This window comes from Zingiber officinale, chromosome 8B, assembly GCF_018446385.1.
Source record: "Zingiber officinale cultivar Zhangliang chromosome 8B, Zo_v1.1, whole genome shotgun sequence".
Taxonomy (NCBI): domain Eukaryota; kingdom Viridiplantae; phylum Streptophyta; class Magnoliopsida; order Zingiberales; family Zingiberaceae; genus Zingiber; species Zingiber officinale.
Window position 1 is genome coordinate 107,247,384 of NC_056001.1, and position 64,846 is coordinate 107,312,229.

General features: G+C 37.0%; 6 protein-coding genes across 8 annotated transcripts; 4 read left to right on the forward strand and 2 right to left on the reverse strand.

Moving 5' to 3' along the window:
* The first annotated feature begins 4,147 nt into the window (after window positions 1-4,147).
* Window positions 4,148-4,982, forward strand: LOC122017489 (transcription factor IBH1-like). Its single transcript, XM_042575119.1, has one exon. It carries the CDS (start codon window positions 4,447-4,449, stop codon window positions 4,885-4,887), a length of 441 nt encoding a protein of 146 aa, XP_042431053.1. The 5' UTR covers window positions 4,148-4,446; the 3' UTR covers window positions 4,888-4,982.
* A 90-nt stretch (window positions 4,983-5,072) lies between these two features.
* Window positions 5,073-7,102, reverse strand: LOC122014147 (cytochrome P450 72A397-like). The gene is made up of 5 exons (XM_042570328.1): window positions 6,808-7,102; window positions 6,512-6,732; window positions 6,185-6,429; window positions 5,717-6,101; window positions 5,073-5,642 (listed from the first exon to the last, which is right to left on the reverse strand). The coding sequence occupies exons 1-5, from the start codon at window positions 7,100-7,102 to the stop codon at window positions 5,217-5,219; spliced, it is 1,572 nt and encodes a 523-aa protein (XP_042426262.1). The 3' UTR covers window positions 5,073-5,216.
* An 8,206-nt stretch (window positions 7,103-15,308) lies between these two features.
* LOC122016953 (60S acidic ribosomal protein P2B-like) lies at window positions 15,309-16,213 on the forward strand. The gene is made up of 3 exons (XM_042574395.1): window positions 15,309-15,499; window positions 15,568-15,800; window positions 16,011-16,213. The coding sequence occupies exons 1-3, from the start codon at window positions 15,412-15,414 to the stop codon at window positions 16,035-16,037; spliced, it is 348 nt and encodes a 115-aa protein (XP_042430329.1). The 5' UTR covers window positions 15,309-15,411; the 3' UTR covers window positions 16,038-16,213.
* A 2,956-nt stretch (window positions 16,214-19,169) lies between these two features.
* On the reverse strand, window positions 19,170-21,901 carry LOC122017669. Of its 3 annotated transcripts, XM_042575339.1 has the most exons (4): window positions 21,594-21,901; window positions 20,949-21,381; window positions 20,637-20,802; window positions 20,417-20,550 (listed from the first exon to the last, which is right to left on the reverse strand). In XM_042575339.1, the coding sequence occupies exons 1-3, from the start codon at window positions 21,858-21,860 to the stop codon at window positions 20,726-20,728; spliced, it is 777 nt and encodes a 258-aa protein (XP_042431273.1). In that variant the 5' UTR covers window positions 21,861-21,901; the 3' UTR covers window positions 20,417-20,550; window positions 20,637-20,725. The 3 variants fall into 3 exon arrangements, with proteins under 3 accessions (XP_042431271.1, XP_042431273.1, XP_042431272.1); XM_042575337.1 differs by adding an exon at window positions 19,170-19,380 and having other exon boundaries at window positions 20,197-21,381; XM_042575338.1 differs by having other exon boundaries at window positions 20,637-21,381.
* Window positions 21,902-40,886: 18,985 nt separating this feature from the next.
* On the forward strand, window positions 40,887-44,790 carry LOC122016800 (beta-glucosidase BoGH3B-like). Its single transcript, XM_042574199.1, has 10 exons — window positions 40,887-41,289; window positions 41,897-42,150; window positions 42,224-42,428; window positions 42,646-42,736; window positions 42,879-43,024; window positions 43,107-43,350; window positions 43,454-43,558; window positions 43,675-43,857; window positions 43,948-44,149; window positions 44,228-44,790. The coding sequence occupies exons 2-10, from the start codon at window positions 41,931-41,933 to the stop codon at window positions 44,713-44,715; spliced, it is 1,884 nt and encodes a 627-aa protein (XP_042430133.1). The 5' UTR covers window positions 40,887-41,289; window positions 41,897-41,930; the 3' UTR covers window positions 44,716-44,790.
* Window positions 44,791-45,201: 411 nt separating this feature from the next.
* Window positions 45,202-45,714, forward strand: LOC122014148. The gene has a single exon (XM_042570329.1). It carries the CDS (start codon window positions 45,202-45,204, stop codon window positions 45,712-45,714), a length of 513 nt encoding a protein of 170 aa, XP_042426263.1.
* The last annotated feature ends 19,132 nt before the right edge of the window (window positions 45,715-64,846 follow it).

The following is a 64,846-nucleotide window of genomic DNA, read 5'->3' on the forward strand; positions in this document are numbered from 1 at the left end:
TTTGAAAATGACCATGAATTTAGTATGAAGCCTTTTGGATAAAATACAAAGGTAAAGTCATGAGGACTCAGACTCAAAGTGGACAATATCATGTTATTATGGAAATATATAAACATCCTCTGGGCACAACAAATAATATTATGATCTGATGCTCGCGGGGAAAATCCAGAGTAAGTTAGGATAACGAAATGTTCACGGGGAGATACAGAGTGGATTAAGATGATCAGATGCTTACGGAAAAGACCATGAATAGATCAGGACGATCGGATGCTCACAAAGAAGACTAAGAACATATCAAGATCATCAAATGCTCACAGAAAAGACTTAGAACATGTTAAAATGATCAAATATTCATAAGAAAATTCAGAATCGAAAAAGTCCTCAAAATAAATAATATCATATAAAGATATATGAGCACTCAACTTTTAGTTTACGATATACTGTGTTTTCAACGGAGTGATCACTCCTACCATTCCTGAGCTGCGCTAAAAGTTGAATGTCGTATTTAACTAATATAATAAATCATATAATTTTAGCGCTTATTGAATATATCAAATCCTTAAGGTTTTCTTCACTCTACCATCGTATATTGAAACGGAGATTCCATCAAGCAGGCCTAATCTATATGCTAGCTGCTATATTGACAGTACGATATTAAGTAGAGTATTGATACAATTAAATTAAGCATGAAATTGGGTCGTCCGTGGCGTGATCCGAATCGCGCAAAAGACTGACGTCTTCGATATCGATTTGTCGAAAGAATCCTGCTAATTTTGCACGCGGGACTCATGTTTCAACAGCAATTAAACTCGCGACGGTGTCCAGGAATCGGAAGCATGCGCAGTGGATGCAGAGACAAGCTGTGAGTGCGCGCCATTCCGATGATCCCCTCGCCATGGCGGAATGGGCCTGCAGATCCTGCGAGCCACGAAGCCAACCGTGACAGCGACCTGCAGCATCAGCCATTAATGCGCTTCGCCCACCGATGCAGCACGAGCGCGCGGCCGCGACGAAATTGCTCGAGCGGCGCTCGCGCGCGAGTGGCCCGCGGACCGGGCCCCTGTGTCTGCTGCATGGGTCCGGGGCGGCGACTCCGAGGCGCGCACATGGGCGGTAGGTTCGCATGTGAAACCATCTGGCCGCCACCATCTCGTTCGGCCGGCGCGGAGGGATGGACCAGAGGTACGAGCCGTGCACTGTTGGCTGCTCTGCCGTTGGCCAGGCAAAATAAGCGAGGCGGGGCGAGGGGAGTTGGACAGGTGTTAAACGATCGGATTGCTTTCGGGGTCACATGGGCATGTCACGATCATGGTGTTGCAGGCACATGGAAAGGGAGAGTAGAGTGGGTGATTGAAATCGCGAGTGCGTGCGCTGGGAATTATTAAAGCAGGCAAGCGATTGGCGCGTCGCAGAGAAGAGCAGAGCGGTTAGCACAAGTGGTGCGTCCATGGTTTGCTGCGTAGACATGAACGGGACCTTGTGGTGATTGCCTCCTCCGCTGCTGTAATTGTTGCCCCGATCCGCTTGCTCTGTCAGCGACCTGTTGTCCCTCGCCTGCTATCAGTCAGAGGCATCGTGCTCTGTCGACTGTCTCTATGCGAGAACAGCCGGGAAATGGTTTAGTTCCCTTGGATGTTTTCCAGTTTGATTAAAATTAGGACTCGTAAATGAGCCCAGCCAAGTTTTGAAATTAAACTGTTGAAATAATTATTTAAACTTGATTTATTTTATTTTTATAAGCTTAAGTTTGTTTGAAGTGTACCTTTAAGTTTGATTCGTTTAGATGTTATTAAGTTTTCAATTTAAGTTTGGTTTAAACTTAGTTCGAACTTGATTCGAGTTTGGTTCGTTTAGATGTCATCGAACTTTCAATTTATATTTATTTGATTGTTTGAAAGTTTTAATTATTTGATTGGTTATTAAGGTTGATAATTCAAACTTATTTATTTTTTATTTTATTTTATTATTTATTTAATATATTTATAAGAGTTTTATTAATAAATATGGTTGATGAATATTATTCATGAACGTTTTTCACGAATATTGTTCATAAACGTTAACGAGTTAAACACATGTGTTCAAACTTGTTTGTTTAATTTAACGAGCTGTTTAAATTTATTTGTTTAATTAATCTTGTATATACTGAACGAACATATACTAAACTTGTGTTATGAACGTTTGATTTATTTATAGTCCTAATTAAAATACAAGAATTGGAAATGTTTACGGGAATAAAAAATAAAGTAAAAAAAAAAAGGGCGCGTCAAATTTTTACAAATCAAATAAAAGAGGATTTTTTTTCATAAATAAAAAAGATGCCCCATTAGTACATTTTGAAAATACTTTTCTTTCAGTGACATTGTAGTAGTTATACTATCGTGTATTTAAGATAAATTTAAAGATTTAGTTTGATTAATTATAAAATAGATAATTTTACACGTTGTAGCATAACTGCTATGTATTGTAGCTACAATTTAGATTCTAAAATTTTGAACTATCAATTTTAAACTCTAAACACTATTATATAAAAATACTCTTTATTAACTTATTAAAAATATTTAACTTAATCAAAAATCACTTAAAATTAATCAAAATTAACTTTAAAATAATTGAAGAACAATCTTGCAACAGATTAGTGCAGTTCAAAATAAAGAACAATGTTGTAACAGCTACTTAATAGTTTTATAAGAATATTTACATCAATTTTTCTATCACTATATCTAAAAATTTAGGGTAAATAATTTACTTTATTAAATTTAGACAATCATTTTTCACTACATACTACATCAACTATCCTAAAATTTCCATCATCTTTAATTTTTGATTATTTTCTTCTCTTTTTTCTATGTTTTTATTATTATGTTTATGAAATGAGTGGAAGAAGATAGATTAAAAAGAATGAGTGAAAGGGGAGAGGTTAAAAAAATATTATTTTATTTTTAGGGTAGAGATTTTATTTCCTAAATTTAGAGAATCATTATTCATATAATTTAGTGTATAATCTTTAAATATGATAACTGATATGGATACTCTAAATTATGACAACTACTCAATAGCTTTTTAATATGGTAGCACCTACTTAATAACCTTAAAATAAGGGATATTTTGGAGATAAAATCTTTCATAGAATATCTTTTTTGTTTTTTATTAAAAAGGAGCCTCTATTCCATGTTTAAAATGTCCTTTTGATTATTTATTTTTTTGTATATTTTTATAATTGGCATATAAATTAACTTTGAAATTTATACATGAAATAGAAGAATAATTGTGAAAGAGATCTTACTTGTTTTTACTTTAAACTTGCCTTGTAAATACAAACGTAACCTTCCAACTTTCTTGCCAACATGATGTGTGTTTTTATTTTTAGCATTTTTATAATATTTTCCCCCTAAACACTAGTTCATAACATTGGACTGATGTCTTGTATTGTAGCACTTGGCCTTTTCTGATGACTTTTGTGGTCATTCACATGCCTTGTTTCGTTATGTTGATATTTCATATATAGAGAAACATTGCTCACTCATTATTATCCTACTAGTCATTTATTTCCTATCATATAATTTGGAGGAAATTTTTCAAATGTGAATTACCTTTTGCCACAGTAATATTTGATCATGTGGCTGATTTGTCACAAAACATAATTAGTTCGGCCCTTTGAATTTGAAAGATTCAACTCCTGTAAATCTGCATGATCTCACACTACTTTAGATCTCAGCCACGATTTTAAACTTAACACAAAAACTTAGCTAATACATACTGTTACATTCAATGAAACACTAGACTATTTTCATGGCGTGAGGAGTCCAGTTTGGTTTCTCTGATGGAAGTCCAGTTGATGAACATTCGGTTAATTCGATTAATTTGATATTAATTTTGTATAAATTTTTATTATTATTATTTTAAATAAATTTAGTTAATTGTTAACTGAAATAATTAATTCGGTTAATTCAATTTTAATAAAACTTTAATTTGATTCGATTTTTGATTAATTTAATTAATTTATGAACTGAATTAATTAGATGCACATCCCTAATAATAAATACTGTTACATTCAATGAAACACCAGAATATTTTCATGGAGTGAGGACTCCAGTTTGGTTTCTCTGAAAACGATTAAACTAAAGAGAGATGGAAGCCCAGCTGGTGAGCCAGGCCGACAGCGGAGAGCGTCGCCAGTGGCCTCCCCCCGGCAAAAGCAGAGACCAGGCATTTTAATCGGCGCAAAATGTCCCCCGCACAAACTGTTCGCTCACGGCCTCAGAACAATGGCGATCTGTTCGGTCCCCTCCCACTCGCCGTAGCTGCTATAGCGGTCCCGCTCCTCTCCCTCTGCATGCCGTCGCCACTATAACTTTGCCGCTGAGTCCCAGATTCCCAGCTATATATAGAATTGGCCTCTCCTCGCCCTCGTCTCCCTTCTATTTACTCTATTACCGACGTGTATCCATGGACGGCGATGGGAAAGCCGACGCCGGCCTCCTCGAGCGGAGCCGGCGGATCAAGAAGGCGGCCGAGGTCGGACTCGCCCGCTCCTCTCCCGGCCGCCACTGGAGCCGCGAGCTCCTCCGCCGTCGCCTTCTGGACAACAAAGAGGAGACGACGTCGACGACGACGTGCGAGGCGGCAGCGTCGTCGTTGGGGGTGGAAGAGCCAGAGGAGGAGCTGGTGGAGGCTCGAGTGAGGACTCTGCAGCGGCTGGTCCCCGGCGGCGAGGAGCTCGGCGTGGATAGCTTGTTCGAGGAGACGGCCGACTACATCGAGGCGCTGCGGGAGCAGGTGAGCGCAATGCGGGCGTTGGCGTGCTTGCTCCATGGATTCCAAAGGACAAGAGGCGGAGCCGCAGAGGGCGATGATGCAACCAAAACAGAGTTTAGAGAGACTAAATGACAGAGTAATAATTCTTAGCTCGACCTAAATTATCACCTCGATTCCCCCTCTCTGACGCTCATCAAATAGCAAAACACATTTTGTGTTTCCAATTTCCAGAAATGAAATTTTTTCAGAATTATGGTGCAGTGCGATCCATCGTTTAATATGATAGTTTTTTTCACAAAATGCACACTTGTTGTTATTGTTAATGAAAACTAGCTACTACAATACTGAGAAGGAAATTGGAGATTATGAATTATGATCATAACCTATCACTCTAATCACACAACCTCACACAAATCTCTATGAGCAAGCTTAATTTGTGCATAAGAGTAGGGCTAGGTTGTTCAGAGTCTGTGAAGCTTCAACGGAACGCCATGTTGGGGTTGAAGGGTGAAACGTCTGGTGGGAGCATGGGCATAGGACGCTGAAAATTCGAAAGAAAACCTCTGTAGAATCACACTGAGCGCCATCTTAGCTTCGAGCATTGCGAAGTTCTGACCGATACAGATGCGAGGACCCCCGCCAAAGGGGAAGAAAGCATACTGCTCTTTCAATGCCATGGAAACCCCTTGTGAGAATCGCATCGGATTGAACTCCTCCGCGTCATCCCCCCAGTTACTTGGATCTCGGTGGATCAACACCGTCGGCAGGACGAGCACTGCCCCTGACGGAATCAACAGGCTTCCTATCTGTACTGGCTTAAAAGTTCTTCTTTCGAGCACAGGAACCGGTGGGTATAGCCTAAGAACCTCATACAGTGTCATTGTCATCTGTCACAGGAATTTAGTGTTAACTGCTACATCTGTTCGATATGTATCCTTAAGAAGTGTAGTTAGATACTCACAATCTTCAAACTGCTCAGTTCATTATATTCGGGTTTGTCTTTGCCAAAGAGTTGCAGAACTTCTTCTCTGGCTTTTACTTGCCAGTCGGGATGCATGCTCAAGACAATCATCGTGGTGGTTAGTAAGATGGACGTCGTTTCTTGTCCGGCGAAGTAAAAGAGCTTGCATTCCTCGATCACGTCTTCGTAAGTCATCCCTGCATTCTTTTCACCCGTTTCTTGGGCGTGTTTCGAGCTGGACTCCAGCATCAAGCCCAAGAGATCCTGTTTTGTTGGTTCACCCTTCTTCATGGCCTCCTCCCTCTTCCTTATTATACCTATTAGAATTGATCGGGCTTCCCTATGAATTGCTTTTCTTCTGTTATTCTTCGGTGTGGGCAAGAATCTACATGACAGAATTGCATCGATGAGTAGATGAAATGGTCTTTCTTCAACGCAAGATATGGATGGGCAAGGAATAGAATTCACCTGAAACCTGGGATATAGACAGACTGCAAAGCTAGAAGTATCAGCTCAGTTTGCTCAGTTTGTAGTTGGAAAATCTTCCTTCCTTCTTTGTAGTTGCTACCGAATGCAGTTCGAGAAATAACATCTGCAGTGAAGTCTTGCAACTCTGGCCAAACATCTACTTGGAAAGACCCTTCTGGGCCAACCATCCCCTCCCATTTCTCAACCATGTCCGTGCAACAGCTACAGAATACCGGCAACATTTGCTGCGAGACAACAAAAACAATGTTCGAGACTGTGGAGCTAGCATTGGGTCGAAGATATGGTCTATGGAGAAGGATTAGTTACCTTCAACTTCTCCAAGTGGAAAGCGGGATTTAACATCTTCCTGTGCTTGGACCATTTCTCACCTTCATAGCTGAAAATGCCTGTGACGAAGTATCGTTGGTAGGCGCTCAAGCCTGGTCGCGCTACTTGATCAAACTTCTTGACGAAAACTTCCTTCACTAGCTCTGGCTCCAACAGAGCCACTCGGGGAACGGGCCCTGACCAGGTAAAGGATGTTCCACCTACACAAAAGAATTAAAATTACCTCTAGCTATTTGACGTAAGAGCAGGCGGCAATGGAGATGAAGGGCGCTCACCGAATTCCCTAATTTTATGGGCGATGAAAGGAGCGACGCGAAGAGCAATGTCGTGGGAGAGAGGCATGGGCTTCGACACCGCTTCCATTAGGAAGCGTCTCATCTCCTTGAGGTCGCCGTACAGGAAGCGGTAGGCGGTGCCGGTGAGCCCCTGCTCCCGGAGCGCCCGCTCCATTCGCCACGGCCGCCACCACAGGACGTTGAGCGCCTCCGCCAACGCCCATACCGGAAACAACAGCAGCAGCAGCCACGACGACAATGCGGCCCAATTCTCGATCGTCACAAGTAACGTCATGAGAAACGGTAGGAATGGAAATTTGAACATAGGGAGACATGTTCTTGGAATTGATAAAGAAAAGCCCGAACTAATTATGTCCGTTGCAATTCCTTCACAATTCTTTCTTGGTAAGAATTCTTTCTCGATTCTATAATTGGCTTAGGTGTTTCTAAACTACAGGAATTTATACCGACCAAGCAAAGGTCCGCATTGATCCAACATTGAAGTATCTATCTAATTAAGAAGGGAAACACAGTGTCGTAGCAACATAACTGACTCGGCGATTGGCAAGTGGGACTTATGGCAGAGGGAGAGTGATGACACCAAACGATTCTTTCTGCGCACACCATAAATAGAACAAATAGAAATGTTAAAGCAAGAATTAAGGGGAATTTCTTGGCGCAGTCATGACACTCAAGTCAAAATAGTAGTCGAATAAAAAAATAGAAAAAAAGATGAATAATAGAACAGTAAATATGGATGCATGTGGGCACGCATAATGTAACATAAGGGAGTGTACGTGAGTCTAAATGAGCATAAGTGAGCGTATCTGACCAACGGAGATAACTCTTCTTTTTATACTGATCCTCATAACCTCTGCAATAATGAACAGTAGAATACAGGAGGTGGCAGCACTGATGCCCCTTTGCGAAGACGGAACTACAACGAAAAAGAAAACACCAAATGCGGAAAACGGCAAAGCAAGCATGCTTATAAGCCCTGTAGCCGATCGACCTTAGTCGTCCGATCTAGCTTCACGAAAACCTAGATGAAGATCCGATCATTAATTTTGAAACGACGACGCATGTCTCGGGACAGACGAATATCCGCCTGTCATATCAAGCGTGTGGCAGCAGTAGTCGACACGTGGCATTCGATTATCGGACGCATTTAATAAGCTTAATTACAAAAGGTATGGTCTCGTGCTCGACCATAATCATCAAGGATTTGTGCGGTCTTCAAGATATTTGGTGACATCAGCTTACTCCACGCTCACTCGAGGAAAAGAATTTTTTCAAGTGTTCGTACTTATCTTCGCGATCGGCACAAGGAACGAGCCACAGGATTGAACCTTGCATTGGCATAGTGATGTCAAGCGACATTGGCTATCGGTCTGATCCATGATTGCAGATCGAGCATAATCCGATCGGACAATGGAGCGTTCAAGCCGAGCGGACCTCAAATTCACTAAAAACATATTTTGTTCAGTCAGTTGGACTTGCAGCCTCCTTCGACTAGACTTAAAAGGGAGACTTATGATGCAGCGATAAGAAGAGTCTATCTGGCCCAAGTCAATTGCCACGTTGAAGGAAAGTCAAAGAGGTCAACGCGTAAGGGTAAACAAGGTACAATCAGTGTGGGTGTCTCGCCCGATCGGAGGGATCACTGTTCGGTCGCCCAGATGGTCAGCCAGATGAGACTAATTATTTGACTCACCAAATGAGCCAGGAGCTCGTGCCTAACAAGCTGGTAATATGGGCCGATCGGGTCGCTCGATCGGCTCTGAGTACGACATTGGCATTATACTCATAATGGACCGCTCGTCTGGCGCAAGGAGTAACGCTGTACAAGAGGGAAAGACCATTAATAAGGGGAAGAGAAAGTAAAGGAGAACACGACAACTATTAAATATGTAGAAGACAGGACGAAGATGTCTTCTGTTTGTCATTAAACCACATCATTAAATAGGAGAAGACGAAAGGTCACCCAGAAAGGTATAAAAGGGTCTACAGGTATGAGGAACAGGCAAGAAAAATATTTCTGAGTTCTACGATTCTCTACTTTCTTACTCTTTTCCCTTGTTCTAACTTGAGCGTCGGAGGATCAACGTCAAGGATCCCTTCCCTGGTCTTAATTTTGTTTTGCAGGATTATCGAAGTTTTCTTCCTGTTAGTGGCCACCCCATTTCTGGCTTTCTAACTTCCTTCATTCGGATAAGATCAGATATAATTTTAATAAACGGTGGATGTAAGAATATTAGACTAATAGATTATCTCTGTCAATAATTTTTGGTATATCCTATTAGTAAATGAAAAGTTTTCATGGGATAAGACTGATCACTTTCGAAATTAGTGAACGTAGGTTAGATATTTGATGTCAAACTTAAAAAATAAAATGATGTTAATAATCTAGATGTCTAAATTTAATAATCCAACTAATTTTGGAAATAGACAATATTTAACTTACTGGGTAAATAAATATTATAACAACTCCAATTCATAATTATAACACTGTATTAATTATATGTATATAAGTTATATTTCAAATTTATTAAAATTAATTAAGTGAAATTAAATCATCTAAATTATAAAAGACATTAATATGGTGGTCGACTGACCGTCCGTACTTAATTTACACGATTAAGGACATCCACAATGCTATAATATTATAATACCCATCACCTTATCAAAAAGTATGAGACTCACAGTAACATACTCATTAGAGCATCCACAGTGGCAATACGGAAGAAACTCCCTCCCATAGTGGGAGGGAGCTTTTTCCCCATTTGCCAAGAAGCGGTTCCATACAGATGGAGCCGCTTCTTCACCATTTTTTTTAAATTTTTTTAATTAAAATAAGTTTTTTTAATTTAAATATAATATTAGAGATGTTTTTTTTAATTAGAAAAACATATATATGATTTGGAGGTTTAAAAAATATGGTATTATGAAGTTTCATGTTAGCAATTTATAAATTTAAATTTTATAAAAATTTAATGGTGTATAATGTAAAATATGGAAGAGAAATAGAAATTATATATAGTGAAAAGTGTGGGACCCATGAAGGAGTTGTTGAGAGGTTTTTTGATAGTGGAAAGAGGTATGAAGTTTTTAACTTTTGATGTGGCGCAGACGTGGTAACGAAGAAGCTCTCAATGGGCTCTAACCGCTGTGGATGCCCTTATAACAATATCCTTCTTTCACTCACATCCCTTTTAACATTAACACTAATTATTTATGGGTCCCACAATCCACTCAACCATCTTAAAATTATATCATATTAAATAAATATATTTTAAAATATTTAAATTATTATTATTATTTTTAATAATAATATTACTTTTAAAAATATAATTTTATTATTTTTCAAAAATAATATTAATTTTTTAAATATATTTATTAAATAAAATAGATGGTTGTGAGGAAACGAAATTACAATGTTAGGAAAATAAAATTATAGAGTTGGGAAAATGAAATTACAACCGAGCGCCTAAAATTATAAAGTTGGGAAAACGAAATTACAACTGAGGGCTAAAATTACAAAGTTGGGAAACAAAATTTATTTTAAATTATCATGTAATTATGGAATTGAAATGTAACAATAACTTAAATAAACCATACAATTATGAAATTAAAAATAATATATGAAATACTAATTCACGGATTGTTGTTGTATTACCTCCAGATATGTTCAACTAAGTCGGCGCGAAGTTGGTGATGAACTTGAGTGTCACGTAGCTCAGAATTTGTTCGAAGATAATCTTGAAATCCTCGGTTTGAGCCATGAATAGGTTATGCGGGTTCGTCACCTTCATCGTTGTACTAATTTGTCACGTGACCTCTCTCATCCTCAACAATCATATTATGAAAAATAATGCATGCTAGCATGATTTGTTTTAACTTTTTCCTATACCAATAACGAGTTGGACCTCTAACAAATTGCCCACGCCCCAAATGTCCGTTCAACATCGTTTCTTGCAGACTCCTGTCTTTCCTTAAACAACTTCCTCTAGGGATCCTCCGGGCAAAGTTAACAAAAGTAGCTCACTCGGGATATATTCCATTTGGTAGATAATAGCCCTTCGTATATGCAGTGTCGTTCACCGTGAAATTAATCTCTGACATATTTCCTTGCAAGACGTTGTTGAATATGGGATATTCATATAACACGTTAATATCGTTACGTGAACCGGCGACCCCAAAAAATGCATGCCATATCCACAAGTCATCGCGACCGCTTCAAGTACGATTGTTGGTGACCCATGTCCCCTTGTAAATTGACATTTCCAAGCAACTGGACAATTTTTTCATTTCCAGTGCATACAATCAAGGCTACCTAGCATGCCAGGGAAACCATGTCTCTCATCATGCATTTGAAGAAGACGTTGAATATCATCAACATTTGGCCTTCTCAAGTACCTATCACCAAATATTTCAACTACGTATTCGCAGAACTTAAAAAGACACCTGATGACAGTTGATTTACCCATACGTAGGTACTCGTCAAGATGATCGGTAGGGACTCCATAAGCCAGTTGACAAATCGCGACGGTGCATTTTTGTATTGGTGACAATCCTTTTTTTCGTACAACATCGTTCCTATGTTGAAAAATGCTGAATGATTTTCTAATGCATTCACTATGCGGAGGAATAACTCTATTCGCATTCGAAATCGTCTTCGAAATATTTCATCATGATACACCGAGGTTATAGAGAAATAATCATTGACGAGCCTCTCATGCCCGGCTTCACGATTTCTTTGGACAAACCTTCTTCTGCGTGTGCCCCTCCTCTGATATGCTCCCCAAGTTGGTGTTGTTGAAGAACCAATAACATCAGTTCTTCACCCGGATCATAAGCTTGCTCATTGATTTCAACATAGGCTTCGTCTTCGCTTGTCGAGTTGGAACTTGAGCTAGAGCGCCTGTAGAATAAGACATTTTTGGAGGAAACACGTTTTAGTATATGTGTTTGAGAAATGGTATGATAGTCGAATGAAAATCTTGTAGCACAATGTGTCTATATATATTGTTTTTCTCATGCAACGACTAGTTTGCAACGTCATCTTGCAACGGCTAATTTGCAACGGTTAGTTTGCAACGGTAAGTTTGTAGTGCTTAGTTTACAACGGCTAGTTGTAACAACTAGTTTCCAAGACTTGTTTATAACGACTATTTTATAAAATTATAATAATTAAAAATCACATTAATCGAAATGAGAAATACAATAATTAAAAATTACAATCACTCGAAAATATAATAATACTAGAAAATGAACGTTAAGTAAACAATTTAGATATTCTATCTTGACCTAATATCCTAGCATAGACATTCATGTATGATAAGCTACTTCTTTGTCATTTTGGAAGAGGTGTTGCTTGCTCACGACTCTGAGGTCCTCGTCTTCTTTGTGGCCACAAAGTGATCAGCGAATTGTGGAGTAAACATTGGACGGTCTTTGACAATTCTCCACACATGTTCGAGATTGAATGCAACGTCATTGTTTTCGAATCGATATTTTTCGTACACAAACCTCAATATATCTTCATCACTGTGACCACTTCGATATGAACTATAAATACTATTGTAATTTACATTGAATCGATATACCTTCTTTTGGATTGTATTGTGCCAATGTGACCGTATAACATTTGCACTTCTGGTGTTTGAAAGTAGGGGAAGATTCTCATTGTAGTAGCTTGCAACCCGTCCCCAAAAAGCATCCGCCTTTGATCATTGTCGATTATTGGATCATCACTGATAGTTACAAAACTTCTCGCTAAGATCTCGTCTTCAACCTTTGTCCAACTTGAACGCTTTCTTGTACCCTCAGCATTTGAAACCGCCTTTTCTAAATTGACCACCTCAATTGGGGATTCACGGTCGGAAAGTTGAGTCTCCGGGACAAAAGTCGGAGTTGCAAGTTCATTCGACATCGAATGAGTGAAAGACATACCAGTTGTGTGTGGGGTACTATATCCATTAACAACTGATGGCGTGAAATACGGATGACTCATGTTTTGCCAATATTCGGTTGGAAGCAGTTGATATGGACCTTGAGGAGCATAATTCAGATGATTCATAGAATTTCCAAAACCTTGGAAATTTTGAAGATTTTGTGGAGGAAACGACATATTGGGAAGTGGATGTGAGTATTGATAATTTGGTGGAATTTATGGATTTTGGGAAGATGAATATTCTTGCGAGTTATTTGTAGAATTCAAGAAATTTATAAAAAATGCCCTATTATTTTTATCCATTTTAGATAGAAAATAAGATGGTAGAAACTTGAAAAAATAGATGGGAAGAAAATTTAAAGAGTAGAATTGAAAAAGTAGTGAGTTGAAATGAAAATATGTGTACATATTGATGGATATTTATAGATGAAATTTCGAACTAACCGTTAAAAAATAGTCGTTGAAAAACTAATCATTTTATTACCTTTTTAATTTTAAAATTTATAAATTTTTTAATAAATAAAAAATAAAAAATTATATATATACACATGGGGTGGGCCAACCCTGACCCACCCCCTAGAGGCTTGAATGCATTCAAGCGATGAACAAATAAGGGGCATCTACAACACCGCGTTAAATATACAACGTCATTATAACACGACTTTGTGGATGCTCTAAGAAACATTTAGAATATTCAAGGCCACTAGAGTGAGTGATTCTAACTTTCAGGCGCCCTAATTTATCACATTCCCCATCGATAAATGTTATATGATCCCGTCCGGAAACTGAGTCAGACGGACCATCGGGTGAGGTGGAGAGAATGTTGACGAAATCGCGACGTCCCGGAGGGGGTGTGTGCTGAGATAGCTTCCGTGTTGACCAAGTCTCCAAAAGTCCTCTGGTCAACGCTACCTACAACCAGCAACCGGGTTGATCAAGCCCCCGGTACCCCGATGCTCGAGGCAGATCCAACGAATATATGAGTACAAGACTAAACCATGAAATAATGAAAATGCATATGAAATATGAACGAAGAACGTACCCTGGCCTAGGAGGGGTCCTCGGATGGGACGTGACTCGAGTTATCGCGACCTGGAAGAGTAGATGGCTCTGGTTAAGCTAGATCTGACGATGAAGAGTCGAACACAGCCCGACATCGGAAGACGACATGCAAACTGGGATAAGACACCGACACGTAGGCCAGGAGGTACTGGCAGCACACGAGCCGAGACACAAACTCAGCACACAGACCGAAAAACTAGATCAGCACGCAGGCCGGCACACGAGATCGACACGCAGGCCGGGAAATAATGACAACCCTAAGGATAAACGCAATGCATATAGTCCAGAAGACAATCGCGGCTCACAGATTGGGATACTAAGACGGTCACACACAGATCAAGATCCAACCACATATCGAAGGCCGAAACATGAGAGCAATGTGCGCTACGATTGTAGCTCGAGATATGACGCACGACTGGATCGGCACAAGGGTCGTCATACAGTAGCGATACAGAATCGGAATCGAGACGGAGTCGTCGCATGATGGCTGTCGGCAAAGGGAGGAAGAGAGGCGGAGTCCGCGGGGAAGAGGTGGCTGCGGCGGCGGCATCACACGAGGAAACGGCGGAGGCATTTGAGACCGGCTCATGTGGGTGAGGAGGGCAGTGGCCGGTCTGCCCGGCGGCGGCATGGCGAGGAGGACGAAGGAAGCAGCGCTGTCGTCGCCGGCATCGAGAGGAGAAGGAAGAAGGGGGGAGATCGCCGTCGGCGGCCGTAGCTAGAGGGTGGCAGCGCGAAAGGGAGCAGCGGCGGTGAAGGCAGCTCCGGCGTCCTCCCATCTGTCTGCGGCGGCTGCGGAAGAAGTTCAGTGGTTGAGGCGCGAGGAGGGGGAGAGGACTTGAGAGCGAGAGAGAAGGTGAGGGAGCAGTGGCCGGCAGCGGCGTCGCGAGGGGGATGGCAGTGCTGTGCGACTGTTCGGTAGCGGCATCGCGAGGAGAAGAAGGAGAGGAAAGGCTGTCGACGGCGAAAGACGCTCAGAGGCGGCGAGCTCAGTCCGGTGGGGCGGCCGGCGGCGGAGCTAGCGAGGAAGAAGAAGAAAACCAGCCGCGGTGCTAGCCGCGGGAAGAGAGGAGGAGGGGAGAGGCGGTCGTCGCTGGTGGCGCAAGGAGGAGAGGAAGAAGAGGAGGAGGAGTTGACCGGAGGCGAGGAAAAGGAAAGGAGCAGCCGGTCGGCCGACGCCGTCGTCGTCGGCGAGGCTGTCCCCAGGAAGCAGAAGATGGCGGCGGCCCAAAAAACGAACCAGGAGCCTCCTCTTTTGCCCGCTACAGTGTCACACATAAAACCCCACCTATGTGAAAATACCATAATGCCCTCATTCTTTTCCCTAATTTTTTCTCCCCCCTCGACCTATATCCACATCATTATAGAAAAACATATTTTAGATAATAAAAATTGTTTTTAAAATAATTCAATCATTAGATTGGAATACGTTTAGCTACATCTCCCTGCAGTCACAATGGACCCATCCCTAGGGTTTTGATAAGATACAAATTGGAAGTAAGCTGACCCACGTCCTTCTACGGACTCATCACCGAGAGGTCCGAGACCTTGCAACAGCGGCATCGTCGTCTGCAAATCTCGAAGCGAAGATGAAAATTGTGGCGGCTTATCTCCTCGCCGTCCTCGGCGGCAACCCCAACCCCTCCGCCGATGATATCAGATCCATCCTTGAATCAGGTCGAATTCTCTTCCCTTCTCATATTTATCTTGGTTTCATTTCGGTGATCCTTGTTTCTTGCTTGTAGTGGGAGCGGAGGCAGAGGATAAGAGGATCAACCACTTCCTCGCAGAAGTCAAGGGCAAGGACATAACAGAAGTCATCGCTGCCGGCCGGGAGAAGTTCGCTTCCGTGCCCTCCGGTGGCTCTGTGGCTGCCATCGGGGTCGCCGCCCCAGGTAGCGGCGGCGCGGGCGGCGCTCCAGCTGCAGAGGAGCCTAAGAAGGAGGAGAAGGTGGAGGAGAAAGAGGAATCCGACGAGGTGAAACTCCCTGTCTCTCCCTCCCGCAAATTTTCGTTTCCGACATAAATTCGTGGTTTTTTTCTTTCTTTCTCGTGTCTCGTCGCCAAACAAACCCTCTGGATAATATAGATCGGCCAAAACACGTTTTTTTATGTAAATTTTATCTGATTTTTGCGTTGCTTTTTTTAAATTGTTCGTTTCTCATTTTTTATGTTTTTCTTATTGCAGGATATGGGCTTTAGTTTGTTCGATTAATGGAGATGGCTGCAGCGCTAGATCCATGTTAGTTAATTTAAGGTTCTGCTATCGTTATGATTTCAAGGTCAGACAAAGTAGAATTTACAAGTCTTTCTGCTTTCCATTTTGTTTTGTTATTCTTGAATCGGCTGCTTATGGGCTTTCCACTATACCAATTGGTTGTTTGAGCTCAAGTCTGTTTCATTCTTCTTTTTATTCGCTTCCTGAAGATGATTGCTGTTTTTTATCTGTTGGGCGTGTGGTTGCATTCACTATTAGGACACACATTTGTTTGTAAAAGAGAGGATTTGGACAGCATCTAGGGTTTGTTTAGGGTACAGAATGGGCAGAGGAGATGATCCGGCCTCATGAGAACTGATTTTCTTTTATGGTTCAATTATGATACTAGATGGATCAAATGATCATCAAAAGATGAACAAACATAAACTTGTTCACAAGCTTCAAACAGTGTTAGAGATATAAGATTATTCAACTAGACTAGCTACTGAAATTGGTTGATCAAGGTTAGTGAATTTAATTTCAAAGAATTTTTAGCATTTGCCTTCCAACGAGGAGTTGGGTGTTTAGATAGAGTAGCATTCTGTCATTCGAGCTTTGAATTTGACTGGATTTTCATTTATTTCATTGTTTTTTTTTTCAAAAATGGTTAAGAATAAATTGCAAATTAATCTAAATCAACCAAATAAGTAGAGGTGTCGACTTATATAATTGTCTCATAATAACCAACCGTAACAAGTATAAACTTTAAAGTCTAGCAAATCTCCACAAGGCAGATATGGATTTTGATCTTTTTATTTCAATCATATAGTCCATCAGCCATTAAAGAAAGTGTTTGTTGCTATCCTCTTAATCTACAGCAAGTCTTAAGACAAAATGTATTAAAAGGATCTTTATGTGATTGTAGCCATAAGATACAATCATGGTAGTTTGAGCTTCAACTCTATCTCTCGAGCCAGGACAAGTGGAATCACCTACATGACTATGCCTAGTAGCAGGATGTTGGGAATAAAGGTAGGTTTATAAGCTCAAGCATAATAAGACAGGGAAAAAATCAAACAGAAATATCATATTGGTATTCCTTTTTTCTTAAAAATAAAAAATAAATCAAATGAGCACCCCACTAAAAAAAATAGCTGTCTTTATCTTGAAAATACTTATTGGATAGCTTCTACAATATGTAAAGGTTATAGGTACTTGTTACACGTTGTAAAAATTACATATTAATTTTTACGTATTTGATTATAATTAGATTATGTTAATTTGAAATGAAATTTAGTGTTATGGAGTTTCTATTATTTTAATCAAGTTATTATTAAAAAAATAAAATTAAAATTAAAATGATATAAAATTATTGTTATAGAAGTTAGTTAGATACTAGAAAGTTAGATGCTACCTTTTATAATTGTAGATGTTGGCTTTTATAATGATTAGATAATGTAAGGATTAAGGATACGGAAAATGCTAGCTTTTATAATTGTAGATGTTGGCTTTTATAATGATTAGATAATGTAAGGATTAAGGATACGGAAAATGCTAGCTTTTATAATTGTAGATGTTGGCTTTTATAATGATTAGATAATGTAAGGATTAAGGATACCGAAAGGGGTGTTCATTTGACTTTAATTAAAAATGGAGCGCTCTTCTATGAAAATACAAATGATGAGTGTACATTTGCTTTTTGCCCATGAGACATTATGATATATTAATTTCAATAAACTGATGAAATTAAGAAGAAAATAGCTCTTTGTGTCTTCATGTATCATCGGCATTATTGGATGAACTAGGTGACAATGAGGAGAAAATGGAGAAATTAAAGAAGAATTCGTTAAAGAAAGGACTCGGTTTGAGCTTTTAGGGGACTAAACAAACAGGAAATTTGGGAATTTTGATGGACAAATGCAGAGAAAAATAGACAGAAAGAGAGCATACAGTTGAAATTGTAGTTCCTGATCTGCGACCGTCCTGAGTCGCACTCGCACACTACAAATCCAAAGCAATTTTTCTATGATACTCGATAACTTTTCCTTCCGCAATCCACACTACGATTCCATGTCCCGCCTATTCACAATAGCAAACCATCCACAAAAGACAGTGTGTTCTACTTGTAAATGTTCGAGAAATTTAATAGAGAAAGAGGCCAATATATTGCTGAACTAAGGTAAACATTTTTCTTTAACTAAATATTGATTGTGGATATTATCGACGACAATGCTCGGCGTCCATATTTTTTCAAATATTCCTAAACTAATGGAGTTGAGGATATTAAAAATTACTAGGCAAAACTTTTTAACCGGTAATTTTTTAAAAAAAATAGAAAAAACGAAGAATGCAGCACGCGCGTCGGCTTGCAGCAGGTCCATCACAATGTGCTGCAATTTGTTAGACAAAATATATTAAATAAAATTTTAAAAATATAATTAATTTTATTTAAATGTAAAATTCAATATAAATTAATAAAATAATAATAAAATTCATAATTATTTAGTTGATGAGAGATTTAATTATGAAATTTTAAATATATTAAAATAAGATATTTGATAAATAAAATTTATAAATATGTAGTTGATGAAATATTTAATTATAAAAATTAAAATATTTGAAATATTTAATTGATAACAAAGACAGACATGAGGATTGAGGACCACAAATATTTTTAAAAAAATATTCAATCTTATTATGTATACTTTTGGATCAAATATTTTTTCTCAATATTTATGATCCTAGGCACACATCATCAATCAAATATCTCAAATATTTAAATTTCATAATTAAATATTCCACCAATCAAATATTTAAAATTTAATCAAATATCTCACTTTCAAATTTTACAATCAAATATCTCACCAATTAAATATTTATAAATTTCATTATCATTTTATTAATTCTATTTAATTTTACATTTAAATAAAATTAATTATATTTTTTATTTTTTCATTTAGTATATTTTGTCTAAAAAATAATAAAAATAAAAATAACGGCCGCACATTGGGGTGGGCCTGTAGCAGGGCCCACCCACGAGCGTGCCGGCGCATTCTTGTTTTTTTTTTAAAAAAAAAAATCATCGGATAAAACCCGATGATTTTTAATATCCTTAAGATCTCCACCTTTTAAGAATTAAGATGGTGAAGATTTGGGATTTAGAAATATTTAAAGAAATATCCTATTGAGTTTAAGAGCTCCCCAAGTCAGGCATCGAATATCGATGGAACTGAGCCATCAAAACTAGCACTAGATTACCCCAACCCAAGTCCTCTTCGCAGATCGTGCTGCAGAGGAGAGTAGCCTTTAACTTGGGACTTTAGAGGTGAGAGTACCCATGACAATACGATGCTGAGAGAACCTGCAGGATGCCAAAGCAATAATATTAAATATATTCAGTGCACTGAAATAAGAGAAATATAGAACATAGGGGAAAAACACTTCAAAAAGTCCAGCTGATCCAGGTTGATTCAGAATTTTAACTAGGTCAACTGGAAAACTAAGAGACTCTAAATTTGCCAGAACCAAATATTTTGTAAGTTGAAAAAGGACAAATGATAATAGGTTGACGTTGAAGTTTAAGCATGTGGTTACCCTGTTGATCAGACCAAACATATTGATATTATTTCAGTAAGGAAGGTACATTAAACGAAAGACACGTTCTGAGCATCCAGGAGTACTCTCCTCGATAGAAAACAATACTTCAGTAACTAGTGAAACCTACCTAACTATAACACTCAATGGCCAAGAAATTCATCCTTAAGTGTTTAGTTTCACAAGTTAGAATTAACTTTTCTCGCAGAGAAAAGAAAACGATTAATGTTATCTTCGTTTTGTTTATTTTGTTTGTTTGGCGAATCACAACTTTGTCGAAACGAAGAGAGTCAGATGAATACAAATAATCAATGACAATTTTGCACTCTATTAAAAGATTTATCAGTTTTACTCACTGGCCACTAAAGATTCTCGCATAAAGATTCATATTTTGCACAAACAACATACGTGGATGAATCATGCAATGATCTGGTGGCATAGCAGATAGGGGGCACTTAATGAATTCATATTGCTCTCAACAAGTCTATTGTTCCAGTAAAAACTTCATTTACTCGGAATCTAAAAATTCATATATGAGAATTAGTTGATAAAATACAAAGATGGTGGCAGTAATCCAGAGTACCTTGAAGATGATGGCTAAAGGACTTCACACTGATGTTAAGGAGAACAAAGGCTGCACAAAATGTTACTATCTTGTTGACTGAGTGCCGCTGCTGCTATAGTATTGCTTGGTAGTCTCACGGGAAAACTCTGCAAAGGTCATTTCTTTTTTATATCTAATAGATAGAGGTGGTATCTTCTCTAGTATCTCTTGCATTAATTCTGGTGCATCCTCAGAATCACTGATGGTAGGTCTTGTAGGAGCATTTTCTTCCTTGGGTACAGAGCTGACATTTCTTGCAAGTCTTTCTACCTGATTGCTTGTTTCGTCTAGGCAAGGAAATTCAGAAGAGGACAAAACTTTGTCCCAAGCTGGCTGCAGGAACACAACAAAAGTCTCCCTGCTCAAGTTCTGAATGTCAGTAGGCCTACTGACAGAGTGAAGTGTGGAACAAAGCTTCCCTCTAGTCAATATATCAGCTGCTTCCCCTACCTGAACGATGAAACTCTCAGGTGGGGATCTCACAAAATAGATTATATTCTTCTTTATATCAAACAACTGGAGATATGCATGTGCATCTGGTGAAGAAGACTGCTGACAGCATGAAATATGACTGCAATCTTCTGCCTGACAGGAAACCATAAACAATGGTGATGTTAGAACAGTGAAAATTCCATAATCATAGTGCCATTGCTGCCACAGATTGGATATAGACTTGCTAATCCTTTCTTTAGGATATCTTTGCATTGTACATCTGTTTGAAGGAAAAATACCATTCTCAGCTTGTTGAGTTTTTCTTTTGAACTCTTTTTTCCTTGTGTTTGTTTCTTTGAGAATAATGTTATCTATGGCAGAATGATAATGAATGAGACGCCCTTTTGCACTGCCATCAATGATGCTTTGTTTTAACTCTGTGTAACCAATGGCTCTATCACAAACTTCTGCTAGTTGAATACCAAGTTCCATCATGCAAAGACCAAGTTCTTTGAAAGTGGTTCCAAGGTTCTTAAACTCCACATAATCAAGATTATCAAAACAATCATTAACAGGATATCCTTCTCCACTGTAATGGTTTTCTACTGGACTTTTCAGAGTAGTTGATGATAATTGAGAATTTAGATTTTGTGAATACCTCAACTGCAAAGCGCAGGATGACACGTTTCTATTAGGATTCTTTAAGGGAACATCACTGCCCAAGCTATGATCCTGTAGATATTCAGTAACCACGGTCACAAAAGATTAGCAAGAAAGTAGTACAGTTGTTTTCCCCCATTAGGAACAGCTTAAAACCACCGAGATCAAACATGGCTAATAAATTCTTGGCCGCAACTTTGTTTAAAAATTTAAGGACTCTAAAACGACCAGCTATGGAGAACAAAACAATGTGTCGACACAAGGCTGCTGATAAAGCGATGTACCTTGAGGACGCGAGCGCGGTCCTTGCGGCTGAGGAGGGCGATCTTTCGAGCGAGGGGAAGAAGGTCTCTGCGGAGACCAGGAGCTCTGGGCACACCGGTGATAACGAGAAGGCCAGGCCCAGAGGGCCCTAGGGCTTGCATGACCGCAGCAGTGAGCGATTCGATCCGCGATAGCTCTGCTGGGGAGAGTTGAGGAGAATGCGAAGACATGAGTTGAAGATCGGAGAAGCAGATCTCCAGTGGTTCAAGGATACTCCTCGCCGCCATCTTCGCCGGCGAAATGTCTCCAACGGCTCGGTGCCGCGAGCAACCAGCCAAAAGCTTTATGCGGACGATAACCTACAGAACTCGAGTTGGGCTCGGTCATGACGTCAAGTTGGGCCATACTGAACCCGGCCCATCCGACGACTCCTAGCTGGCGGGCCTTGTTCCAATTAGGGTCCTAATCGAGCCAAGCCAAGCTCGAGTTAATCCCAACTCGATTGATCTTGCAAATTGAGCTCGAGCATCTTGTCACATAAAATCAAGCTTTCGAGCTCAAGTTCGACCCAGAACCAAAATAGAAGTAATATTAGAGTGATTTTTTTTTTATATTGTAAATCAAACAATAATAATGGTTTGATTCTTCAATGGTTAAATTTTAAGATTTTACCTAATACTTATCATTAATTATTTGATGTACTAAATTATCCAATATTTACATAAATAAATAAAAATAATATAGTATATATAGTCTACGTGTCATCAAGACAATATTAAGTGCGCTCGAGATCGGCTCGAATATTAAATAAAACGGCTCGAGTTCGGCTCAAGCTCAGTCAACTCCGAGGTTGAATTTAGCTTTAACCGAGTCACTCACGAACCGTTAGACTCATTTGCACCCCTAATTCCAACACCTTATGGTGATATCAATGGTCTTGTCGGAGAACTTGTTGAGACAATAATTAATTCATGGAAGAACAAATCGATTAATCAACAAAATGGTAGGATATTTTCATTAGGATCGATATACATAGGAGGGGAGGTGAATCACGTGTTTAAAAAAAATATATTTTTTTTCTTTTGTAAGTGAGAGCGCAGTGGAATAAGATTAAACAAGTAAGAAATAATTGAAACGGAAACCAAAAATAAAGATAAGGTCAGTTTTATTTGGTTCGTAGCCTTCGACGACCCCTGCTCCATGACTCAGGTCCTTTGTGTTAATACCTCAAGGTAATTTTGATGTGATCAACTAAGTCAGGTTTGGTTCTATTGATTTTTAACCTCTGTGTCTAAGTGTGCATGAACTTAGAAGCACATGAAATTGAGTGAAAGACGCGGCTAGAAAGAAGGACGACACGGGAAAGAGTTGACAGATTCGGTGCATCCAAGGGACGAGGTACTGCAGAAGAGTACGCGAGCGGACGAGAAGGAAGCGCGTGACATTCCGAGGGACAAGAAGTCGGAGCGGAAGATTGCTCGAGAAGGCCGGAAGTTGGATTCGGGTGAACCCTATTCCGGATGGTCGAGATCACTCAAGCGAGCAGAGCTGAGGACCCGGACCAATGCGAGCGGAAGCGAAGAAGAAGACCGGGACTGGAAATCAACAAAAAGTTAATTTTTCGATCTGAGGCACCCCGACCAAGTCCGGCGCGACCCAACCAAGTCCGAGGTGCCCCGACCAAGTCCAAGGTGCTTGGACCTGTTTGGGGCACCCAGACTTGGTCCAGGCACCCGGATTCCAGGCGCCTAGAACCCTTTCGAGTGCCTCGAACCGAAAAAATTAGCCAAACGCAATGTGTCACGTTACGTTGCGACGGGGATAAAGTTTTATCCCCCTAGAGGTGTCTGGAATCCTTCCAGGCGCCCCGACCAGGGTTATAAATACAACTCTGGTCCCAGAGGCTTGAATAATACTTATGATTGATTTCTATTCAGTTCTGTTCTATAATCTAGTGTTTTAATTGCTGTAAAAAGGCTTTTCCGCCTGAAGGAGAGTTTAGTGAGCGTTCAACTTTCTTTAATTAACAACCTCCCCAATTGTAACCAAGTAAATTGTTTGTGTCTTTTCCTTTCTTTATTTAAGTCTCTTATTTCTTTTATGCAAGTGTTGATTATCATTAAGTTGTAAAATTCGAGGAAGGTTCATTTCTTTGTAGGGCTATTCACCCCCCTTTAACCGATCGTCAGGGGTCCTACAAGTGGTATCAGAGTGGGTTCGCTTTACGAGGACTAATTGCCGAATAAAGCACGCGAGATGGTTGGACCAAGTATCAACCCACCGAAGTTCGAGAGGGAGTTCGCAAGCTGGAAGAAAAAGATGGAGGTATTTTTCAAAATAGATTTTGAATTATTAATAATTATGAAATATGGTTTTATAGTCCCAAAAGACAAAGAAGAATATCAGTGAACGAAGAAGGAGCAAGCCAACTTCGTGGCGAACCGTAAAGCATAGTTTCATCTACTTAGTGTTTTACCACCTCAAGAAGTCAACCGTATCAGAGCCTACGAGTCAGCCAAGGAGCTCCGGGAGAAACTCTTGGAACTATACGAAGGGACCTCAGAGGCAAAACTAGCGAGACGGAACCTGCTCCGGACCCAGATCAACAACCTCCTATTAGAAGAAGGCGAAACTGTCGCACACCTCCATTCAAGAATCAAGGAGCTCATCACCGGACTCACGAATCTCAGAGAAAATGTAATCAACCGAGATTCTCTAAGGTACACACTTAACGCATTTCTTAGGACTCCAGAATGGTCGACCTTAGTAGATGAATATTTCATCTCTAAGGATTTAAATGTAAGCACTTTAGAAGAATTTTTTTCAACTTTTGAAATTCATGAGTTAAGATGTGCAAGTCTAAGGAAGGAATCAAGGCAAAACATTGTCTTAAAAGCTAAGATTGGACGAACCAAATTATGAAACATCACTTGATGATGACTTAATGACGTTAATGGTAAGGAGATTTAAAAAATTATTTAAATCCAATAATTTAATCAAGTGCAGGGTAAAAGAAGAAAAGGAAAGGTAAAATGCTACCACTGTAATGAAGAATGACACGTAAAAGACAACTGCTCTAAACTAAAAAGCAAGGACAAGAATAAGGACACAAGTACGGACAAGAGACCAACCTAGAAAAGGCACAAGAATGTAAAGGCGACATGGGACGAAACGTCGTCCGAGTCAGAGATCGAAGCCCTCGTCGGACTTGCGCTAGTGGCAAGTCACCAAGAAGACGAAGATGAAGCAAGCTTGTCCAAAATGAGCATCAAGAGCATCGATAAAGGGGGAGTGACATCGGAAGAAAACAACACTTCAAGGGGAGCTTTAGATTGTTGGATCGACAAGGTAAGTTAATTAAGTACGGTCTCTTCCTCCTAATAAGTTATTTCAGTTTATAAAACACTTATCGAAAAATTACTGTAAATTAAAAAAAGAAAATAAAGAGTTAAAATCAACCTTAGCTATATCTTGTCGATTAGAAAACCTCGACAAGATTAAAACTGAAAATGAAAAATTAAAAATTGAGAATGCAAATTTAAAGGATCAAATAGAAAACTTAAAAAATTCTGCATGTTTAAATTTGCCTGCTTCAACTTTTAAGAACTATAAAGGATTAAATCGATAATATAGATATTACAAGGGGAAAATTAGAAAATTATCTAGAAAATATATTTCTCGGAAATTTTTAATTAATCCAATAAGAAGGAACCTATATTGGGTTCCAAAATCATATTTAGATTGACTATTTTTTTTGGACTTAGGACTTTCAGAAAGAAAGTTAAATATTTAATTTCTTTAAAAGACTTTGTATAGAAAGTGGTTGTTGTTCTAATAACCAAGAAGGTCTAGTGCCTCGCCACAATCTGAAAGCAAATTATTGAAATAAATATTTAATCGACTTACTGTGAAACACTTAACTAATACTTTAAATTATATTTTAAAATTTCTGTTAGAAAAATTCTAATCGTTAAAATTTATTTAATAAGAATCATATTTGTTAGAATTAGTTTAACAAACTTATTTTTCTATAAAATGTTATATAAACAATTTTTAAAAAATTTTCTGTTAGAAAATTTTCTATGAATTAGTTATCAAAGTACAAATTTTTTCTAAAATTTGATTTTAACTTTTTGTGAAAATATTTTTTTTCTGTTCAACCCCTATTAAATTTATCAACAATTAAAGGAGTCTTTTTCAATTTTTTTTTAAAAACCAAAGTTTTTGAAGCTTAAACTTTCATTTTTGTTTTGTTTTCCCTTAGACTTTAAATTTAGATTTTTTAAAATCAATTCAAAGTACCCTATTTAATGTGATCAAAGGGGGAGAAGGGAAGATTAAGTCTAGGAGGAGGGTAATTTAACTTGGGTTGTTCATATCAAAAAGAGGGGAGATTGTTAGTACCCCATGGTAGTTTTGATGTGATCAACCAAGTCATGTTAGGTCCTGTTAGTTTTTAATCTTTGTGTCTAAGTGTGCAGGAACTTAGGAGGACAGAAAGTCGAGCGAAAGGCGTGGCTAGCGAGAAGGACAACACGGGAGAGAGTCGACGGATTCGGTGTGTCCGAGGGATGAGGTGTTGCGGAAGAATACGTGGGTAGACGAGAATGAGGCACAGTGTTTCCGAGGGATGAGAAGCCAGACCGGAAGATTGATCGAGAAGACCGGAAGTTGGGTTCAAGTGAGCCCTATTTCAGATGGTCGAGATCACCTAAGAGAGCGGAAGACCCGGACCAATGCGAGCAGAAGCGGAGCAGAAGACCAAGATCGAAAATCAATAAAAAGATGATTTTTCAGTCTAGGGCGCCTCGACCAAGTCCGGGGCGCCTGGGCCTATCCGGGGTGCCCTGACCAAGTCCGAGGCGCCCGGACTCCGGGCGCCCGGAACCCTTCCAGGCGCTCGGACCAGAAAAATTAGCCAAACGTGACGTGGCACGTTGCGTTACGACGGGGATAAAATTTTATCCCTCTCAAGGCACCTGGAACCCTTCCAAGGGCCCCGACCAGGGCTATAAATACATCCCTGGTCCCAGAAGGCTAGAACAACACTTGTGATTGATTCCTATTCAGTTCCGTTCTGTAATCTAGTGCTTTAATTTCTATAAAGAGGCTTCTCCGACTGAAGGATAGTTTAGTGAGCGTTCAACTTCCTTGGATTAATAACCTCCTCGGTTATAACCAAGTAAATTATTTGTGCCTCTTCCTTACTTTATTTAAGTCTTTTATTTCTTTTATGCAAGTGTTGATTATTATTAAGCTGTAAAATTTGAGGAATGTTCGTTTTTCTTTGCAGGACTATTCACCCCCTCTAGTCGGCCACCAAGGATCCCATACTTTAGACATTGCCAACAAGTAATTCACTAATATTTGCAAAATCCAAAACGAGATTTAATTATAACACAATACACTTTCCTATGCAATTAATGAATATGAAAGTACAACTTTAATTTATACTGACTGATCCTGTCTAAAAGCTGGAGATGTCACACTAGGTAGATGGTTGTGACTTTAATCAAATGAAGACCTTTGGATTGGATCGAGTTCTCTTGGTTAGTGCGCTAAGCCCCTTGCACACACTCAAACAGGCCAATGAAATGTTAGCATCCAAAAATCAAGGAAGGAGTCCCTAGCAAAGGCCCTCCGATGCTAAAGTTAATATGTCGCACAAGCGGGAAGTAGAATAGTAATGATGTACAATAGGATGTGTGCATAGTATAATGAAGTCTGCGTACCTTGCCATTGGAGAAAACCCCCTATCTATATCACCTCTATAATCTCCACAATCATTAGATGATAGAGAATGTCGGGTGTCAGAAGTTGTTGAGCAATTGGGTATATGCATCCTGGAAGGCGTATAGCCAGTCCAAGGAATCTTCTGCTACCCGTCCACACCCTTTTTTTGTAACTAACACCATTAATGAGGCGGTTGAAGGAATATGCGGTTATAATGTGTCGACTGACGGGAAGCATAATCGTCTCCAAGGAAGGTTCCCTGAACTTGTTTCATTTAAAAAGAATATTCTCTGACAAACGATTGTTATTCTCTGACAATGTTGTTCCTTGAGCATATCTCGATGGGGCATTTGTTAGATCGAGTAATTCGCTAGAGGGAGGGGGGGGGGGGGGGGGGGGGGGAAAAGAGATTTTAAAAAAATTATCATAGAAAATTGAGTACGCATCGGAAAGATAAAAACGAGAACAGAACAATGCTAACACAACCAATTTTACTTGGATCGGAGCTTTCGTCGACTCTTACTCCAAGGTCCGCACTCGTTGAGTGCTTTCGTTGGGCAATCCACTAGCTGTTCGAAAATGTGATTACAAAGTTAGGGTACAAGAACTTTGGAGAAAAAATACCGACAATAGTAAAGGAAATAAAATGTAGCACGTTGTCGGAGTAGTTTTGCAGCGTCGCAGGAGCACAACACAACGAAGCAAGCGTTGAAAGATCTTGTTGTGAGTTGTTCTTTGCTCCAGGGCTCACCCTCCTTATATAGGAGGCTCTGCGGGCCCGGATCCCTTCCTGGAGTGTGACGTAGCCCAGCCAACCTTGAAGCTCCACGTCGCGAAGCGGCGATGAGGATAGAACTTGCATTCCTGGCGCCCAGACCTCTGTTTTCCAATGACCTGTAAAAAAATGTTAGTCCGAGGTAAAATGAAAAACTACTCTACAAAACAAAGTGTTAGCATAGTACAGTTATAATAATAAAAGCAGTAATTAGATTTCGTGTTGCCGAGACCGGAATTTAGTCAGGATCTCAACTTAGAGTTCTGAAATGGTTCTAAGTTGGATCAACGCCTAAGTTCCCTTTTCAAGAACTCATTCTCACAGTCACTCCCCTCTAGTGATCTACCTTAACTTACCTGTCAGACATCGGTCAGCCCGTCGACCCGTCTAAACTTCGTGCCAGTTATCTGGTCAGCCCGTCGACTTAGTTGGACTTCATGCCAGCTATCTGGTCGGCCCGTCGACCTAACTGGGCTTCTCCTGCACACTTGGTCAAAGTGTTAGATCACAATGAAACTAACTTAACATATTTTGTCATTCATCAAAACTTGAGTTAGACTGTTAGTGCTAATCGCACCAACAATCTCCCCCTTTTTGATGCAATGACAACCTGGGTTAAGTTAGTGAAAAAGATATGCAAGTAAAACATGCATTTTATAAGGCTTTTAGGTTAGTCTTGTTTTATATTTGGTATTTTTTTGTTTAAACTAACTTAAACCACCTAACTCTCCCCCTTTGACATTCATCAAAAACAACACAGCAAAATAAGGAAGTAAAAGAAAATGCAATCGAGAAATTGAATTAAAATCATATTGACTCGGGGGAGTCTAAGGTAGAAAACACAAAACAATTTGTTTTAAACTTTAGCTAAGTTTTTAAAAGTTAGTTTACTTTGAAAGATAACTTAGAAAAATAGCTTTGTAAATTTTAGAGTAATTGGAAATAAGTTTTACAAAATTGACCTAATTTTCAAAATAAGCTTACAAATTTAAAAACACTTTTTAAACATAAGTTTTATAAAAGTTAATTTTCAAGTATGTTGACTTTAAAAAATAAAATTATCAAGGTCAAGTTTATAAAATCCAATTTCCAAATCCAACTAAGTTTGTAAAATCCACTTTTCAAATTCAATTTTCAAAAACCAAGTAAAATCCAATTTTCAAATCTAATTTTGAAAACTAAGTAAGATCTAATTTTAAAAAAACTTAACTTTTAAAAAGGATTTAAAATACTTTTAAGGAAATATTTTTCAAAAACTAATTTCAAAATAAGTATGAAAACAGTTAATCCTTCCCCTGAACCTGACATAACAAAAACTATCTAACCAATTAGTTACTTACTAACTATCAAAGGATAACAACTTTTACTTGGTTAGTTAGGTTAAGTCAACTATAATCAGTTAGTGTTTGACTAAACTTAATAATTTAACCTGATTGATATGTATTTTGTATTTAATGCCCAGACTTATATCGATGCGCTGAAATAAACATCTTAAGTCCAGACAATCTGCCTATACATCTCACCACTTTCTATGTTCAATAATCACAACCAAGGTAGTTCTAGTGTGTTGGTGAGATGCTCAAATACTAGCACTATAGGAACATGCTTTCTTAGGGATTGATCTATTCTAAGGACAAAACCGATTTTTGAAATTCTAAAAATGAGAAATTTTGAAAAAAGTTTTATCCTAAAATTTAAAAACAACCATTTTTGAAAACAATTTTAAGAATTATAGTCTATTAAACACATTCCTAATTTTTGACGTAGATTGCTAAACTCACTTTCAGGGAGGGATTTTGTTAATATGTCAGCTAAATTAGACTTGGACTCAATGTAATTGAGTTCAATATCTCCTTTAGTGATATGATCTCTGATACAATGGTGCATAATTTCAATATGTTTGGTTCTTGAATGATGCACAGAATTTTTTATTAAGTTAATTGAGCTAATATTGTCAATTAATACTTTTATATTTGTAAGGTTTAAATTAAAATCTTTCAAGGTGTGCATCATCTATAATAATTGTACGACACACTCTTCTATCGCTATATATTCTGACTCAGTTGTAGATAGAGTAACATAATGTTGCTTTATACTAAACCAGCTGACAAGTGATGAGCCTATTAGTTGACATTCACCACTTGTGTTTTTGTGATCTAATTTACATCCAGCGTAATCTGAGTCAGAATAGCCTAATAATTCAAAATTGTTAGTTCTAGGATGTCAAATTCCTACATTTGATGTTCCTTTAAGGTATCTAAAGATTCTTTTGACTTGAGTCAAATGAGATTCTTTAGCACAAGTTTGATATCTAGCACACATACTAACTGCAAATAAAATATCGAGTCGACTTACAGTTAAGTACAGTAGGCTACCTATGACTCTACTATAGTATTTTAAGTCAATTGGTTTTCCATTAGGGTCGTCATCTAGGATTGTGTTAATTGCCATAGGTGTTTTTATTTCTTTAGTATTTTCCATCCTGGATTTTTTAAGTAATTCTTTGGTGTATTTTTGTTGATAAATATAATTTTCCTCATTTGTTTGTTTGATTTGTAATCCTAAAAAGTAAGTTAATTTCCCTACTAGACTCATTTCAAACTCTTGTTCCATTAGATTAGTAAATTCTTCTAAAAATTCTGAGTTAGTTGAACAAAAAATTATATCATCTACATAGATTTGGGCTATAAATATATCCTCTTTTATTAATTTAACGACTAGGGTTGGGTCAATTTGACCTTGATTGAACCCTTTGGATATTAGGTAAGAGGTTAACCTTTCATACCATGCCCTGGGTGCTTGCTTAAGTCCGTATAAAGCCTTTTTTAGCTTGAAAACATAGTCAGGATGTTCTAAACTTTCAAATCCAGATGGTTGTCCTACATAGACTTCTTCTTTTATTAGTCCATTTAGAAAGGCAGATTTGACATCCTTTTGATACAGTTTGAAGCCTTTATGGGTTCCATAACTGAGTAATATTCTAATGGACTCTAATCTTGCTATTGGAGTATAAGTTTCATTATAGTAAAGTCCCTCTACTTGACTAAACCCTTTAGCAACTAGCCTAGCTTTGTTTCTAGTAATTTTCCCAGTTTCGCTTAACTTATTTCTAAACACCCATTTTGTTCCTATTATCTTTTTATTTTTGAGTGGTGGCACTAAATCCCAAACTTCATTTCTCTCAAATTGAGCTAGTTCCTCTTGCATAGCTATAACCCAGTCCGGATCAAGTAAAGATTCAGCTATGATTTTGGCTTCAAATTTTGAAATAAGAGAGATTTGACTTAGGTTTCTAAAGGATGACCTAGTCTGAACCCTTAAGTCTGGATCACTAATTATTTGGTCAATTGGATGATTTATTGGTTCTTTCTTGATTATTGTTGCCTTGAATAAACTCAATTGGCTGAATTTGAGTTTATTCTAAGTTTTGTTTGGATTCCTCAAATTTTACATTTGTAGTTTCTTCAATTCTTAGTGTAACCTTATTATATATTCTATAACCCCTACTATTTAGTGAATATCCTACAAAGATTTCATTTCTATTTTAGAAGTGAATTTTCCTAAATGTTCTCTTGTATTTCGTATGAAGGTCGGGCACCCAAATATTTTAAAATATTTTATATTGGGTTGTTTATTATAATATATTTCGAAGAAGATTTTGTTATGTGTTTTATTTAGTGTTGTTCTATTTTGCACATAACAGGCTATATTAATAGCCTCTGACCAAAAGTACTTAGGTAGATTATACTCATTTAGCATTATCCTAGAGGCTTCAAGTAGTGTTCTATTTTTTCTTTCCATAATTTCATTTTGTTGAGGTGTTTTAGGACATGAAAATTCGTGATGATATCCGTTTTAAGACAAAATTTATTAAAGTTATGATTTTTAAATTCACCTCCATTGTCACTTCTAATTCTTTTAATTTTAAGGTCTTTTTCATTTTCAACTTTCTTGCAAAAGTTTGTAAAGACTTCAAAAGTTTCATCCTTATTTTTTTAAAATTTTACCCAGGTGAACCTAAAATAGTCGTCTATTATTACTAGACAATACAAACTTCCATTTATTGATTTGACCCCATGGGAGTCAAATAAGTCTAAATGTAGAAGTTCTAGTATTGAGTTGGTTTGAGATTGATTAGTTGGTTTGTGAGTAGATTTTGTTTGTTTTCCTTGTTGACAAGCATTACATATTATTGAGTCTAAGTTAGGTAATTTTGATAATCCTCTAACTAGTCCTTTTAATTCTCTTATATTTTTGAAATTTGTGTGTGACATTCTTCTATGCCATAATCAAGTTTCTTCTTTTTGTATTAAATAACACTTAATTGAAGAAGTGATTAAGTTAATTGCATAGATGTTATCTTTTCTAAACTCTTTTAGACTTATCGTAGGGTTATCTAAGTGCTTGATTAAGCATTCCAAAGATAGAAACCTAACCTTATATCTAGTGTCACATAATTGACTAATGCTAAGAAGATTATACTTGAAGTTTTCAACAAGTAATATATTTGTAATAATAAAGTCAATTTTAAGTTCAATATTACCTATGCCAATTACCTTGAGTTTGTCGTTGTTCCCAAAGACAATTATTCCTAAGCTTTTGTAGGTAAGTTGAGTGAATTTGGTGTGATATTCAGTCATATGTTTGGAGTAACCACTGTCCAAGATCCACTTGATTTCCTACAATAGGTAGGAGTTAGGGTTAGTTTGAGTTCAATTCTAACTTAGCATGATCCTTTAGTTGCTTAGTTAAGAATAATGTTTAAGTAAAAATTTTAAAGTTAAGAAGAATTTAACATAAAATTTATAAGTTAAGAAAATTTTTAAGTTAAAAATATTTTTTTAAGTAAATTTTTAAGTTAAAAAAAAATAAGTTTTTAAGTTAATTTTTTTTTAAGTGAATTTTTAAGTTAAAAAGATTTTTAAAATAAATTTTAAGTTAAAAAGGTTTTAAAAATAAATTTTAAGTTAAAAGTTTTTTAAAATAATTTTTTAAGTTGAAATAATTTTTAAAATATTTTTTTAAGTTAAAATAATTTTTAAAGTATTTTTTTAAGTTAAAATAAATTTTAAAGTAATTTTTTTAAGTTAATTTATTTTAACTTAAAATTATTTTTAAAATAATCTTTTAAGTTGAAATAATTTTTAAAGTATTTTTTTAAGTTAAAATAATTTAAAGTTAAAATAATTTTTAACGTAAATTTTTTTAATTGGAATTAATTTGATTTGGTTTAATTTAATTAGAGTTAATTTAATTTAATTTGATTAGATTTAATTTAATTTGATTTAATTTAATTTTAATTAAATTTGATTTAATTCGATTTGGTTCGATTTGATTCGATTCGGTTTGAAATCCTTAGTCATCTCACCTGATCTATGTTTTCAATCAGGAAAACCTATAATTTTTGTGAGATGAAGTTAAGTTCAATTTTAGGGGTTGGTTTAACTTTGTGTTAGATTCAGATTTAACTTTGGGCTCAACAAATAGAGATTCTTTGGATAAACTTCTCGGCTATGGTGAGTCACTTGGACATCATTAGAGTAACCATGCCTTCGAGGTTTTATAAATAGTTCTATCCACTAAACTTAATACAAAACCTTGGTCTAGCTGGTTAGGATTCATAAAGGGTAGTTTCGGTTAATTCCACTAAGCCAAATGCACCAGGTCGAAGTCATATCTTCCTAAACATGCATAGACAAAGTTTCCCTAACGTACTATCATCCAAAACTTTATCAGTACCGTTGGTCAAGTTAAACTATTATCCTTTTAAACTAGTCCTAATTACCCTGCCGGGTAGGTTAGTTTTGGTTACCCTGTCGGGTAGATTATTTTTTGAGGTGTCAGCTATTCTGGAGCCTCCCCCTGAATTATTGGCCTATATTTTTAAATTTTAGTTCTAGGTTTTTGTCTGTTGCTTTTATAATTATTTTTAACTTGATGATATTATGATTTTGATTGGTTCTAAAATTTTTCAATTTTGATTTTGTTGGTCTAGGTTTGTGTTTTGGTTTTTGATTTAGTTTATCAGATTTTATATAGTATATTTTATCCTTGGGCATGTAATATTGGTGAATTCCTACTTGCGTGGTTAAGCACGCTTTCGGAACCCAAGCTTTATTTTGTTGTTTATGTTGGGTTATTAGTGATTTAAACGTTTTATTTAAACTTGGCTCGTAGCCAAGTTCGGTTTTATTGTAGACTATTTTTTGACTATTTAAAATAAGATCTAAATTTTTAGATCTTATTGTAAATTTTTCTAAAAGATTTTTTAATTTATTATTTTCTGTTTTTAGTGTTAAATTTTCCTCTTCAAGTGTTAGGTCTTGAGTTGGATTAGAATTTGTGATTTGTTCCTTGAGGTTTTGGTTTTCCTCAAGGAGTAATTTATTTTCATTTTCTATTGCAGTTAATTTTTTTTATCTAAACAAGCAATTGTTTTAAAAAAATTCTTATTTAAATTCAGATATACCTCTTCGGGACCTTCGGAAACAAGTACGGACTCGTGGCTCGATTCGGGTTTGGACCCGTCTTCCGATTCGTCCTCCGATTCTGCTTCATGGGCCATCAACGTGAGGTGACTCTGGTGCTTCTGATCTTCGGCCTTCGATTCTTCTGAAGACGAGTCGTCCCATGTTGCTTTGAGAGCTTTCTTCTTGGTTGTCTTTGTCTTGTCGCTCTTCAATCTCGGGCACTCGTTCTTGTAGTGACCTTTCTTATTGCACCCAAAGCAAGTCACGTTCCTTGGTTCAGATGAGGAGTTGATCTTCTGCAGGTCCTTTTTGCTGAAGCTCTTCTTCCTCCGGGTGAACATCTTCCTTACCAGGTTCATCAGGTACTCTTCGTCTTCAGAATCTTGGTCGGACTCATCTTCAGGGTCAGGCTTGGTCTTTTTCCTTTCCTTGGAGGAGCCTACAAATAAAGCAATACCTTTCTCGGTTCCAGCGTTAGTCTGCTCGTGTAATTCAAGTTCGCAGAATAATTCGTTTAGTTTCAATTTAAATAGATTTTTTGAAATTTTGTAGGCATCCACAATAGATGCCCACAATGTATTTTGCAGAAAAGCATTTAATGCATACCTGATTAAGTCACAATTTTCCATTTGGTGGTCTATCGCGTGGAATCCATTGAGGATGTCTTTGATTCTCGCATGAAGTTGACTCATTGTTTATCCTTCCTGCATTTTAATATTAAATAGTTTATTTAACAGAAGGTCACACTTAGTTACCTTGGCGTCGCTTGTTCCTTCGTATAATTCGATCAGCTTGTTTCATAATTCTTTTGTATTTTAGTGCTGTCCCACTCAGTTTAGTTCTTCCTTTGTCAATCCACATTGCAGTGTGTTGAGAGCTTTGAAGTCCATCGAGGATTTCTTTCTCATGTCCGGAGTCCACTATTCCGGGTCTAGTGGATTTCCGAAGTTGTCGACCGACACTTTGTAGTCTCTGGTGACGTTGAACCACTGGTCAAAGTCGGTCTTTAAGTAGACCTCCATTCGCTTCTTCCAGTAGGGGAAGTTGTCCTCATTGAATAGGGGGAATGTACTATGCTGAAGCCTTCGACTTGAGATATTTTACCTTGCACACAAATAGATAAAGAGACAAGAAATCCCAAGACTTTGTCTTGAATTAGTAGTGCGGAATAAAATTAAAAAGAATCTAAAACTGAATTGGTGTTGCACCAATTTAGCTTAATTACTACGAAAAGATTTCCAAAAAGGTAATGATACCAGTTTGGATTTATAACGTAAAACTGAAAATAAAAAAAAATGAAAAAAGAATTTCACCCCCTGTCTGATTAGTGGTTGCATCAAATCAGAGTGGTACCTGCTCTAATACCACTTGTTAGATCGAGTAATTCGCTAGAGGGGCGGGGTTAATAGCGATTTAAAAAAAATTATTATAGAAAATCGAGTACGCAACGGAAATATAAAAACAAGAACAGAACAATGCTAACACAACTAATTTTACTTGGTTCGGAGCCTTCGTCGACTCCTACTCCAAGTCCCGCAATCGTTGAGTCCTTTCGTTGGACAATCCACTAGCAGTTCAAAAATGTGATTACAAAGTTAGGGTACAAGAACTTTGGAAAATAAATACCGACAATAGTAAAGGAAATAAAAGGCAGCACGTTGTCGGAGTAGCTTCGTAGCGTCGCAGGAGCACAACACAACGGAGCAAGCGTTGGAAGATCTTGTTGTGAGTTGTTCTTTGCTCTAGGGCTCACTCTCCTTATATAGGAGGCTCCGGGCGCCTGGATTCATTCCGGGCGCTTGGAGTGTGACGTAGCCCCAACCAACCATGAAGCTCCACGTGGCGAAGCAGCGATGAGGATAGAACTTGCATTCTGGGCGCCAGGATCCCTTCCGGGCGCTCGGACCTCTGTTTTCTAGCGACCTGCAAAAAAACGTTAGTCCGAGCCAAAATGCAAAACTACCTTGCAAAACAAAGTATTAGCATAGTTATAATAATAAAAGCAGTAATTAGATTTCGTCTTGCCGAGATCGGAATCTAGTCAGGATCTCAACTTAAAGTTCCGAAATGGTTCTAAGTTGGATCGGTGCCTAAGTTCCCTTTTCGGGAACACGTCCTCACAGTCACTCCCCTCTAGTGACTTACCTGAACTTACCTGCCAGACATCTGGTCAGCCCGTCGACCCGTCTGGACTTCGTGCCAGCTATCTGGTCAGCCCGTTGACCTAGCTGGACTTCGTGCCAGCTATCCGGTCCGCCCGTTGACCTAGCTGGGCTTCGTGCCAGACATCCGGTCAGTCCGTCGACATGTCTGGGCTTCGTGCCAACTATCCGGTCGGCCCGTCGACCTAGCTGGGCTTCTCCTGCACACTTGGTCAAAGTGTTAGATCACAATGAAACTAACTTAACCTACTTTGTCATTCATCAAAACTTGAGTTAGACCGTTAGTGCTAATCGCACCAACAACATTGACCTACCCGAGCATAATGAATAGAACATTGAGTTTTCTAAAACTGGCCTGCACTCTGCACTGCTCTGATATACATCTGTAGTAATGTTGGAGGTCTGAGTGAGATACAACCCTGTCCGTAGGGTCGCTCGAATATATGCTGAGATTTTGGAGATCTGAGTGAAATATTGTTCGGTTCTCATGGTCACTTGAATATATGTTGGGAGTCTGGAGATCTGAGTGAAATATCGCCTGGTTCTTAGGGTCGCTCGAATATATGCTGAGAGTTTGGAGATCTGAATGAAATATCGTCTGGTTCTTAGGGTCTCTTGAATATGTGCTGGAAGTATAAAAATCTGAGTGAAATGTCGTCCGGTTCTTAGGTTCACTCGAATATATGCTGGGAGTCTAAAGATATCAGTAAAATCATAGAAGCGGGTCCCCTGAGCCCAGATGGCTTTATGGTCGTCCTGCTGTATATAGGGTTGCTCGTCTTTTAGAGAAAGGAAAACTAAATCCCTAGGGACCAGACCAATCTTTCAGTTAGGTGTCCTCACAATTGGGAACTGATCCCTAATCACTAAAGTAATATCTCGGGCTGCTCAAATCTAGTTGGGTCATTGACTGTACTTAAGACTGGGATGCTTGTTCCTCAGGTAGGGTTGACCGTCCTTGAATTCAGGGTTTTAGTACTGGATGAGAGACTGAGCTCTACCCAAGGGTGACCCTTTGATCGCCGCATTTCCTTGACTTAGACCTCCACCTCTCCTTGACTTCATCTTCCACATCAACCCGAGGTTCTCATTTAACATCCTATATCACCGACTTTTGTGGTTGAAGATCGTGGCTCGAAGTCTGTGTCGATCTGCCGGCAACATTCGGATGTAGTCGAGTAGTAGTATGGCAGCGACGCAACAATAGAATGGTCATAAGAGCTCATGTAGAAGTTGCTATATGGGGGTTGGCTGAAGACCTTCTTTTAAACAATGTTAGAGAGATCTCCAACAACTTAAGGCGCCTTCAATGGTGCTTATCCTATCCGAAGACTTTGGTCTTTATTTGCGTGAGGGTGCCTCCAATGCACTTTGAAACACCTCCAATGTGCTCCAAGGCGTCTCCTTACAACAAAGTTTTATCCTCGAATTCTATCCGCGCAAGGGCGCCTCTGCTCTGTCCAGGGCCCCTCTATTCATCTCTGAGATGCCTCCGCGTAGCTCCAAGATGCCTCAAGCACTGTTTATTTGAAGTTAACTTTTACATTTTAGCTCTAGTAAAATATATTAGTCCAAATAATACAGATATCTTGTAAAATAGAATTAGTACACGAATAAAATAAATAAATTTATGATTTAAATTCTATCTCATCAAGATCAAAATTTAATTATAATTTCAACTTAAACTTTTAAAATTGATCTAAGAGTATCCGTGCCTACAGCCTCACTGGGCTCATCCTCACCGAATAAAATAATAGATTTTTGTTTTTTTTTGTTAGGGGACACCTAAGCGATTAATATCATCGTCTCATTATAAAATATAGACAAATAAATAACATGGGTTATTTTAGAGCATCCATATCAGATACCCTATTCAAAAATTTTACCTTAAATTTTAGATAGGGTAGCTAAAAAATCTTTACATCAGTTACCCTATCGATTCCCTAAATTATGCATTTATGAATAGTACTTATCTAAATTTAGGGAATGAATTTCATTCACTAAACATTATAGAGGAGAGAGAAGAAATAGGGAAGTTGATATATGATGTATTGAAAAATGGATATCCAAATTTAATAAAGTAAGTTTTTTATCCTAAATTTTATATTTTGGATAGGGAAACTGATGTAGATGGTCTTATCCTAGTTTAGCCCACTCTAAAAAAAACTTTTAATATATATATATATATATATTTTACTTTTAATATATATATATATATATATTAAATAAATATTTATCTTCATCTCTTTTATCCGCTCTTGAAATCTGGATTTATTTTTTTTAAAAAAATAAAAATATAAGTTTTTTTTCATACATTTTGTATATCCAAAATTATATATTTTTTAATAGAAATATTTATATTCAAATAATAAAAAATATAGGTCTCTAATATTTTATAAAAATTAAATTACTTAAAATTAAACTAATAATAAAATCTGATTTATGTCCTATAATTTTAATTTGAGGATACTTTAAAATTTAATTATTATCTAAAAAATATAATAAAAGAGTAAATAAATATCAATATCAATATCAATATCAATTTTAATTTAGATTACGGATACGTTTGGTTGGACGTAATATAATTGAGCTTGTAATGTAATCAAATTTGTAATGTAATGTAATCTTAATTACATTACTATGTTTGGTAATGAAATGTATATAATCTTTGATTACAAAGATGATTACATTCTTTTGTATGACGTTCATTATTTTTATAAAAAATTAATTCGTATTATTATAAAATGACAAAAATATCCTACGACTTCTACCGGCGGGTACTACATCTTTGTCGGAGCTTGTGGTGGCTGCTGCCGTTGGTCGCCGGCCATCGCCGCCGGTCGCCGGCCATCGCCGCCGGTCGCCGGGCGTCACCGTCGGTCGTCGGCTATCGGCCGTCGTCGGTCGCCGGTCGCCGACCGTCTCCGGTCATCGATCGTCTCCGGTCGTCGACCGTCTCCGGTCGTCGACCGTCTCCGGTCGTCGACCGTCGACGGTCGCCGGTCGTCTCCGGTCGCAGGTGGGCGGTGGCAGTGACGACGAGCGAAGATGGGCGGCGACAAACTAGGGGTATATTTGACATTCAATTTTTTTGTTAAAAGGTGACCTCGTAATGTAATCGGATTACAATATGTTTGTTTTGTAATCCAAATTACAAAACTTAATTATATTTTGTAATCCAGATTACATTACATTACAAGTTAAAAATGAAACCAAATAAAATAATCAACCTTGTAATATAATCTGGATTATATTATAAGATAGATTACATCCTATTAAATGCAGCCTAAGTAGAATGAGCATCTCAATGACTAATTGGTCCAAATTGTCATGTCTAAATGTTCATTAAAAAAATATGAAGTATACGAAGTGATCAATTTTTATTTATGTAATAAAAAAATCAATTTGATTTTTCTTAAAAATTAGTATCCCATTTTGTGGTGAAGGGATAAAATCTCTTATTTTCTATTTTCTTATCTAGAAAGATAAAAAAGAGTGAATAAGGACATTCTTTGAGAGTACAACCGATAAGTAAGAGGAGAAATACAAAATCATTAAAGAGAAAACAAAAAGGGAGAAGGATCTTTTGGTCCCCGGTCCAACATTTGTATTGATGGGAGGTAATAATTGTCTCCTATCAGTTCACTTTCCTAGTCTAGGAGCGGATAAAAAAAACGGTTCAAAAAATCCTATTATAAGAAAAAGGTTTTGAAACACCAACCGAAAAAAGAAAAGATATGAGATTACTTAGAAAGCATATATATATTTTTTAAGATCAGAGTTATCAAGTTTAGAAAAAACAATACACATTATTAAAAATAATAATTACAAATCATATGAAATAAATAAAATTAAAATAATTTATGATTAAAAATGGATATTTTTTTTAAAAAATAAAAATAATCTTAAATGGTTAAGAATAATGACCCATTCAAATTAGGGTTCTAGACATCGATCTTGATGGCCTATTCTCTGAGCTGGGGTTGACACAGTACCCTTTTACATAAAAAAAAACACTTAACAAAATGTTTTATATCAGTTAAGAATTAATCACCAATTGGAACAACGAGTAGTGACTAACAATATGTGAAGCTTTTTTTTTTTTATGACGACGTCTGCAAAAGTTGAAGAAGGAACGATACTGATCTGTGCACATGGCGACAAAGAGGGCACAAGCGAGTTCAGCGTGGGCATCGTGCAGAAAGTGCCGTCACGCCAGCCCCTTCCCTCATAACGGCTATATTTCCTGACCGTCGCTGCGTCACCTGCCTCCCCACTTTCTTTATCCACCGAACGACGGCGGCCGTCGGTTCTACAGCTGGCTCCAGGTGCCAAACGATCCCGCCATCAGCGCCGATTCGAAAGTCCCTCGAGGCCCACGTCCCACCACCCCACGACCATCACACCACTTCCTCCTCCTCCAAATCTCGATGCCTCCGATTAAACAGATATTCCTAGTTTAACGTTATGATCTCGCCTTTCTCGCTCCTATTTATACGCCGTCCGCTTCCGCTGCCGGAGGAGAGAAGACGCTTCCAGCACAAAGCCTCCTCCGCATTCCTCTGCTCCATCCATCGTGAGTTCATCTACCTATGCTTTAGGGTTTTTGGGTAGTCTGTGCTTGTCAAAGTTGATTCTTTTGCAAAGCGAAAGTTAAACCTTCGAACAACATTGTATCATAAATTGTGCATTTTGTGATAGTTCATCGAGTTTAATGTCTGACAAAATGATTATTTTCCCCTTCAATCTAAGGGAATAGTATTGGCTGGCGAGCAATGGGATTTGATTTGCTTGCGGACAAATTAATGATGCCCCTAAAGCAAGGAAAGAATTTGGAATGTTTGCTTTCTCAACCAATCGAGAATTTTGTAAAAAGATGAAATCTCTCTGATTAATTTATCATTGTTGTCGCCTATTTATCCTTTTTTTTTTCTCCGGGTTTGGTGATCTGCCTATCCCGACGATTGCGAAGTAATGCATTTCTTTTTTCCTGGTTATCATTCTGGTTGACCTTTCTTTCGAAGTTTTCATATAATATGTATGCAACTACTTTATTTTCCTTCGAGAAAGTCCTCGCTAACCTGCAATCTCTGCAAAGGATTGTCTGATTTTAATAAATTGATGTCCAGGCTATCGATATAACTAAAATCCACTGGTGTTGTTGTTGTTTTTGTTGTTGATAGGTTCTGAGAAGAAGGTCCATTGATTGGCCTGGTGATGGCAACGCGACGAGCACCAATGCTTCCGATCTTGTTCCTGTTGTGCTGGTTATCAACTACCCAAGCAGCGTATATGAAATACAAAGACCCCAACCGGCCTGTGGAAGCTCGAGTTAAGGATCTACTAAACCGCATGACCCTTGCAGAAAAGATTGGTCAAATGACACAAATCGAGCGAACTAGCGCAACAGAACAAGTTCTGAAGGACTACTTTATAGGTGAGTATTATCATTTTTTTTTTTTTGGGTTAACATATACTACGTAGTCCTAAATGAATTGCACTTCTTACAGGTAGCATTCTTAGTGGCGGGGGTAGTGTTCCAGCTCCTCGAGCGTCTGCTAGGGACTGGGTGAACATGGTAAATCAATTTCAGAGCGCTTGCCTGTCAACACGCTTGGGAATTCCCATGATTTATGGGATTGATGCTGTTCATGGACACAACAATGTCTATAATGCAACTATATTCCCTCACAATGTTGGTCTCGGAGCTACAAGGCAAGTATACACTTGAAATGATTTGTGGCATAGTTCCATTCAAGAGAGAGAGAGAGGGAGAGCTAACAATTAGATTTCATCATTGTTTCGTGGATTGATTCATGCTTGTGATTTGTTAGTTCTTGCCGATTTTTATGTAGTGCTAAAATGCAAAACAAACAAGCAATTCGAATATTTGTTTCTCTGAGCTTGACATCAACTTACCCTTTTTCTACAGGGATCCTGATCTTGTAAAAAGAATTGGAGCGGCAACTGCTCTTGAAGTCAGAGCAACAGGCATTCCCTACGCCTTTGCACCTTGCATTGCGGTAAGCAAGCCAGTAGCATATGACTATTTACTTTCATCTCTGGATTTTTTGTGAAAAAATTCAACAGCAAAACTGCCCTTTTCTGCTGTTAGTCATAGTTGGACTACAATCTGCTGTTCTTATTTTTTTCATGGCCATTCAGGTCTGTAGAGATCCAAGATGGGGCAGGTGCTATGAGAGCTATAGCGAGGACCACAGTGTTGTGCAAACAATGACAGAAATCATTCCTGGTTTACAGGGTGACCTCCCAGCAAACTACACCAAAGACTATCCTTACGTTTCTGGAAAGTAAGGATTCAAAGTTTAGCTCATGTATCAGATTTTGTATTCCATGTTTTCTAATAGGAGCGTCGTGTACTACTTGTATCAGGAGCAATGTAGCAGCTTGTGCCAAACACTTCGTTGGTGATGGTGGGACGCAAAAAGGCATTAATGAGAATAATACTGTCATTGATCTTGGCGGACTCCTCAGAATCCATATGCCTGCTTATTATGATGCAATCGCGAAGGGTGTGTCCACGGTCATGGTTTCTTATTCAAGTTGGAATGGAGTTAAAATGCACGCGAACAGGCACCTAGTTACAAACTTCCTCAAAAGAAAACTAGGTTTTCAAGTATGATAAGAACAGCAACATTGCTAAATTCTCTTCTTATTACTGACTCGCAAAGGAGTTTTGTTTTTCTTCTGTTTACTTACAACGCTGAAATTATCATCAGGGATTTGTAATCTCAGACTGGCAAGGCATTGATCGAATCACCAGTCCTGCAGATGCTAATTACACCTATTCTGTTCAAATGTCAATCATTGCCGGTATCGACATGGTATGAAGATCTTTGATACTGAACTTGTATTCCATTAAATGAGCGAAGAACACATAAATACTACTACTAACTCTTTGAATACTTGTAATACATTTTTATCGATTCCAATTTCCCAGGTCATGATACCTTATGATTATTCTGGGTTCACAAGTACCCTGACAACTCTAGTTAATGACAAGGTCATCCCCATTAGCCGGATTAATGATGCTGTAAAGAGGATCTTGAGGGTTAAATTTGTCATGGGTCTTTTTGAAAACCCTCTACCTGATTTAAGCTTAGTCGATCAGGTCGGCAAAAAGGTAAGATTTCTTATCTGCTTCTAATTTTGGAGGTAGAAACATATATTTATATGTTTTTTTCCTAATAACACCGAATGATGGATGATACAGGAGCACAGGGAGCTGGCGAGGGAGGCTGTTAGGAAATCACTTGTGCTCTTAAAGAATGGAAAATCTGCTAAGGAACAATTACTCCCCCTGCCAAAGAAAGCTGACAAAATCCTTGTTGCTGGAAGTCATGCTGATAACTTGGGTTACCAGTGTGGTGGCTGGACAATCGAGTGGCAGGGAGGCAGCGGAAGAATCACTGGTGGTAAGTCCAAACAGCTAAAGACAGTTTTGCAGATTGAAACAGAAATAGTGAACTCCAGATATGTTCCATTCGTTGCAGGCACCACGATCCTGGAATCCATTAGATCCACAGTGGACCCAGCAACCAACATCGTCTTCTCCGAGGCCCCCGACGTTGGATTCGTGCAGAGCAACAACTTCTCCTACGCCATTGTAGTCGTCGGGGAGCCACCCTACGCTGAGACCGCCGGCGACAGCCTCAACCTCACTATTGCGGAGCCGGGACCGAGCACAATTCAGAACGTGTGCGGCGTGGTGAAGTGCGTGGTGGTCATCATCTCCGGCAGGCCTGTCGTCATCCAACCCTACGTTCCCGTGATGGACGCACTCGTGGCTGCCTGGCTGCCGGGATCAGAAGGCCAAGGCGTCGCCGACATTCTCTTCGGCGACTTTGGCTTCACCGGAAAACTTCCCCGGACTTGGTTCAGGACCGTGGACCAACTTCCCTTGAACGTAGGCGACCAGAACTACGATCCTTTGTTCCCGTTTGGTTTTGGCTTGACTACAAAATCAAGACCGGCCTCGTAGAGCTGTGGAGTCACTAGAAATTAATAGAATAGTTATCGGCGTTGCTTCCATTACTTTAATACGTAGCCGAAGTAACATGCGTGCAGGCTTTGTCCTCTTCACTGTTTCTTTCGACATGAATGCACTGCATTTAATACACCCAATTCCGGCGAAGTCACGCAAGTAAAATGATTTAGATTGGTTTGAAGAGTCGAATACATCCTACTCTACCGAAGAACGTACCACGTCGATGAGCAAATTTCTCGATAACGTAATCGAGTTGTCTCTCTCGCATGAGTAGTCCGTTGCTACTTGACTTCGTTGTAGTTATTAAATGACGAATTTCGCCCTCTGCTTCTTGGATTTCTGTTTATCGTTCCTCGCGCATTCAGCGGGAGCTCGCTGCCGCGTTGGAATCAAGCTCCATAAAGTTTTGATCTTTTACCGATCTTTCTTGGTGATAGCGCGCGCGCCTTCCATCGGGAATCGACTTGCGAGAGAGGCGCGATGGTGCGGAAGCGGGTTCGCCGGAGAGGGAGGGCCCTTTCCCCTTCCGCATCCCCAGCGAAACGAGGCTTGCCTTCCGACGATCGCCGCCGCCCCCCGCGTGTCGACAAGGATCCAGCGACGCGGCGCGCTGCGCTCGAGGAAGCCGCCGGTGCTACGACCGCGGGGTGCGTCGCGCTCTGCTGCTGCTGCCCCTGTGGCCTGCTGAACCTCCTCTTCGTCGTCGCGCTGAAGCTTCCGGCGGAGCTACTGCGGCGAGCGCTGCTGCGGCGGAGGTGGCGGAGGAAGCAGCGCAGGGCCAAACCCAGGGGCTGGAAGCCCAAAGACTTCGCCTTTTGCGAAGACGATGACGATCTAACACTGCATGATAGAGGCCTTACCAGCGAGGGGACGAGTACTTGGCCGGTGATCTCCCAGAGCCAGGATATGGCAGAGCTGGAGAAGGAGATGCTGAGCAAGTTCCGTACCGCCGGATTCTGGCGGAGTCTGTCGCGGAGCCAAAAGGAGTGCTGAGACACTCTGACACAGAAGATCATCAAACCATGTTCGTTTAAGATCTTTTCACGGGAGACTGCAAACTAAAAAGCCGCCGGAGATGTGCCTGATGAGTTGATCATTCTGCAATACAAGTTGTGCCCCGTGGAAGAGGCTCGCCAACGGATGGATCCCCATGGTAGAACGATAGATCGGGAGCAGAGCAGAGGTAGAAAGAAATATGTTGATGAATGAAAGAGGAGAGATTTAAAGGAGCGGCCAGCAGAATGGTGGTGCTGGTGGAGCTGCAAACCTCTGCATCAAAGTCGTCGCCGGCGGCGTCGAAGACAGGGAGAAGTGCAATGCTCAACAAACTGTAGGTAATTATTATTATTTATTAATAATAAGATTTAATGGTTTTTCCACTTGGTATTTATTAATAATACTAGATAAATTTATTACGATTTGTCAATTATGATACATTTAACAATTTATAAAAAAAATAAGAATTTTTATAATTAATCTTACTATTTAATTAAAATTATGGAGCCTTTAATATTTCTAATTTAAAGTGTATTAATAATTTCAACTTCCTATCCTTTTTAAATCATATAAGTATAATTAACTTAATTTCTATTAATTCACCTGGTTCTTTTCTATCCTCTCCCTTTAATATTTACTATAGTTTTTTCTTATTTATATCATAACTCATAAATCTATTTGTTTCGATTTTTCTGTATATTGATATAGTCGTATCAATCTATTTGTATTTCATCGATTCTTCAAGAAAAATCATAGTTTCATCTATTCACTCTGTATCTCATCGATTATCTCATCAATTTTTGAGTGATATAAGATACTCTTGTTACATAATTTGAGATATGATTAATAATATAATTTTTACTTTATTTTTAAATTAAGATTTTTATATATTTTACACATATTTATATATTATATTACACATGTAACACGTATACACAAATCATAATAGCTAGTTAATTTAAAATTAATTAGTCCTTATTCACAATGTTAGGTCAAAGAATCATTATATAAATTTTGAAAGATATATATAATTGTATGATCTCACTTGGGACTCGGCCCAACCTAACCAATCTTATACAGCTCACTCGATTTATCCAACTCAAGTGCATACGAAAGGTTTGATCGACTCGCCTAATGGATTTGACATGATCACATGAACATCGCTAACTCAATTCTTCTGCACTTCGAGGCACTCGCCTAATGGAGTGACTCACCTAATGGATTCAAGTGATTAGGTAGTTGGTCGCCGAGCGAGGGACGGTTTTTGGATGACCTTCGACTAACTAGTCCGATCCAAACTATAATTTGAATGAGATGATGAATCTAAGAAGCGATCACAATCAATTGTGGTCGAATCGCTATCCTGATCCGACCGTAATTCCATATAATCCATCCCTTAATCTATAACAATGTGCACTAGGAGATCTCCCCATCATTGTGAATTATCGTGAGTATTTTATAGGGGTTGTAAAAATCTGAATACTTAAATTAACAAAAAATAAATAATGGGCCTGAGCGTGGGCTGCCTTGGGCCGCTGTAGGCTGTGGTGAAAGCACTGTCGACACAGAAAGTCATTGAGCCGTTCTTGAAAATCTTGATAACGACAACTCCTCGACTCTTTTTGAAAATCTCACCCTAACAAATTTGTTTTCAACTAAATCATCATCAACATGAGACATAGTGTTTTATTCTAATTACAAATCGGAAATACAGAAAGTTCTTACCTACAGAAACAGATGACAGGACACATCAATCACATCAGGTATAGATGAGACAAACACAAGAGAATTATTATCACTGTATCACAAGAGAATTACTTGTGCTCATCAGCTATATCAGCAGTGTTGGAAGAAAGCCTCGAATGAAATTAAGGCCCTGTGTGAATGGAAAACAATCGAGTTCCAGTTTTTCTTCCAGCACTCTCATTAAAGTTTGGAAGGTAGTGTCGAACTCGACATGCATTTCCACGAAACAAGAGGTCAACAACAAAGCCTTTCGGCTGGTCCCTAAGAGTTGGTTGACATTTACTTGATGATTGATAATGAGTTCCAGTTAGCAAAACAATAAAAAATAAATATGGCCCACTGAAAACACCTAATCAACGAACAGTGTCTCTTTCCAAAGTACTGTACCCATCAAGGTATGTTCCCTGCCTTCCGAATGGATAAGTTCTAACTTACTATCAATTATTACTGTCGAAGTATTTTAGTTCAATATATCGATCGAGGTGGTTGTCGGCGGCGGTGTGGACGGCGGAGCTGCGGGAGAAGGTCGGCGCGGGCCTCTGGGGGACTGCGACGGCGGTTTTCCTGTCAGCAGAACCGGACGAGCCGACCCTGACCCGGCAGGGCATGAGCGAGCGGTCGCCCGTGCTGTGCGCTGACGCCGCCGTCTCCAGGGCCTACTTTACCGTTGAACATTCTGGCCCAAGAAAGATTCCTGTAGACCTGTACTAACTAAAGCATCTGTCTATGTCAAAATCTTTGAAATATTAATATTTATATATAATTTACGTATATTCCACATTAATATATATATATATATATATATATATATATATATATATATATATATATATATATATATATATATATATATATATATATTATTTTATTAAAAATTTCTTCTTTTACCGGATTAATTTTGGTGAAGTCTAAAATAAATTTACGTTAATATCCTTTTTTCTATTCACATTAAAAATAATTCCAAAATTTATTAGTAATTCCACAAACGAAAAATTAGTGATCTAGAGTTCGAGACTCAGTTACGGCATATTATTATGAATTTTTCTCATCATTAATTTTTTCTAATTATTTTATATAAAAAAATATAATTATCTTTATTCTCACATCTTAGAATTATGATAAAAAAAATTTCTATAAATATTTTAGGCTGACAATGTTAAAAATATACTTTTCTTAGTTTTTTTATTAAGATAAGTATAATATTAAATTAAATTAATTTTTTTCATAGGGAAATAGTAAGGATGACACTCAGAAATCCAAACAATTCGGATTTTCAAAGACCCAAATAATTCAGATTTTCAAAAGTTAAAATATTTTAATTAATATAATTTCATTATAAAGGGTCAATATGAACCCAAATAATTTAGATTTTCAAAAGTTAAAATATTTTAATTAATATAATTTTATTATAAAGGGTCAATATGGACCCAATGTGATTTTAATATCTTACTATTTTATTAAAAATCTCCCCCCTTTACTAACTAACTTTGGTGAAACCTAAAATACATTTACGTTAATGCCCTTTTTTCTATTTACACTAAAAATAATTTCAAGGTTTATTAGTAATTCCACACTCGAAACGACTCAGTGAACTAGAATTCGAGACTCAGCTACAGCGTATTATTATGAATTTTTTTCATCATTAATTTTCTCTGGTTATTTTATATAAAAAAATATTATTCTTTTTAGTCCCATATCTTAAAATTGACAACACTATGATCAAAGAAGCTTCTATAAATATTTTAGGCCGACAATGTTAAAAAATATATTTTTCTTAGTTTTTTTACTAAGACAAATATAATATTAAATTAAAATAATTTTTTTGCATAGGGAAGTCCGTTACATTAGTTTGTTGCTGGGATTCTCTAGCGTCACTATTGTATGGGTCTAACGAATCTTACCCAAATAATTATACACTAGAAAATTCCAAATAATTATACACTAGAAAATTCAAACAATTCAGATTTTCAAAGATCCAAATAATTTATATATTATTATATTACACACGCAACGCGTGTGCATGATCACAGTAGTTTTATATTAAACACGTGGTGGAGTTTTGATCTCCTGCGCGACGCGCACAGTGCGCGACTGTGCGCGTCGCGCAGGAGATCAAGTTTGTTTTTTAATTTTTTTTATTTTTTAATATTTTAAATTAAAAAAATCAATTAAAAAAATTAACATTTCCTTATATAAATTTCTAATACATTAATATATCCTCTCAACATATTACAATACTCAATAAATACTTAAATTAATTTTATTTTAATTTTTTTTTTAAAACCAAACACTATAATCTAATTGGGAAACCTGAACTCCAGAAGTAAAATCTAAAAAACAAAATAGATTTGATACTATAACTTAAAGCCTGAACCCTAGAGGTAAAATCTAAAAAAAAATAGTTTTGATACTATAACCCAAAGCCTGAACCCTAAATAGCTTTGATACTATAACCCAAAGCCTGAACCCTAAATAGCTTTGATACTATAACTCAAAGCCTGAACCTTAAATAGCTTTGATATTATAACCCAAAGTCTGAACCCTAAAGATAAAATAAAAAAATAGCTTTGATACTATAACTCAAAGCCTGAACCCTAAAAAATAAAATTTTAAAAATTATTTTAATTATTTTTTAATTCAAAAATTTAAAAAAAAATTAAAATAAAGCGCATCGGTTTTCAAACTGTCTTGTAACATATATATATATATATATATATATATATATATATATATATATATATATATATATATATATATATATATATATATATATGTTAAAAAATTTATTTGCACGCATGATCATTTGAGAAGAAGCCTTTTGCATGATAAGATTCGGAGTGAAAAAGCTAAAATAAAGTTTACCTTTCTTTATTATACTTTTCTTAAAAAAATAAAATGTAAAAAAAAGACAGACGCTTCTTTTATTGGAATCGATAGGAGAATATTTTTTTTCCATTAAAAAAATTTATTTAGCAATTATAATTCCATATCTATTATAATAACAGTTATGTTATAATGATTCATAATTATTATAATACAATATTATTATATTTATATTATAAACTTAATTACTATAAGAATAATAAAAATATATTATTATGATAATAAATAAAAAGTTTCACTGTTTGAATAAAAAGACATATATGATATTTAAATTCTTGTCAAAACAAAAATTGACGGGTTGCATTATATCGCTGGACTCCACGCAGAGAGGAAGAAACCAACAACTGCTCTCTTATCCCTTCTCCCTCCATAATTCATCTCCCCCGTCAAGCATGCACGCGGCCACGCCCACTGCCTCTTAATTCTTCTCCAATTTTTCCTTTTTTTTTTTGTCTGTGTGCCCTACAAAACTGTGCTAAGGATGCAACCCTAATTCCGGGGCACCAACCCCACTGAATGCCCCAAACCACTGCCAATCAAGTTGCCAATCCCTAATTATAGTCATATATATATCCCCTAGCTCCTCAGACATGGCCAGTTAGTGCAGGAAGAAGCGACACGATAGGGCGTGCCACAATTAATTTAATTGCATGGTCAAATATTTCAAAGAATTAAGAATGCTTAGATCGACGCCAAGCTTGGACCCTGGTAGATACTCGCCGCATGCAGCGTTGGTGAGAAGGCAAAGGTTGCCGCTGACGCAGAGCATAGCTATCAGATTCATAAATTTACATATGAATACTCATGTGGCGGGTGACTCTAAAATTAACATAAGGTCAAGTATTGATGGTTAAAAGTTAAGAATATAATTGCGGTCCAAATCGAAGGATACATACCTAAATTGATCATCTGACTGGCTCTAGGTCGATCGGATCCCATAGACTCAGTTCTTTCATTGTTCTCAAGCAAACCTTCTCGTCTACTATCGATTGGTTCTATGCCAGTTGAATCTTACGAGTTTAGTCCCCTCACTGTTCTCAAGCAAAGCTTCCTGTCTACTCCCGACCAGTTCTACGTCGGTCGAATCTTATGGGCTCAATTCCCTCACTGCTCTCAAGCAAAGCTTCTCGGCTATTGCCAGTTGATTCCATGCTGGTCGAACCCTAAGGGCTCAGTCTCCACATTGCTCTTGAGTACAACTTCCCATCTACTCTTGGCCGGTTATATGCCGGTCGGACCCTAAGGGCTTAGTCCCCTCACTGCTCTCGGTCGACACAATACCGATCTAACCCCCTTCCATTGCGAAGCTTCCATTCTATGCTCACCTGACACAAAATACCAAGCGGACTATTGTTAGGAGACAACATTATCAGAGAATCGCGACCACTTGTCAAAGTAACAACTGTTATTCAGGGAATATTCGAAGGTTCTGTCATGTGCATGAAGCAGAACCTTCCTTCACCCAATGGAAGTTTACCGTACATCCTCTATCATCTGACATACTATGATGCTCGACATTCTATGAAGCCTGATGATTACGGATGTTATAAAGGTAGTATAAAAAGGAAAGTCCTCTCCAATAGCCAGGTATGCTCTTAGGCGCATAAACTCACTCATATACACGCATCCCTTCAATTCTTTCATACTTTTCCGTTGGGCTTCTTTCTAATTTGAATATCGAAGGGCCTGCGCTAGGAACTTTTTTCCTGATTCTCACTCTAACGCTCCTGGATGCTTGGTCTACAGTGTTTGCAGGTTCGTGAATATCGAATTTAGCAATCACCCCCTCTTTTCCTGGCTAGTCCTAGGCCCGGATCTTCTCCCCGTCAACGTTCTAGCTCCCATCACCGACATCTCCATCCAACTGATCAGCTTCCGAACGAGATTAATTAATTTGGCATTGTCTATGGGAACACATTCACTTGCTCCGGAATGAGCAGATGGACGACACCGATAGAATCAACATCACCATGACACCCGAGGAATATGAGCTATTCAAGGAGGCCAAGATATCAGCAACCTTAGAAAAATAGACTACGGATTCTGACCAGTGCCGGGTACCTATGATCTTGAAAGACGAGCCCTCCACCTCTAATGGAAGGTCCAAGAGGAAGCAGTCATGTGATTTCCCCCGAGCATTGTCTCAAACCCTGGGAGATGATGGCACCAAAATAGAGCAATCGCAAGCTTCTTCGGTCGGGAATTCGCCCTCGAGAGACCCAAAGAAGGGAAAAGCCCAGGTAGTTCAGGAGACATCTGAACAACTCAGCATGTTTTTTTCTCAAGAGATGTTACATGAGAAGCTGCTAAGGGATTATAAGCTCGCATCTATTAGAGAATATGGAGGTAGTAATGACCCAGAAGATCACCTCTGAAAATTATAGAACGTTGCTCTATTGCATTAGTACAGTGATGTAATAAAATGTTGAGTGTTTCTGAACACTCTCTCTGATTTAGCACAAAGATGGTTCGACAAGCTGTCGATCGGATCTATTACTTGTTTCAAAGAATTTAAAATATTTTTTTGCACCACTTTGTCAGCAGCAGGAGATACCAGAAGACTAATCATAGTCTATTTGTACTTAAACAAGGAACTACAGAGTTCTTGAGAGAGTACATTAAGCGTTTCAACTAGGTGGCTTTGGATATCCTATCCGCCACCTCTGATATATTAATAAGTGTCTTCTCTCAAGGCTTGTTAGAGGGAGATTTTTTTTTTCTGAGCCCTCATTCGAAAGCCCGCACAAGATTTTGATGAATAACTAGGGAAAACGATCAAATATATTAATATGGAGGAAGCTTAAGTCACCCGAAAGAAGAAAGTCAAAGCCCACGCTCCGACCGATCGAGTAGAGAGGAAGCCACCACTGCCTCCTGTTTAGCCTAAAGATCCCTGGCCGAATCTCCCTTTGTTTCGAGAAGCAGGGGTGGCACAGTGAGTTGAGGCTGTTTGGGTTCCTATCGACCGACCTTCCCCATAGGAAGTCCGATACTGCACTTATCACCGGTCTCACACTCATGAAACAAGGAACTGCTTCCAGTTCTCTCGGAATTCTCACTGAGCAGCAGAATTAAGCCTGCCCCTACTTAAAATCGCGCCCCATCTTCTGCAGCAATAGGCCAATAGCTCCAACTTCTCCACGTGATCGACTAATCCACCTCTGGGGAAGGAGTAGTCAGATGGCCCGTCTGACGATAGAGGAAAGGAAATGAGGGGGACCCATGAGGAGGAGAACCGAGGAAATGCTGTCATTTGTGACATTATGTAGCCGAACCCTCTATTCAGTAGAAAAGCTATGTAAGACCAGTCAGAGATGTAACTAAGCTAGTATCCCAAGGAGACGGGCTGCACAAAATCTTCAAGAAACTTATGTCCAACGAGTACTGTCTCTGAAGGGGTCAATGGTGAGAAGATGGATCGCCCATGTAGTGTGAATTAATTCCAACCTTACCATAATTAAAGAACATTCTCTATCTGTGTTAATCTTTACCTAACGGTCATATTCTAGACTCTCGTCCCAATATGAGTTATAATTGAGTAGGGCTCTCACGTCTCAACTATTAGAGTGTATACTAAAAGCCTAACTTTTGTGTAAACATTTATTTTATAAATAAAAAATCACATTGGTCAAATGTCTACATTTATATACTAAGTGTAGTTGTTCAATTAATTTATATTGTAGATAACATGGTGTATGATGTCATACACAGAAGATCATGTTATCAATTCCTTATAAATTATAAACAGTAGCTCACGACTAAGATGGAAAGGAACAAATCATTGGAATAGTCGTAGTGTAATTTGGTATTAGTTTATCTTAACTATAAAATTACACTAGTACACTCAAAGTGTATTGAGCTGGACCATTTAAGGTAAGTTCTTTTTATATTGACTGCATAAAAGAACAAGACATTTGTTATTATGGAAGTGTGTGCTCTTAATCCTGATATAATAACAAGCACATATATCTAATATTTATTTCTTTGACTTATCAAATGGTGCGATTTAGTTCGATAAATCAATATGCCCGATAAGTTGGGAAATGATATTATTTATAGTGTGTGTTGTTGATTGTAGAAGGAAACTGTGTCCTAGTAATCTAGGTTGATGATGCCCCCAAGAGGAGCTCATAAGGATTGTCATGAAAACCCTGCAGGTGGACTTAGTCCGACATGACGATAAGGTTGAGTGATACTACTCTTGGAGTTAGATATTAATTAAGTGAGTTGTCAGTAACTCATTTAATTAGTGGACATTCTATATCTTAAACACAGGGAGACTAACACACTTATGATAAGAAGGAGCCCAAAATATAATTTGAGATTGGTGCGGTAGTTCAATAATAATTCTTTAGTGGTATGAATTATTATTGATGAAATTAAGTTGGGTGTTCGGGGTGAACACGGGAAGCCTAATTTCATCGGGAGACCAAAACCAATTCCTCCTCTCAGTCCCTATCGTAGCCTCTTATTTATAAAGTATTATACCCACCTATACCCACCTTCTTACCCACCTTAAGGTGGCCGGCCAAGCCTAGCTTGGAGCCCAAGTTAGGGCCCACCAAACCAAGGTGGGTTGGTTACATTAGGTGACCGACCATAGCTTGAACCCAAGCTTGGTGTGGCTGGCCACAATGAATTAAAAGGTTTTTTTTTTTAAATCTTTATTATGTGAAAGCCATGGTTTTAAAAGAGAGTTTAAAATTTAAAATTTTCTTTTTATAGTTTTCTACAAAAGATTAAGTGAAAGGTTTGATATATTTCCTTATTTGTAGTTAAAAGGAAGATTTTAAGTTTTAATAAAACTTTCCTTTTTTGTAATCATCCTCATGATTTAAAAGAGAGTTTTAAAATTAAATCTGTCCTTTTATAGATTCTACAAAAGATTAAGAAAAGATTTGATATCTTTCCTTATTTGTAGATTGAAAGGAAGATTTTAATTTTAGAGAAAACTTTTATTTTTGTAAATCATCACATGTTCTAATAGAGAGATTTTAATTTATAAAAGTTTCCTTTTATAACCAACCATGAAAGGAATTTTCAAAAGAGAAATTTTTATTTAAAAATTTCTGAAAACAAATTAGGAAGTTGGAGATGACCTTGGCGTTAGGATCTGAGAGCACGTTGTAGAGCCACATGGAGTAGTAATTGATTGCACAGAAACTGATCACGATGTAAAGAGTAAGATGGGAGAATAGAGGTTCACAACATTGACACTTAATTCTATCTTCGAGGCTTCTTTTATATCCGAGCCACTACTCGATCTGATACGGCTGACTTTCTGAAATCGCAAGTGATCCATCGACTGATCAGGATGATTCATTGATGGAACCCTAATGAATATGCTCAGGTTTGCATCCACCTTCATGATTTGATTTATCGTGAAATTAGCTTGATCCATCAACTAAACCACTTTATCCATAGGTTTCCTTTTAGTTGAATCCGGATGATTTGGCTAATCAGTCTGATCTCCATAAAATCTACTGATCTGTCAATAGAACAAACCTATCCATAGATAGAACCCTTTTTTCCTTTTGTTCTCCAATCCAATCTAGTCTTATCTCGATGAAATCTTTGTTTTGTCGACTAATCACCTTGATCAGTCGATGAAACCAATTTTTCCTTTTTATCTTCTGATTCAGATATGAACTATTTTTGGATTTCCAAGGATTCGTCAACGGAACCACTCTATCAATTAATGGTACCATTTAATAATTCTTATTTCCTACAAAATAGTGTTAGCACAGATATAATATTACCCTACAAAATAGAGTTAGTATAAATAATATATAATAATGATGCATGAGTATAACAGTAAGGATTATCTTGATCTCAACTTAAAAATCTCCATTGATTTCTTCAGTTGGATCAACACCCAAGATTTGTCCTTACCAGGATACAACCTCATTGCACTCTCTCTAGGAACTTACATCTGTTCCTCCAGACCTATTTAGACTTTCTCTACTCAATATTTGATTGCTTGATCTACTAAGACTTTTCCTGCAAGACTTCTCATTACCTAAGGTTACCTCCCCTTAGGTTTTCCACTGTCTAGCTTTACTTACTAGGACTTTCCACTGTTTGGCTTCACTCACCAAAACTTTCACCACCTAGCTTCACTCACTAGATCTTTCCACTGTCTAGTTTTACTCACTAGGACTTTCGCCACCTAACTTCACTCACTAGGGTCTAACTTCACTTACTAGGACTTTCCACTGCTTAACTTTACTCACCAGAACTTTCACCATCTAGCTCCACTCACTAGGGCCTAGCTTTACTTACTAGGACTTTTATTTTTCTTGGAGTTCACTCCTCCAAGACTTATCACCCTTTTACTAGTCATTTGATTAACCTTGACTTAACTAGACTCCAATAAATATATTATCAAATAAATATCAAAATTCTAGAGGTCGATTGCACCAACAAGTACCATATTCCTACATTAATTGTTCCCTTAAGATACCTAAAAATTCTTTTAACATTTGTTAGGTGATATTCTTTAGCATAAGTTTGGTATCTAGCATACATACTTATTGCAAATAATATGTCAGAATTGCTTACAGTTAATTATAACAAAGTTTCTATTGCACTTCTATAGTATCTTAGATCAACTAGTTTTTCATTTATGTCATTATCTAACATTATGTTGGTTGTCATAAGAGTTTTAAAGTCTTTAGTATTTTTCATTCTAAATTTCTTAATTAATTCTTTTGTATATTTGTTTTGGTGTACATAGTTTCCTTCTTTGGTTTATTTTATTTGTAGTCCTAAAAAGAAATTTAATTCACCTACTAAGTTCATTTCAAACTCTTTTTCCATTAGAGTTATAAATTCTTTTAGAATTTAGAATTGGTTGAACCAAATATTATATCATCTATATAGACTTGGGCTATAAAAAATATCCATTCCAAGGGTTTTGATAAAAAAGTATTAGGTCAATTTAACCTTCTTTAAAACCCTTTGAACTTAGAAAACTAGAGATTCTTTTATACCAAGCCCTAGGTATTTATTTTAATCTATATAATGCCTTTTTTAATCTAAATATATGATTTGGATTTTCTAAGTTTTCAAACTCAAGTAGTTAACCTACATAGACTTATTTCTTAATTTGCCCATTTTAAAACAAGGATTTAACATCCATTGGATACAACTTAAATCCTTTATGTGCTACATAGGCTAGCAGCATTTTAATAGATTTAAGTCTAGCTACCAGGGCATAAGTCTCATCATAATCTATTTCTTCAACTTGACTAAACCTTTTAACAACTAGACGAGCTTTGTTTCTAACAATTTCTCCATTATCATCTAATTTATTTCTAAAAACTCATTTAGTGTCTATTATTGACTTGTTGTTAGGTGGATGTACTAAGTTCCAAATTTTATTTCTTTCAAATTGAACTAACTCTTTTTTCATTGCAATCACCCAGTCAGGTTCAATCAATGTTCCATCTATTATTTTGGATTCAATTTTAGAAATAAAGACTATTTGACTTATGTTTCTAAAGGCTGATCTAAATTGTACTCTTAGTTCTGGGTCACCTAAGATTGTTCAATTGGATGATTTTGATTTGTTCGTAGTGTTACTTGATTAGGTTCAACTTCTTGTTTATTTTGACTTTCTTCTTGTAGTTGATTTAGTCTTTCTTCTTCTTGTTGAGTTTTTTTTATAGTGTTGATCGTTTGTTTTCTCAAAATTAAGTTGTTCTTGATTTAAGTTAGAATACTTAGAGTTAGAATTTTCATCAAATGTGACATTAGTGGTTTCTTCAATCTTTAGTGTAGTTTTGTTATATACTTTATAAGCCCTACTATTAGTTGAGTAACCTAGGAAAAAAAAAAAATCCTTTTTTGAGTTTTTGATGTAAATTTTCATAGATAATCTTTAATATTTAAGATGTGTACATTACATCAAAATACTCTTAAGTATTTTATGTTGGGTATTTTATTAAAATAAATTTCATAAGGTGTTTTCATTTGTAGTTTATTTATTATAATTCTATTTTGAACATAGCAATCCATATTAATAGTTTTGGCCCAAAAATAGTTAGATAGATTATATTCATTTAATATTGATCTTGCGACTTCTTGTAGTGTTCTATTTTTTTCTACTAATATATTTTGTTGGGGGGTTTTAGGGCATAAAAATTTGTGATGATGACTATTTTCTAGACATAAATTTATAAACCTATGATTTTTAAATTCTCTCCCATTATCACTTCTATTTTTCTTAATTTTTTTTGGTCCTTTTCATTTTCTATTTGTTTATAAAAATTACTAAATATTTCAAAGGTTTTATTTTTGTGGGTTAAGAATTTTATCTAAGTGTATCAAGAGTAATCATTAATTATAACTAAGCAATACAATTTTTCATTTATTAACTTAACTCCATAGTCAAATAGATCTAAGTGTAATAGTTCAAGTATAGTATTAGTTCGACCTTGATTAGTTTGTTTGTGTGTTGACTTTATTTGTTTTCCTTCTTGACAAGGATTACAAAATTTGTCTTTTGAAATTCCTAATTTAGGTAATCTTCCAACTAATTCAAACTTGTTTACTTTTAGTATGTTTCTAACATGGGTGTGAGCTAATTTCCTATATCATTACCATATTTTTTTCTTGCTGTGTCAAAGGATACTTAAGTTGGGGCCTAGGTAGGTTTATTGAGTAAATGCTATTTTATCTAATTCCTTTAAATAGTATATTGATGGTTTCAACGTAATTTATTAAGCATTCAAAAGATAAGAACTTAATTGTAAAACCAACATCACATAGTTGACTTATGCTAAACAGGTTAAAGTCAAAGTCTTCAACAAGTAATACCTTTCTAATTAACAAGTTTGATTTTAATTTAATGTCGCATATTCCAATTACCTTAAGTTTGTCATTGTTTCTAAAGGTAACTGATTCTAGATTTTTAAACTTTATACTTATAAATTTTTATTAATCTCAAGTCATATGTCCGGAGTATTCACTATTAGTATCCATTTATCTAAATCTTTAGGTTTTTACATATAAAGTAAGAGTTAGACCAAAGTTTTGGTTTAATAGAATTGTTTTTAATTTTACCTAATTCATCCTATAGTTGTGTGTGAGTTGATTCAAATTATTTTAGGATTCAAGTTAAATTAATACTTGATCAAGTTAAAATTAATTAAGTTAAAGTTTAATTTAAGATTAAGATTTAAATTTAATTAATGATTAATTTAAGGTTAATTAAGTTGCTTTTTAAGTTAATAAGTTTTTGGGTTAAGTTAATCTTAATTAATTTTAATTTGATTTAGGATTACTAATTATTAAGAATAATTAATTCATTAATTCAAGGTTAATTGAATTAGATTAATTGATTAATTTCAAATTAAGATTGATTTAAGTTTTAACTTGATTAATTGGGTTTAATGAATTTAGGATAAATTGATTAAGTTGATCAACTTTATCATTATTAATTTTAGATTTAATTGAATTGATTAATTAGTTAAACTGTAATTAATTAAGTTAGTTTATTAGGTTTCGAATTAATTAGAATTAAGATTAATTTTCATAGTTAATAATTATTTAATTGAGTATTAGATTAAGTTTTCAAAATATAAAGTTAAGTTGATAATTAAGCTTTATTTTAAGTGATTAGATTTTTATTAAATTATTAAAAGAAATTAAGTTTTGATTAAATTTAAGTTGTTGAATTTTTTATTTAATCAATTCTGGATTATTAATTAATTTCTGTTTATTAATTAATTTCTGGATTTAAAGTTGATATATTATTTCCGTAATTGAAATTCATTTCAGATTAATAAAGTTGAATTATTAATCATTAATTAGGTTTTGAATAAATTAGTTGATTATTATTTTGAGTTAAATTTATTTATATTTTGAATTAAGTTAGGAAATTTAAGTTTAATTAAAATAATTAATTATTTAATTAATTTCAAATTTAATTATTTATGATTGATTTTAAATTGTCATGATTAATTTTCTTTTAATCTTTTTATTAATTGGAGTTAAAAATTAATTTCAAATTAATTATGAATTATTTATTAGTCTTGATAATTAATTTAGATTTGATAGGAATCATTAATTAAGGTTAAATTAATTGAGTTGATTATTAATTGATTAATTGAAAATGGTTGTTTAATTCTTGTTAGATTCAAATTTAGTTTAGGTTCATCAAGAAGGAGTTTATATGAAAAGCTTCCAAGTTGTGATGAGTCATAAATATATCATTAAAGTAACCACGTACCTAAAATAAAACTTTCCAAAAACAAGCAACCTAAATAACTTAATACTTAGTTTTGGTCTGATTAGCTCATGTTTGACTAGAGTAGCTTCAGTTAGATCCACTAAGTCTAGTACATCAGGTAGAATACATATGATTTAACCTAAACATACATTCGACAGAGTTTTCTTAGTCTACTATCATTCCAATTCATTCTAATACTATATTGTCAAGGTTGGTTAACCCTTTTTATTTCTAATCATTCTAATTTTTTAATTAAAACTAAGCATGCATATTTAAAGTAGAAAATCAACCAATCATGCATTTAACATGCTAAAATCATTTTTCTATTGGCTCCCCTGAATTATAATATTGATATGGTCTATCTAAGTAATAGATTTGATCCTTAGGGACCCAATATTGGTTTGACTCATTTAAGTTAAGTAAACATACTTTGTTTGTCGTGTTAATCAAAGCATCATATTTCTAATATGATGCTTGGACTTTATTTCTAATATTTTGACTAATCAAAGATAAGTATAACTTGTTTGTCGTGTTAGCTTTGTTCTTGAGTCTACATTTGGTGTACACAATTTGTTGGGGCCCAAGCATCATATTCAAATACTTGGAACCCAAATTAAACTTTTCTAACATTTTTTTGAGTCCTCTACTTGACATTTCAAGGTGAAATTTTCTTCCTAAAGTCTTGTAACTTAAGTTGAAATTCCCTCTTGAACATTGTTAATTGAGGGATTCAAGTTGACTTACTTCTTCAGGTGGTTAACTTTCTTAAGTAGCAAGTTAATTTGATCCTCAGATTTACTCAATATTTTAAACAAAAATTTAATTATTTTAAGCTTTTAAAATTTTGAAATGCAAATTACCTCATCTAGGTCTTCTAAAATGGATACAGACTCGTGACTTCTCTCGGACTCAGAATCAGACTCGAACTTGGATTCTTCGTTTCTTGTCATAAGTGCCAAGAGGCTGATTGCTTTGGTTCCTCCACATCTGACTCTTCCGAAGATGATTTGTCCCAAGTAGCCTTGAACATTTTTCTTCTTATTAAAGACTTGAGTTTGCCCTCTTTTAGGTTAGGGCACTCATGTTTGTATTGACACTTTTTGTTGCACTCGTAGCATGTTACTGTAGGACCTTTGGCATGTGAGAGGGGAGGGTGAATCACGTGTATTTTTTTAAAAAATATATTTTTCGAACCTTAAAATAAAGTGAGTGCGTAGTGGAAAAATAAACTAAGTATGAAAAGAAAAGAAATATAAATAAAACACAATAATTTACTTGGTTTGGAGGCTTCAGTGTCTCCTACTCCAAGACCCAGGTCCCTTGGACCTATCGATGAGCAATCAATTAAATTCTCTACCGGTAAACTCCCGGCAGAGTAATCAAATACAAAGAGAATATAAGGTAAGTGTAACAACCTACACTTCCTTTAAGCAATAAAGTAAATGACTGGAATTAAGTTACCCAACACGATGATGTGGAAGTTGAAGTGCTCGTGTGTTGGTGTCAGTCTGTCGACAGTGATCAGATGTAGCATAGTAATCGCGTGGTAGTAGTACAACAATATGGAAGTAGTCAGAGCAGTCGAATGATGAAAGAATCATGTATAAGTGTTGTTATCTGAGGATGCTGTTGGAGGCTCCTTTATAGGCATTTTCAGGCTTCTGAATCACCCCTGGGCACCTGGACTGAGGCCTATCTGATCCTGCTTTGTTGCTAAATTATCCATTTTCGGGCACCTGGACCACCTCCAGGCTCCTAGATTGCTAACATGACTATACCTTGGTGAAGCTTTATCCGATAGCCTCTATCCATTCCTGGGCGTTTGGATCAGCTCAGAGCACCTAGACACTAACATACACCAGCCAATCGGAGCACACCAACTCAATTGTACACTTGGCTAGATTCGGGACCATACGGGCACTTGGACCCATTCTGAGTGCCCAAACCTCCGAGCGCATGGACCCTTCTCAAGCACCTGGAAGTCCTTTTTCTAGCTTTCAATTTCTTGCACGTAGCACAACAAGCATAATATTAAAAAATAAATGCTTTGACAGTATCGGGATTGTCTGATTCTGACTTCAGATTTTGTTGAAATCCTATGTCAGACCAATGTTTACTATTCTCTCAACTGGGAACGCGTCTTCACTGGATCTCTCATCTAGTTTCTTACCTGATCTTGCCTGCCAAACATAAAGTCCTCTAGATGTTTAGACTTTCTTTGATCTTGCTTAGTGTTTAATCAACCTGATCAACTAAGACTTTTCTACAACACCAAGTTAGCACAATAGATATAAAATATTAAATTAAATCAGTGTTAATAGCTTTCAAGATTCGCTGGTCCGGTCGACCGTGCATGATTGGACGAAAACCAGCAGGTCACACATGCTTGGAGTTTACTCCTATAAGACTCCTCGTTACCTAGGGTTACCTCCCCCTAGGGTTGTCTAGTTTCACTCACCAAGACTTCCACCACTTAGCTTCACTCACTAGGGTCTGACTTCACTCACCAGGATTTCCACCACCTAGTTTTACTCACTAGGGCCTAACTTCACTCACTAGGACTTCAACCACTTAGTTTCACTCACTAGGATCTGCCTTTACTCACTAGGATTTTCACCATCTAGCTTCACTCACTAAGCCTGGCTTCATTTACCAAGACTTCCCCTCGTCTAACCTCCAGTTAGGACTAGTCACTTAGTAGACTTCTCACCAACCTAACTTCCAGTTAGAACTTACTCTTGTCTAACCTCCAGTTAGGACTAGTCACTTAGTAGATTTCTCATCTACCTAACATTCGATTAGGACTTACCCTTGCTAGTCATCTAGTCCTGACTAGAGTTTTCTCTTCCAAATATTAAGTCTTGTTTGGATTAACCCTTAGTTAACCTGACCAAATTTGAGTTCATTATCAAACATCAAAACCCTAGAGGCCGATTGCACCAACAATTACCTTATATTTGGTGTATTTGAGGTATTTTGTACTTTCTTCAAATTCCTTTTGGTGAACTTCTTTTTAGTAAACATCTTTCATACCATATTTATCATTTCCTCTTCATTGTTCGAATCTGAGTTTGACTCACTCTCATATTCTTGTTTCAGTCTAGACTTGGACTTAGCCTCCTTACTTTTGTTTTGACCTTCATACAAAGTTATACCTTTCTCAGTCTGACTAAAGTTAGTCTTCTCATATAATTCTAACTCGTAAAATAATTGTCTAATTTAATAAAGGAAAGATCTTTCGAAACCTTATAGGCATCTACCATAGATGTTCACAGTACATTTCAAGGGAACGAGTTTAGAGCATACCTTATAATATCCTGATTTTTGTGTTGGTGGCCGATGACGTAGAGCTCATTGATGATGTCTTTAATTTTGTGTAGTTGAGTCATGGCTTCTCCATACAACATTTTAATATTGAATAACTGATTTAAAAGTAAATTTCCTTTAGTTACCTTTGATGTAACACCCCACCCTCCTCACTACTAGACTGTGAGGGCGGAGCGCTACTGGACTACTAACTTTACTTAACTATCCTTGTTCAATGTTGATAGAAATTCCTAAAACTCTCGGAGAACTCAAAACATACAATTAACTAGCAGCGGAAGACTAAATGACTCATCTAATACATTCTTAATAAATTCTTATGCTAGGTCCCAAGGCTTTTATAGTCCAGGCATCACACATCCATCCGCACCTCCTTGTCGCCTTCCTTTGCTATAACTTTTCCTTTTCTTTATCTGCAGTAAGAGGAAATGCAACTATAAGCAAAATTTGCTTAGTAAGCGCTATCTAACTCAGAAAATCACGAATGTGCATGTATACGAAAAGAACTAGAAACTATATGCTCTAAAAAGAAATAAAGCATAAACATAACTGCTCATGTCAAACTAATAGCAAAGAAAAGCTAAGGAATCTACCCATATAATTCTAATAGCTAATCATGCTACTCATCTAATAGGTAAACATGAAAACTACTCATCCACTAGATAAACATGGTAGAATAAAGAACTAACTTACTGATTTTCAGAACTATATGAAATTTATTTCATTTGTTCTAACTTAATCTTTAATACTTTATGTTTATGTAAAACTCGTTTTACTTGTTCAAAAACTTACACTTATAATACTTCAAAATAATAATCAACTTCTTCTTGGGCCCGACAACTGTACTTACTATGCGCGCATCCCTAACTAGACCCGAGATAGCTGGTCCAGAATCTAGTAGGGTTACTAGGTTATCTAAACCTAGGGACCGATTATGGGAAC

Bases quoted from the DNA above. Each gene is read 5' to 3' on its own strand.
- LOC122017489 (XM_042575119.1), top strand. From the start codon at position 4,447: ATGGACGGCGATGGGAAAGCCGACGCCGGCCTCCTCGAGCGGAGCCGG.
- LOC122014147 (XM_042570328.1), bottom strand. From the start codon at position 7,102: ATGACGTTACTTGTGACGATCGAGAATTGGGCCGCATTGTCGTCGTGG. The intron at 6,733-6,807 runs GTGAGCGCCCTT...TCTTTTGTGTAG, and splicing joins CCATAAAATTAGGGAATTCG to GTGGAACATCCTTTACCTGG. The intron at 6,102-6,184 runs GTGAATTCTATT...TCTGTCATGTAG, and splicing joins GTCTATATCCCAGGTTTCAG to ATTCTTGCCCACACCGAAGA.
- LOC122016953 (XM_042574395.1), top strand. From the start codon at position 15,412: ATGAAAATTGTGGCGGCTTATCTCCTCGCCGTCCTCGGCGGCAACCCC. The intron at 15,500-15,567 runs GTCGAATTCTCT...TCTTGCTTGTAG, and splicing joins CAGATCCATCCTTGAATCAG to TGGGAGCGGAGGCAGAGGAT. The intron at 15,801-16,010 runs GTGAAACTCCCT...TTCTTATTGCAG, and splicing joins AGAAAGAGGAATCCGACGAG to GATATGGGCTTTAGTTTGTT.
- LOC122017669 (XM_042575337.1), bottom strand. From the start codon at position 21,860: ATGGCGGCGAGGAGTATCCTTGAACCACTGGAGATCTGCTTCTCCGAT. The intron at 21,382-21,593 runs GTACATCGCTTT...GAATATCTACAG, and splicing joins ACCGCGCTCGCGTCCTCAAG to GATCATAGCTTGGGCAGTGA.
- LOC122016800 (XM_042574199.1), top strand. From the start codon at position 41,931: ATGGCAACGCGACGAGCACCAATGCTTCCGATCTTGTTCCTGTTGTGC. The intron at 43,351-43,453 runs GTATGATAAGAA...AATTATCATCAG, and splicing joins AAAGAAAACTAGGTTTTCAA to GGATTTGTAATCTCAGACTG. The intron at 44,150-44,227 runs GTAAGTCCAAAC...CATTCGTTGCAG, and splicing joins CAGCGGAAGAATCACTGGTG to GCACCACGATCCTGGAATCC.
- LOC122014148 (XM_042570329.1), top strand. From the start codon at position 45,202: ATGGTGCGGAAGCGGGTTCGCCGGAGAGGGAGGGCCCTTTCCCCTTCC.